Source organism: Oreochromis aureus, linkage group 5 (genome assembly GCF_013358895.1).
Source record: "Oreochromis aureus strain Israel breed Guangdong linkage group 5, ZZ_aureus, whole genome shotgun sequence".
In the NCBI taxonomy this organism is placed as follows: domain Eukaryota; kingdom Metazoa; phylum Chordata; class Actinopteri; order Cichliformes; family Cichlidae; genus Oreochromis; species Oreochromis aureus.
Window position 1 is genome coordinate 34,716,798 of NC_052946.1, and position 72,089 is coordinate 34,788,886.

General features: G+C 40.6%; 2 protein-coding genes across 5 annotated transcripts in view; one reads left to right on the plus strand and one right to left on the minus strand.

Annotated features, from left to right (window-relative positions):
• Nucleotides 1-1,250: 1,250 nt before the first annotated feature.
• Nucleotides 1,251-35,937, minus strand: cbfa2t2 (CBFA2/RUNX1 partner transcriptional co-repressor 2). 4 transcript variants are annotated; one of them, XM_031740441.2, is made up of 11 exons: nucleotides 35,666-35,937; nucleotides 11,491-11,649; nucleotides 11,061-11,302; nucleotides 10,877-10,966; nucleotides 8,561-8,745; nucleotides 8,214-8,467; nucleotides 6,517-6,602; nucleotides 5,515-5,707; nucleotides 4,071-4,139; nucleotides 3,699-3,889; nucleotides 1,251-3,147 (listed from the first exon to the last, which is right to left on the minus strand). In XM_031740441.2, the coding sequence occupies exons 1-11, from the start codon at nucleotides 35,691-35,693 to the stop codon at nucleotides 2,806-2,808; spliced, it is 1,839 nt and encodes a 612-aa protein (XP_031596301.1). In that variant the 5' UTR covers nucleotides 35,694-35,937; the 3' UTR covers nucleotides 1,251-2,805. The 4 variants fall into 4 exon arrangements, with proteins under 4 accessions (XP_031596301.1, XP_031596302.1, XP_039468750.1 ...); XM_031740442.2 differs by lacking the exon at nucleotides 35,666-35,937 and adding an exon at nucleotides 21,590-21,959 and having other exon boundaries at nucleotides 2,806-3,147; XM_039612816.1 differs by lacking the exon at nucleotides 35,666-35,937 and adding an exon at nucleotides 13,974-14,075 and having other exon boundaries at nucleotides 2,806-3,147.
• Nucleotides 35,938-45,108: 9,171 nt separating this feature from the next.
• The window catches only part of snta1 (syntrophin, alpha 1), a 30,881-nt gene continuing 3,900 nt past the window's right edge, over nucleotides 45,109-72,089 (plus strand). Inside the window, exons 1-6 of the mRNA XM_031740437.2 lie at nucleotides 45,109-45,534; nucleotides 51,890-52,075; nucleotides 70,652-70,847; nucleotides 71,085-71,274; nucleotides 71,452-71,582; nucleotides 71,988-72,089. The exon at nucleotides 71,988-72,089 is cut by the window's right edge and continues 95 nt beyond it. Coding sequence (XP_031596297.1) covers nucleotides 45,252-45,534; nucleotides 51,890-52,075; nucleotides 70,652-70,847; nucleotides 71,085-71,274; nucleotides 71,452-71,582; nucleotides 71,988-72,089 — 1,088 coding nt within the window. The 5' untranslated portion in view covers nucleotides 45,109-45,251. The remainder of the gene's footprint in view (nucleotides 45,535-51,889; nucleotides 52,076-70,651; nucleotides 70,848-71,084; nucleotides 71,275-71,451; nucleotides 71,583-71,987) is intronic.

The following is a 72,089-nucleotide window of genomic DNA, read 5'->3' on the forward strand; positions in this document are numbered from 1 at the left end:
TGGACCCAGTGCAGGTGGTGGGAGACAGAAGGACTCTGGCCAAAATAACATCTCTGATGGACAGAGTCTCCCACCCCATGCATGTAAATGTTGCTGAACTGCAGAGCTCCTTCAGTGACAGACTGCTGCATCCTCGATGCATGAAGGAGCGTTTCCGCAGGTCCTTCCTCCCTGCAGCTGTCAGACTGTACAATCAGAACTGCTCCCAACAATCACAGATGTTTACATCTGCGCTGTAACTGCAATAAGTTAATCAACCGATTCGCACTACAACCTGGTTTGCCTCTTATCTGTAGTTATTTATATTTAATTTAATAACTGTACAGTACTCTGTTTATAGTAACCATTGTCCTTAATGTAAATATGTAAGAAAAATTGTGTATGTTTCTGTTCTGTGTCCTGTGTACTGTTTGTTTGTATATGTGTCTTTCTGGCTGCTGTAACAACCAAATTTCCCCTTGTGGGACAATTAAAGGATTATTCTATTCTATTCTATTCTATTCTATTCTATTCTATTCTATTCTAACATAGGGATTACACTGCCACCTTGTGGTAATGTGTGTTATTGCATCAATCTCAGTTTTCTTTATTTTTTTAAGTTGCATTTTTTAAAACGTGACAATGACAAAACCGTTGAATCACTTATCTCCCGTGATCACTTTTTTCTACAGCTTTTGTTCTTCAGTACAATCACTAGAATATTAATCGAATTCAAAGGCGGAAAACATTATACATAATACATGGCAGAACTTTAACTCAACCCACTTTAGAGTAGTCCATTCTCACCAAGAGCTTACTTCATTACTCTGTACCTTCAGACTTCAAAGATGTGTCTTGCATTTTTAAACTGGACTCACTGAATGATTCAATAAAGAGACAAAGAGGATGTAAAATTCAGTCATGGAGCTTTTTGAAAGAACCTCAGAACTCCAATTTAGCACTTTCATTACTGCTATTATTATCTATTATTTGACTAATTGTAGAAAAATACCTTATGATATCATGACTAAATATCTTATGTAGTCATATTTTACACATAGGAGTTGTTTTATTCATTACTACTCTCTAATATCATACATTAACATTTTCAGCTGATTGTGATTATGTGAAAAAAAAGGAGAATTTCTTAATTCAGTGTCAACCGAGTATATATGACACCTGTATTAATAGACACATTTTACTTTATCACATATTACCAGGAAGATTTTTTTTTTGTGCATATTTCTAAAAATTAGCACAAATGTCAGGGAAACTCTTTGAAGTAACTCTACTTCTTTATTTCATACTTCATGTCAAGATATGATTTCCATATGAAGTTATGTCTCATAACAAAAAAAACATGTTCAAAGAATGAAGAGGAAAAATCGTGGCTCACAAAATAAAGGCATTCTCTCATAATATTCTTTACAAAGTCATCTTACAACAAACGGAAACAAGCATGTCTCAGTTGTAACAGCAGAGTACCATAAATCAAACTTCCTCACTAAACATCTGACTTTCACCTAACCGTCAAGTTATACAAGGTTTCGTTGTGACAAAAGAACAAGAATGGTCTGTACATACAAATACAGTTAAGCTCCTGAGATTCTCTGTGGGACAGAGCCAGCGCTCTGCACCTTCACCACGGCGTTGTCGGCATCAGTGAAAATTTCAGCTGAAGTGAAACGGATTTAGTTTTCATAGCTTAATACCTGTATTTGTTGGAAACGGTGCTGGAAAACATACTCCTCTTGTCTCCCTGATGCAAATATTGCAGTGGTGGAGGTGTTCTGAGCAACATCTGACCTGCCATACACAGCTGGTGATATGAACAAGTGCCAAAGTGAAATTGCAACCAGAGAAAAGCCCAAACTGAATGTTTCTGTGCTTACTGGATCCACCACCATCACTTTGCCTGTGTTCCTTCTAATGATTGGAAATGGAAAAAAAAAAGTAATGACCAGAGTTTAACTTTTTTTTTTAAGTAAATATGACGTGTGGGCGTTAGTGTAGTATTATCTCTTTTTCACAAAGACAGTTACAAGCAATTACAATAACTTTCTCTTTAGCGACTTTGGTGATGCAGAAAGGTCTTGAAATACCTGAACAATATTTCAGTATTGCTTTGACAAAAATAATCATATGCTTTACAATATTCACCGACAGCACGACTCTTTGACACACATTCACACATATGATAATCTGACAAGAAGTTGGCGAGCAAATATTTATGTATACACCGGAGCTGCGGAGACGGCTCTTCCGTGGTCTACGGTCAGATTTTTCCTACAGGACGAAGACAGATGTTTTAGCGCTGGTACTATTACACTGTTTACAATTACCACCACCTCCTCCCAAGCTTAGATTTATACACATCAAAGTGAGGATATTGGTACATGGGGGGAAATATCTTTATACCTCATTGTTCTTTAATCTCCTGTGTTTGTTCTCGTATGCCTCCCTTTCATAACTTCCACGCTGCCACCAGAGACAAACGGAGATCAATCAGTTTTTTTCCACCGCTCACACATCCAAGATTTTGGTTTTTGGACGATGAAAAACACGTTTCCATCTGCTAGGGAGATCTGTTCATCCAATTAATGCATTCAAGAGGAGTCCTTCTGTTCTTTGCCAAAGCCAAAGTCCCAGTTGACATATCACTCAAACAGTCATCCATAATCTGTCCTTTTTTATCTGCCAAAGAGTATGTTGAAAAATCTGTTATCCTAACTTAACCCACAAATAGTTCCCTCATGCTGCTGTTTCAGTTCTTCCTCGTTTTTGAAGAGGGAAGGTGACACATGCACCGCCAAGGTCCTTTGCCTCCTAGTGTCCGTTCGTCTCAGGGGCCGAGACAGGGGTGGAGGGAGTGGATGAACGCGAAGCGACTGAAGCCTTCTCCCCACCTGGACTGCAGACTGAAGGCACACTGTCGGGAACTTTGACCCCAGCCAGACCAACAGGAGACACGACGGTGGCGGCCGATGCTGCTGTAGCCACGGCAGCCACTCTGCTTGCAGAAACCGGTTTGGGTTGAGCCTGAAGTCCTGGGCTGCAGATGAGGTGATGTCTCTCCCAGTCTTTGTGCTGGCAGAAAGACCCACAGTAGCGAGCGGCGTTGCAACCGCTGCATGTCTCGCTAGCTTTGCGGCCACAGTTCCAGCAACACTAATGAGAGAGGAAAGATATAGTCCATTTCTATCTCTCACTTGTACAAACTGCATTTGTATTCTTCAATTTTTAAATAAACCCCTTAAAAAAAACAAAACTACAGTAATTTTGTTGGACCATTTGGGGGCAGCAGAAGCAAACGCGGCCATGAATTGGAGTAATCATTGTGAACTTGTAAGCATACAGCTGTCTCAGCAGATTCAGCAACTAAAGCATTCATTTTGAGTAATTTTTCTGCCCACCCACCGAGTCCCATATGGACTGTTTACTAAATCGTGTGAGGCCCTTCACCATGTTCAGAAAATCTATGTGTGGAATCATCACTATAAGCACAGTGCCTTTTTCCACTTTAATCTAGTCATTTGTTCATTCACTGTTATTGTTTTATTCCACTATTAAGCTTTAATTGCTATTAAAAATGACCGCAACTCAAAATTAAGTATACTTGGAAATTTAAGTATATATAAACTTGTACATATATATATTTACTCTGGTGTGCTGTGTGTGCCAGATCTCGTTGTTGTAGTTTCTCTACAGTCCTTGCTCACCTCACTGGAGTCCTCTTGTTCATTAATGACCATGATGGCATCTTCTTGAGCCTTCCGCTTGGCCTCAGCCAGAGTCTTTTCCATCTTGGCCCTCTCAGCAGCAATCATCTCAAATGCTTTCTGCTCAGCCTCTGCTACAGCTTTCTGAACCTCTTCCATGGCCTGACGCTTAACTTCATTCACCGCCTCTTCTATAATTCAGAGAAGACAAGAGATTTAGGTGGGGCTCACCTTGTTTTTGCTGTGCACACTTGCATAAGTAAAGCACACAGCAATCTGCTAAGTGTGTCAAAATATTACTCTGTAAATGCAACAACTGGTCGAGTAAGAAACATTTTCTGTCTTTAACCTAATTTTGTTTCATGTTCTTACCAGCTTTTCTCCAGATTTCATCTGTAACATATGCTGAGCCTGGCCGTGGAGCAAAATCACGCTGAGAGTCTGCAGGAGAGACAGAGACGGAAGCAATTAGCACCTGCCGGGGCTTTGAAAGTTCATATATTTATTTATTTTCATTTATTTATACTGGGGCTGACACTCCTTGAAGGTGATGGGGGGCATATAAAAAAAAGGCCTGATAGACAGGCAGTAATAGTTTCTTTGTCATCTTGACATTTATTCTGTCACTGGTGCAAACAATTCTGAATATCTAGGCCATACAACCAGTGTTATTGTTAGTTATCAGAGTCCTAGACGGATCTGCGATCTGACAGCTTCAGAAAGGAATGTGTTTGGCTTGGAGAGAAATGCAGACCATCAAGCTGTGTCAATATTCTGTTTCTTCCCTCAAATCTGTCTCCCTGAATCGTAATTCATTCCTAACTCACTACTGGGCTCTGCCTCTCTAACACTGTTGCCTTTCTTATCTCCTTTTTCCGCTTCTTTCTCCATCACTCACAGCTGATCTCACCACTTCTTTCTCTTTTTGCCTTCATTTACATCCCTTCTCTTCCACCAAGCCTTTATACACTCCCACTATAACAGCCCAAGCCTAGGCAAGCAGGCAGGCTTTCCGACTGGGAGCCCAGATGGTGCTCTGGCGAGTCAGCTAGCTCTGGGTCTCTGTGCCTGCAGGATGGCAGGACGGCCCTTCTGTGGCCGATATGGCGGAGGCCAATCCTGGCACCTGTCTGTGACTATGGAGCAGCAGGGGGATGGCAAGGCTGGCACGCAGAAAGAACACTGCCAGTACACAGCAGACTGAGGGACTAACTGTGGATGGACTCACTAATACGCTGACGTGTGACTTCGGCGCAGTTCTATTAATGACCACTAGATGATGTAATGACTATGAAACAGAAATGAGTCTGGACTTTTGTATCGCCTAAATTAATCTCAGGATGTCCAGATCATTATGTGCTATTATTCACAATGCTTGTAGTTTATCTAGCATCATTATCCCAGAGTGAACGGCCCATGGTTATATTTCTTTAGAAAAGACATTTGCTTACCCATTCTAAAGTTCATTTAATGAACTGATCTCAAAATAAATAACACTTTTTAAAGGAAATGGAAACATCAGTCCTTTAAACTGAATTGAACTGTTAATCCTTAAAGTAGTTTCCAACACCCAAAGCATAGTAGATGTTAAGGGATATTTAATTAATTAAACCCCCAAAAACTGGGCTCCTGCATGGCTACATGTTACTAGCAGGCTAAATATGAAGTTTAGAGCATGTGCAACATCAAGCATTATATAAATTTGGCTTCATTCTGAAAATCATGAAACATTTACTGTAATAAAGCAGCAAGCGTGAACAATGAAAAGTTACTGGTCCCTGACAAAAAAGAACCACAAAAAAACAGCGGTACCCACCCGACTCTGAAGAGTGAGGGCTGTGCGTCTTGGAGAATGGAGCGGATGCCGGTCCGCCTTTGCGCGGGTCTTCCTGCTCGCTCGAACGTCGTCTCCAGTAGTTAAGCTCCTCACGATCTGACTCCTGGCATCGTCTGAGAACGCTCACTGACCGCCGTGTCTTTTCTACCATGTCCACAATACAGTTCAACACCTTGATGACGACAAACAAAATTTTATAAATTGAGATCGCTTTTAGCTACTTGAGGAATTATTTAAATCTTACATCATTAAGCAACTATTTAATAGCTATATCTGAAGTTTCAAAAAGTATTTATACCATCAAATCAAGAACCAGTTTCACAAGCCATCTCCTTGACTTGGTAGAATTTCATCCCAGTAAGCAGGTAAACATAAATACCTTGTTTTAATGCGTAATTGACTTATGTTAATAATTGTAATTTCCCAGCAAACTTTTGTGTCTTTGCTATGTTTCTTCTTCTTGTAACATTTTCAATAACCTGACCATTTATCTCCTGGAAAGGTAGTTCAGGATGTCTTAATCACAATCCATTAAGAAACTCATTAACGTCCACATTCACAGACCTATTGCATAACTCTTTCTTGACTTTATATTATATTTATATTTTACTTCAGATTACCTATGAGCCTTTTTTGCCAATAAATCACACAATTATACAGTCTATTATATCAATAGGTACCTATGGAAAAGTGTCTTGCTGAGGGAGCATTTCCTACATCGTGGCAAGTCTAAGTTCCCCTTAACAGCTTATAATAATGATAAGCTTAATAATGAACTCCCAATAAAATGTTTTAACCCATACCAAATAAATTAATTGCAGCTTATAAACCAATGATGTCTTATCAAAAAGTTCTGGCCTACTGATTATGTGTGCTTTTAAGCTGTGATAGATTATTTTAGTGGTAAACCCCAGTAAAACAAATCACATTCTTTCTGTATCAAAAGTCAACAGCACCAGTGGTGCCTGTCCGCAGACTTACATGGTCCAGATGCCTCCATTCATCAGCCCACTCTCTGTCTGTCAGTCTGTGGTCCACTGGCTCCTCACGGTAGCCCCCATTAGTGCCTGATTGAATCACACACAAGACAAACAACAGGCCATCATGATTAACATTCTTCTTAATGCAAGAGAAGCCACAAGTGACAGTGAGTCAAAAACACCTACGCATGTCTATATATGGTAAATAAGTGCTTCTGTTAAAATGACAAAAAACACATTTACATTAAACTTGAAGAAAATTTTATCATTTCCCACCATGAGAAACTGTAAACGAATTTAAAAGTACTAAATCGAGGCTATTAGCTAAAACTCAAACACACAACAATTAAGGATGACAAAAGGAGTTTTATTTATTTCCTTTTTGTTTATGCCTTGATTGAGGGCAGGTGAGCATGCAGAGGCAAGAAGATAAAGGGACAGTGAGAAACAAAGATTGAGCGAAAGTGAAAAAGAGACCCCCGTGATATAAAACAGACTCCCAGCGGCCAGAGCTCCAGAGCTTGCACACATCTGGAAGTCAGCTGTCAACCACACACTCACATACACCCAAAACTTCTCCCTTAGCACCTCCCCTCCTGGAGCTCACAGCATTCCAGTAGGGAGACACTCAGGCTGAGTGGAGTGGCTCCACTTCTAAACACAACCAGCCGTTCTGACACTCATTGTAGACTATTACGGCTACACGCACACACACAAACACACACAAAAACAAAGCTAATCTGATTCAAATCCAGTCATTACACTGTGACATCAGCAATATCCAAATACATTTAACGGTAATCAGGGTTTGCACACAAGTTTGTACTCACACAGAGGCTAAAAAACATCCACATGTTCATGCAAGTAGACCCACACTGTCTACAAAGATGCAAACCACAATCTCTTAAAACTTGGTAAGAAAGAGCCAACAAGACCCTGCACACAAGGATTGTTTAGGAGAGCAATGATACCCTCATGCACACTGCCTTCTCAACATCTTCGCTACTTCTGGTTCTCATCAGTGTCCATCAGTTCAAAGCCACCAGTGTGTGGACTGATGTGTTTATGCGTGAGTGTGTGTGCCTATGAGTTAAGTGGCGGCAGGCGGTCGGGAGGCTGTCAGACAGGGGACTAAGGACTCATAAACACAGCACCTCTACCAGGAACATATCAAGGTGTGTGTCTGTATGTGTGTATGTGTGCTACCGATGTTTCCACTGAGTGCTGACAAGCCCCAAATGAAGGCTAGATATACACCAGAGTACATCCAGCTCTCCCTGCCTGGACAGTATGGCTCTGTTTATATACATACGTGGACTCCTGAGATATATGGGTCTTGCCTACACAAACACACAGACCACCCATTATCACATATAGAATATGATATTTGTGTGCATCTGTCTTCATGCAAGTATGTTCATTTCTAAATGCGTTTAGCAGCAACTTGAATTCAAACTACTGTAAAGAGCCATTAAAGTTCTGTTGTATGGATGTTCTACAGAAATGTGCAAACAAGTTTGACACTACACACTTGTATATTTGGTTCACAAGGACACCTACAACACTAATTCACTGCTGCCACAAAGGCTACAACTGAGCTTGAATATGCATCACCTTATCACCCACAATGTAGACTGGAAACAACTTCAGAAATGAAGTTCATCAGGAATATCCTTACACCGAGTTTGCATCACATACCAGGAAGTCGTGGCCTGTCTTTGAGTTCGCGGATCTCCAAAACACGTTGGCTGTGCTCACGGTGCAGGATGTGAGGTGCTGCGATGTCATCCAGGGCGTAATGCTGCAAGGGTGGAGGGGTTGGGTGAAGCTGGGCAGTCAGTGGCAATGGGTGAGCAGGGCTGTGTCGGGGAGCTGGGCTAATGGTGCAAATCCGCTTTGCGGCAGGCTCCATAGCTACAGGTGGGCGTTCATGGAAACCGTTCTCTTTAGCCCTGAGGGGGAGACAGGAGTGACTTAATGTAGCTCTCTCACTGTTTACCTATATACTCTATATAATATAGATCTTTTTTATGCATTTATCTAACCTGCTTGGGCTGTGTCTCTTGGTTCCAGGCTCTGGAGGCTCCATCAGCAGCTCAGAGGAGTCTGGAGAAGATGCCAGAGTGGTGCTTAGCAGGAGGTGCTCATGCTGGGACAAGTACTGAGCTGGGGTCTGCTTGGCTGCCCGTGCACAGTGGAGCAACTCCCTCTGCAGCAAAGGGAGGTTTGCCTGACAGGAAAGAAATTATACTTGGTAAGTTTGATTATAATTTGCAGGTAAAGTTATTTTTATAGAGCACAGATGAACCCATGTATAAGTAGACTTTGGCCACTACTCGCTCCTATATCAATGAGCATTGATTTTACTCATTCAAAGACAAAGAAAGAGAGAAACACCAGAAAACCTGATAGTGACAAACAGGAGGGGAGATCTGGACCAAACAAACCAGAACTGTCCTAGACAGACTACGTTCATGCTGCAACAGAGCCAAGAGATACAGTGCAGATCTGCCTCCTGGGGAAGACGCCTGGCTGGAAGAAAATTGGTTTTAAGGGGGGCAGTGACTCCTTGGGGTCTGGCTGTAAGGCTAGATCTGTGTCTGGGTGCTGTTCTCCGGCTGCCTCCAAGGAGGCTGCGGCTTTCCTAATTCAAATGAAAATCAGAGTTTTCTAAGCGGTAACTGATGTTGGTTATGAACCTCTTGCAAGCAGCATGTGTGCTGAGCATAATGTGTTGGTCACAGCAAAGGTATGCGTGATGATACAGAGGCTTAGAAATTTAGAAACATTTCAGAACAAATGATACACAGACTTCTCCCTAATTCCTCATCCCCTCAGTTTTTTTTTTGTATTTATCTGGGACTGTCTCCATCCAATCTTTCCATCTCTCTTTTGTTCCCTGCATTTCCCTAATTAGGAACAGACTTCAGTGTGTTTGCAATTACACCACTTCCTTGCTCCCTCCTCTCCCTCTTCTTGAGCAACCAACTAAATAACCAGCCATTTTCATTTTGTGACTGACCTCTTATTATTATTTAGCATTTTAAACTACATATAGCATTAGTTAAACATCACTTTACTACTCTGCAAAGACCTAGATCTTTTTGTCCATTGAAACAAACATTCCTCTATGCCTCAGTGAGCTGATCTTTACAGTATCGCTTGTACTTCCCCTATAGACGCAGGCACTTCTGCTTTACGATCGCCTCTGTATAATACCCATGGGCTCTCCTTTTTTTTCCTGTTTCCCATGCTCCTCTGCATCCCTTCTTTCCCTGGGGCCCCAGCTAGCGGACACATGTGCTGTGTGTCAGTTGAGCATCGGGTTCTCCGGGCTTCAGAAGGGCGGATGCTAGATTGGGGGCGCCTTGGCAGCTGAATGCTCTTTTAACGGGACAACGGCTCCATATGGCGCAGTGGAGACCATAAAAAAGGAAGGGAACACTTTATAGGCATGTTTCACACTTCCGAGTTCCCACTTTTCCCTCTTTCCTTCTCATCCACTTCTCTGTCTTTTCTACATTTTCTACAGATCTTGTCCCAACTGCTCCATCTCTCTCTTAAGAGACTCTCCAGCAGTTGTTATTAAATAGTGAGAACGCCACATCATTGCAATAAATCAGTAGAACAACAAAAACAGAGCATTCTTGTCTCAGCCACCAAAAGTCTTGATTATCTTTTTCACATTCGCAAGTAAGATAGTGTCCGCTAACGTCTGAGAAATGTACATTTTTATCATCACCTATTGAGTGTGATAGTACGTGCAGATGTCCGAATGCCTGCCTGTTTTTCGTGACTGTGCGGACTCGTCCGTGTAAAATTTACATCACAATGCACGAACTACGTATGCTCCCCAGGCAGCGGACTTCAAAGAAGTATAAAAGGAATGAATAGCTGTCCACAAGAGAGTATAATCAAGGATTTAGACAAACAGACGGAAGGGCTCCAAAGATAACCAAGAAGTAAGTGTAAAATAAAGCCGCTTTTTATAGCTTGAAGTCCAGTTATACAAGATTTATGGGATGCTTTACTGCGAGGAGCTACTAAAAGTATACACTTGCAGACTTCCCTGGTTACAGAGGGGCTCAAGAGGCTGTTAACACACAGTCATCTGTTGCTTGTCAAGTCAACACATAAATCTTGACGGTTACTTTGAACCTGAAATAGCCAATTCAATTAACAAAACTACACTTAGGCAACTATCTGATGGGCAACTTTACACAACAAGGTGTAAAGCTTACATTTAACTCAACGGAGGAAGAATACTAGTGCTGTGAAAAGAAAAGGGAAGTAATTCCATGCAGAACTGCACAAAGCAAATACAGAAAGATGGGAAAAGGAGGGGGTGGAGGCATGTTTACCTTGAGAAAAGGAATAACAAAGGGTCGTAAGGGGAAGTTGGTGGCCTCCTGAAGTCGTGAGTGAAACTCCTCAATGGTAACTGTTGAATTCTAAAAGATAGGAAAAGGGAAGGTTTAATTTAAATGCATTTCTATAAAATGTTGACTTTTTTTTTTCTCTTCAGTATGCCATCATAGAATTTACCACAAGGGCCAGAACTAGGCTTCGGACGCTGTCTCCAATCTCAGGAGAAATGTCGTTGCCAAACTGCTGCAGTGTGGTCAAGAAACGTTTCAGCTTGCTCAGCTGGCGTGCCCCACAGGTGGCCGGCAGCTGCTGGTTAGCCAGCGATGAGGAAGAGGAAGAGGACGGTCCATTGCTGTAACGCTGTGGTGGAGATGGCACTGCATTCAGTGTTGGTGGGGAATGATGATTCCCATTGGTCACTGGGGAAGGTCAGAAAACCAACACGAAGAGAAGAGAAATCAAAATAAACCCTGCTGAGTGTGGTTACAACTCCAGCGTGTCTACAACTTTGGTTTGTGAAAAGGAACAAAGACTGAAGTGGAAACAAAAAGACAAGCTGGAAGAATGAGAGAAATTCTTTAAGTATAGATTTAATTATTACTCTTACATGCTGTGGTGGAAAAAGAGGCCGGTCGTGGGCCACTGGGGTTGACAGAAGGTAGGGGTGGCATAGTGGAGCTGGCGCTGCTGCTGGGGGCTGATCTGGAATGAGTCTTAGCATCCACAGGAGAACCGGGCATGGCAGGGCTCTTCTTCTCTCTACTGTCTGCAAAGAGGAAAGAACGTAGGTGAGGGCATCTGTTGGAGTGAACCAAAGTTAAATAACTGTAACTTGCTATGACATCCACAAAAATAAATAAAAAGAAGCACCACTTTAACTTCACCGCCCATTAGCTCAGTTGTTTAATCAATTCAAAAGCTTCATGCCTATTGTTACAAAAGACAACAATAATGCCCAGCCCCCTCTCCTCAACCCACTTTGCATGATACAACACACACTGCCAGGGCACCAACCACCCTGCCCCCTTCAAAGAGCCCCTCACTCTCACCCATTCAGATCAATAACAGAAGAAATGCTGAAGAAGGCCATTGTGTGGGAGTAGAATGCCTCCTCATTGAGCTCCCCAAGAAATAGGAGAGACAGAGAAAAAGGGACAGGCTATTTCACGCTTTACTAACAAGATCGACAAAGCTTTTGAATGTTAAATGAAACTTCTCAATATGCTATTGACGTTGAATGAGACCACCAGATAAGGGCTATGGAGAAAGTGTAATGGGGGGTGTGGTGGTGGGGAGATGTGGATCAGAAGCTGTCTTTGTCTTTTCGAGAACCATGAGGGCCGGATCCCGTCTCCATTTAGAGTGGATCAGACTTTTCTAACAGCTTCAAGAATTGACAATTAATAGACAAGCATGGTCTCACAGGTCATAGGTTAGCAGAAAGCAGCTTTTAAATGTGGGTTCATGGTTTTAGGGCTTTGGACTCAATAGCACCCTTTATTTCTTTTTCACAGCTATGAACTCTGGATGGCCTTCAGCCACGAGGTCCTAGTTTATAAAGGCTTAAGTCAGAAGGTTTAAGCTGTCAGTAGGTAACTCAAAGAAAACTGAAAAAAAAAGGCCACGGAATGAATAAAAGGTACTGTTGCGAGTGCAAAAAATGTGAAAACATGCAGAATGAAATTGGCATGGATAACCAGAAAATTTAAATTACAACAACAAATGGATCTGAATGCAAAAGCGCAAATTTCCTCAAGTTTTGGCGACAAATCTGTTTTGCATCCTATGCTCACACTTTCTCAGTCTGCCCTGTGCAACTCATCTGTCATGTCTGCAACTCATTATACAGCTTTGACTGTTCTTCCTTCTGTTTTGCAGTCCTCTTAAAACTCTCTCCCTCTCTGCCTCGTACCATCTCATTCTTTCTCAGCCCCCGTGGCCTGCCTGCCATCGCTCCACCTGTTCACCAACATAGGGGGCAGGAAGGAGGGATCTACGCAGACATTTGGACTGCCGTACCCACCACACACGCGGTCTGCCAGTGCACTGCAGGAAGCAGCCTGCAGCACGCACACACACCGGCTCCAAAGCTCCGCACACTCCATCCGTATGGCCAGGAAATTAGACTGACATCTCAATAACAGAATCAACGGGGCATATGGCCTCAGTGTCAACACTCTTACCAAGTAAACAACTTCATACGTACACAAAAGCCAGGATTTGAGAATTCAGCTTGAAGTGTATTCCCAACTTCTTTGACACATTATGAACCATTAACCACTGGTTGTGAACAGTAGTTTGGATCCAAACTGACTGCCATCCTTGTAAACACCATTTTGTGTTTGACTTTAACTGGCAGGCCTGCATAGTTCTGCAGAATGTAAACATAGCAACATATTGCATATATATTCCTTACTGCACAACCTTTGAGCATGCAACAGAAACAAAGCCGCAGCAGTGTTCATGCAATCTTGAGTTGTGGCACAGTCTGCTGTTAGCCGTGCCAGAGGTAACAGCCAAAGCAGGAGACATCAGGTGTGTGTGCGTGTACTCCTGACAACCCTTAGAGAATTGCCTCTGCTTGTCAATTAGACAGCACACATAGCTAGATGACTTCATCTGGCTTGCGAGCACCTGAGTCCATGGTATAGTCACAGGGCTGTCTCGGGAGGCAGCTGTCACAGCAGCCACAAAACGCATATGCACAGAGTGCACAAAGTGGCCTAATGTTAACTCAGGTGAATATTGGCTTAGAGGAGGATGTGGGGTGTTTGTCTGGTCTAAATGCCACCTGTCATCCTTGCTTTAATGCAACAAAGGGAAGGTACACAAAGCTCCTCACCACACATCAACAGGATTACACGGAAATGCCACAATGAATAGGCAATACTTCTGAAAAAAGCAGATAGCACTGTTACCAGTGCTTACTAAAATATAAAACTGGGTACTCCATCAACTCATTTCTGGTGGATATAACCAAAAAGGATTACTTGTTAAACTCACACCATATTGTGCTGCTGTTTTTCTGTCTCACGTCTTCATGCACAAATAAGATAATCCGTAATTTTACAATCTTGAAAGTTTCCTGACCTTAAGTATTTGCTTTCTACAACAGTTGTTATCACAGGGATGGAAAATAAAATGCATCTGCAGTGATGGCTGTTGCTAGCCAGGTGTTCCTTGTTTGTTCAGCTTCAGGTGACGCTCATCTGCATTAAAACATTCAGCTGACTTTAATTGCTGCCTCTGCAAGTGATGATTCAGAACGAGGCTCAGAAAGAGAGGAAAGGGATAGAGAAACATAATGTGACTATTCCTGTTGAGCCACCGCTGTAAAAGCAATCCATTAACTAATGAAATTGCAAATGAAAAGACAAATACACTTCCGAGAACATTTATCGACCTCCTTACATAAAGACGGGATGGATAAGCTATAACGAGTCGACAGAAATAAATCACACTTGATGTGGTGTATAAATAAATGGGTTCAGTGTAAGGGTTTATTAAGCTCATGTTTTAACTCTGAAGTCTAAACTCCCCGTGAAAGGCTGGCAGCTGTGAAGCATGTGTGTGTGTGCCGCTGTGCGGTGGTGTGTGTACTCGAACCGCACTGCTCTCTGTCTTGTCACTGTAGATGAGGTGAGAGAAGATGTAACACAGACCGAACTAATTTATCAGTGAGCACAAAGAAAATTTGTGGCATGTGCAATGATACAAGTATGTAGGGTCAGGACGCGCACATGTTAACGCAAACACACGCACATGAAAATAACCCTATGAATTATTTTTTTCAAGAAATGCTGTCAGATATTTCAAATATTTAGTTTTCTTATCATGAGTCAGACAAGAAGACATCAACAGGATGTTTTTTGGAGGTTTAGCCCAGCTGTGCGTACCATCTATGAGAAAGAAAGTCAAGCTTATTACCCTAGTTTTGCATGACAGTGCCTCACAACTCATCTGACCAAAAAAAAGTATAAATATAGCAACTTATAAGTCACATCAAAGTGAGGACCTGACTTTGTGGCGACCGTGACATCTAACAGATGCAAGAGAACTGGAGTAACTACAACCCTATTTTCCTCTAATTTCAGTGCTTAGCTTCCTTTAACCTTTTCTACATTTTGTCCCAAGCATGGCTAAAAAAATACTACACTAAATGAAATTTGTAACTCTTAATTAAACAGCACACAAGTATATCTTCCAAAATATTGCCGTATTTCTGCAATCCTAATTCTAGTCTACTGAAGTCCTGAAGTAAAAGGATAACACATACTTTAAACAACTGACAGAGGCTTAGTATTCAACCAATGAAACAAAAAAAGAAGGAAAGCAATTGATTTGAAAATTAACCAGGTTCCCTCTCCTCCTCCTCCTTCTCCTCCTGTACCATATGGATCTAATCGGCCAAGAGCTGGCCAGCTGGGACCTCCAACAGTCACCTGTGAGAAGAAGGGGGGGGGGGTGCAGAAGGGACTGCTGCAACCCCTTCCTTTAAGCCAAGGCAGCCCGGCCCACACACACAAACACACACACATCTCTGCCTTCCCTCCAAGGACAGGAGGAAGGAGGAGGGGGCACGGAGGGGAGGGGAGGCACGAGGCAGCTGAATGCGAGCGAGTGGACTTAAATGCTAGAGAGACAAAGGCTGCACCTGGTCCCCGTCCGTCCGCGCACACAGCCACAATACAGCGCACATCTGTTCCTCTATCCTGCACTCCGTTCTGACCTCCGCCCACACAAACACAAGCACACACACACACACACACAGCACAAGGATACATGAAGCGACATACACACCCACACACAGCCACACACACTTTTAAAATAGATAATAGTGCATGTCCCTCTCAGTGCCATATTGTTGCCAAACAACGAGTTACGTGACTTTGTATTTTAGAATATCCAGTTTGAGAGTTGAAGAAACTCAGGTGACATCATCTCTGCTTTAATCAGCTTCATTTACATTATTACCCTCTTGGGACTGACACCTCCTCAACTGTTGCAGCAATACAGATGCCTCGCTTCCATGTAACAAATCGCAGACCCACATGTTACAAATGTATTTTCATTTAGACCATTAAAATTTACATCTATAAATTACATTTTGAATTTACTCCCATTATAGAACAAAGCCTGAAAACACTTTTACGATAACTGCAACGTGACTTTATCACAGTTAGCATCTGACAAAATAGCTCCCACATTAAAAATGTAATATTTATTACACTTTCACGCAGTTTTAAAAAGCACAGAGGGAGACAAGGATTTAGTCTGCGAATCAGAAGCACCGGAGATAGAAAAGGAGAGGATGCAAGCAGAGAGAGGAAAGAGATGTAGGATGGGAGGAAAGGAATAACAAGGACAGAAAATACTGTTTTCCTTTGGTTTCATCAGAAGGACAAGCCTGGTTGTTAGACTCAGAGCCAGGCTGTTTTTCTTGGCTTTCATTACCACCTTCCAGCCTCGTAGACTACATATTTGGATAAAACCCAATGTCAACACTCTGCTCCCAACTCTGCTAGGAAGGGGAACGATAGGAAGGTGGCAAGGTTGACAGTACAGGGAAAAAGCAAAGAAAGCTGTAGACGTAAGAAGAAGGAGGAGGTATGACTTTGGACAAAAAAGTACTGTCATTCTCACATATGAAGAAGCACAGACATGTCTCTGAAGTGAATTTATCACGTCCCTATGACAGACTGATGGTGAGAGAAGCCCTCGCATATCCTCATCACTCAGAGAGATAATTGCAAAAACACCACCGTAATCCAGCGTGCCACATAGTGAAAAAAGGGACTCTGGGATGGAAATATACTTAGTGGCAAACTGAAAAGGAAAACGAAAAAGAGGGGACAGCAAGGCAGACAGAAGTTGTCTATAAAAACTAAGAATGAGCAGTAAAAAGAAGTACAGTGATGTGATGCTGGAAGCAGAGGCGGTTTGGCAGAGGTTGGATATGCACAGTGTCCATGTGTATGAGGTCAGACCGCGGGGAGAAGACTGACTGGATGGGATCTGAAGTTGCTGACCTTAAAAACACTTGAAAACACCACACACCACATTGCAGTCACTGATTGCTCTTAGATTTTTTTAAAAACATAGCAGTGTATCAAAAAGGGAGAAACTTAATGTGGTGCAAATACCTTATACAGAGTAGTATAAGTTACTTCAACTTATACTGCTGTTAAGTTGCTTTAGAAAGCCCAAATATTTAATGCCCAGGTATTTCAGACACTGAAGATACTAATGAATGCAAATATTGTTATTTTTGCTTTAAGATTCTTGCATGAAGGGTAATACTTATATATCTGGGAAAGACTCACACTGTTTGAGCTCTGTTCCATAATCAATAGGTAAAATGAATGTGACACACATCTGGGCCAAAGTATAGAGCTCTAAGTGTATTTGTGTCCTCCTGTCTGTGCGTTGTGTGCGTGTATTAGCTCTGTTCACCAGGTGTTGCCTGCCCGGGGCGCATATAAACATGGCCACACAAATAACAACAGTGGCACTACAAGGACAATTCAAATCTGTCAATCACACACACACACACACACACCAGCTCGCCTCTCTGAGCCCAGTGGATTATCTGCCTATCTGGTTACAACCCTTCTCACCTCTCTGTAACTACTTGGTTAGCCTGCCCATCAATCATCAACAGACTGATGAGTCTTCAAACTCAAAACCAGCAAGTGGAATACAAACAGTGGCAACATTCATGGAAGCATGACAGTATTAAAATTAAGTTGCGTAACCCCCATTTTCTCACCCACTGTATCTGTTTCACACACACACACACACACACACACACACACACACACACACACACACACACACACACACACACACACACACACAGAGACATATATTATTGTGTCTGCCTGGAGGATTAAGTGTGTCTCCTATTTATTGTGAAGCTAGGAAGTCAACCTTAATCTACGGCAATGGCAAATGCTGTGTTTCATCAAATCCATATTAACTTACATTCACACACGTGTGCACAATAAAGCACACACTGAACTAGTAAGTTACAGTAATCCATAAAACAAAAATACAAGCTCTAAACACGAGAAAACAAAGCTAACATTGAGGCTGGCCTGTTTTGGACCAGGTGTCAGAGGCTTTAACAACCAATGGCCTCGGCTCAGGTCCAACCAGATGTTACATCCCCACATGGCATGCTGAACACAATTAAACTGCAGGTTTTGACCGAGACTGGGAGAGCTGGTACAATGGCTTAGTATTGGGGTTCATGTTTACGTTAATCTTATGATTTTTTTTTTACATTAATCCTAAAATGGCTAAGAAGGAAATGGATCAGTGTCTTGCTTTCAAAAACACATCAAAAGGAAGGAATATGCATAGTTCACAAGCAAACCATAAAAAAAACTACAAAACAAATCTAAAGCCAGATTAAAACATCTTAAAGCTTCCAGCTTCCAGGAAAAAAATCTTTGGGATTTTGGACATTTTCTGGAATTCATGCATGAAAGCAGCACAACTGTAGTAAAAATCAACTTTTCTCTAAACTTTGACTATGAAGATGACTAATCTGTCACACTTGGATTTTGGTGATCCAATCCCTCAAAGCTGAGTACCATAAAAAAAACAGAACACAGAGCTGTGGGCAAGCTTTGCCCAGCTGTATAAAAGACCAGAGCTCAACAGCCGCTGAGAGAGACAGATAAGTCAAACAAAGAGGCCAGCTGTGCTCAAAACAATGTGGAGAATGAGACAATGATAGTAATGGAGGATGGGTAAACGTGTGGGTTGAGGTGTGTTTTGATGAGTGTTATTATTGTGTATGAGTACTGTATGGTTTTCGCGAACATACGGGTAAGAACATAATGTATTCTTGGGAAAATATGCTGTGTACTGTAGCTGCAACAGAAAATGCTGTGGAAGGAAAATGTAGGTTAAAGTGATTTAAAGTCTCAACCAAATCGCAATACGCAAAAGACTGTTTTTGTTAGTGAAATGTTCTCATTTACATCCACACTTCTTCAGACTGAGGCAAAGATGGGGGGAGGAAAGCCAGAAAAAGGAGAAAATAATGACTATGACAGACAATTCATGGAGAGAGGCAACGCCACCCATTTCTTGTCCACCCACACACCTAACAAAACAGCAAATGCATGTATTCTTTTTTTTCTCTTGAGTATCACTTTTTGACTTTGGGGTTTTGAATTGGAAAATTACACAATCTTTCCATAAAATTTGCACGAGTTAAATGCTCATATTGCTCACTTTTTCGCTTTTTTTAGGGCGGGTAGAAAAGTTGTGTCCCGTCTGTCTATGTGTGCCTGCATGGTTAAGTCTTGGAAAACTTGGCATTGAGGCTCTATTGCATAATAGCTTAACACTGAAATGACTTAATGCAATGTGAGAAGGAAGGTAATGCTGCTGAACAAAAAACAAGGTCTGTGCCATACCCTAACCTGGCATCTATTTTAGTCACGTTGAGCCAAGTGATTTAGTCCTCTGCACTACGTACAGACTTTTGGTAACATGCCACCTCTTTCATCAACTCTGAAAATACAAGAGTTAATCTTCTATTTTCAAAGTCACTATATATCAACCCCAAACTACTACTAAGTAGTAATTTTACAGCTTATTAATTATGTGTCGATACTTCTTCTCCACATCAGTCCAGTGAATAAAGGTTTTGTCATGGGTCACTGACTGGGTCTCTCAGGTCAGTGAACCACTGGAGGAAAGCTCTTAAAAATGCACTTTGCAAGGTGAGATAAGCTACAATATCACTGGCCTGCAACAGGAAGGACGGCCAGAGCGTGGGTGCCTACTGATGCTAAAATGTCTCTTGATACCCACTAACACTCTGGGTTGTTACTTGTATTGACTGCATAGTCTCGGTTGATTAAACGATGCGATCCTTTCGTGTCCATACACGTAAACATATACACAGGAACATTCATATTCATTCATATGCACATGGTCTCACTGAACCCCTGGGGCCAGATATCACAGACCTCGCCACTGGAACTAATAGAGCACTTCCTGCAGCAAACTCTTGAAGCAGCTGCTCTGTTCTGTGTGTATATACGCATGCTGAAACAGGGGGTATTCTCTGTAGTATGCAAGGGTCATGGTGGTCTGTTTCTCTATGTATTACTTTGCTTCTGGCAGAGAAACTCAGCTGGGTTTGAGGTCAGAAGAAAAAAAGCTTCAGAAAGCTGTAAGGCAAGCAACCTTGTAGTTCAGCAGACACAATGTCTGCAAGACACCTGGCACGCACATGGAGACACGTTCACTTCCTTAGACTCAAAAATACTGTACGCTTGTGAAGTGTGCAATCGAAAACTTCAAAGCCACATAAATTTAAGACAAAAACTATAACTGCTCAACAGGAATGAATGTAAGTGGGATCAAATTTCTGAATAAAAGAAGCTTGAATGTCCTCTGCACAAACACATACACTAACTCACAGATACAGCACGGTGCCTGTTGTCAGGAATATGACACAGTCCAGCAGACCAGACAAGGGTCTCTGGTTTGAGTCTGTGCAGCCGACAATTAGTCGCTCCTATCTCCCCGATGAACTGGCCTGGTCTGGTGTGACATTGGCCAGGTCTCTCTGCCTTTTCTCTTTCTGCGTCTCCAGTCAGATCCTCCCCGCGCACAAGAAACATGAACACATCCCCTGCATGGCACTGTAAAAGGCCAACTCAGATAAAATATACAGCAATGCAACAATGTGACATTTGCACTGGTATCAACGTCTCCACTGATGTCAGAGTGTAACATGCAGGCACAGCGTGAAAGACAGACACAGCAGTTTCCCTCCTCTTCCCATATGTCTGGGATACTGTACAGCAGATGCACACGTCTTCTTTACCTAGTTTCTTCTGCTCTGCTTGCCATGTGGAAAAACTGATTACTATCTGAGTAAATGACAGCTGAGAGAGATAAGCCCCTTTCACACACAAAGTCACTCTAATTGCTCAGTTTAAAAAAAAAAAAATCTGGTTGAGGTTGAGGTTGCCGTTTTGGCTGCTCACACATGAATCCCACAGAGGAAAAAAAAAGTATGCTCCAGATATCACAGCCAATCCAGCTAGATTAAACTTTGTGGAAGAACACATTTGGCTCATTGAACCAGTTTTGGGGAATGCTGCAACTTTTTTCTCATAGTAGTTATCTTTTTTTCCTGCATACTGAGACAAACAACTATAGGACCAATATACATTTTACTAATAAGGTAAGGAAAAAGAATGGTGAATGAAAGAGAAACAGAAAAGCAAAAATGTTCTGGTTATTGTAGTTTCTCTAAGAGAAGTCAAACCAAACAGTCTTGGTTAAATGTTAAAATATTTCTAAACATAAGTACAAATAAGTATTTTTTGAAAGGCAATTAATATTTTGCCCATATGGCAGGAGACATTTTCTGTGCACAGGTAAAAGAGGCTTCTACGTCACTCAACAAGGATGAAGAGATAAAGATGAGGCACCATCTGTACAGCACAGAACAGCTCTGGGATTTAGGATGGAACACACACACAAACACACAAACTAGGCACATAAAGTGGACTATCTGCCACACTTACTCGTGAAAAAAAGGCATTTTTCTCTCTCACACACACACACACACACACACACACACACACACACACACACACACACACACACACACACACACAAAAATCCTCCAAAAACACAAACTCATATTGGAACACGCTCAGTCCTACCTCCACTCTAGTGTAGAGTCCACTCAGCCCTTTGAGAAAGTCAGCTGCAGTATTGGGGTTTTGCTTTCTTATCCTTTGCTTTTTGTCCCTTCTTCTGACTCCGCACCTTCATATGTCAGGCATGTGTTTGCATTCCCACATATGTGAGTCCCAGTGTGGTGAAGGCCAGAGCCAAAGACACAGATGGCACCCAGATGGAGACAGATAACCGAGCAGACCAGCGAACACTGCACTACACGCACTCTTACTTACTTTAATTTCGCTCATGTGAAGCTCTCTCGATCACTCTTACTATCTCTGCTACCGACTCCGCCACGGCTGCTTTACTTAATTCTCTCTCTTTTGCTGACTGAATTTGCGTCCTCTCTCACGCTTGCTCTCTCAAGCTCTGTTTCCCACTCTCTCAATCTCTCTTTTCCAGCTCTAGCTCCTCCCCTATTTTCCCACACACTGTCCCATCCTCTGTTTTCATGGGTCGAGTGTTCCAGCAACGTCACAACCCCCACTCCCCGAACCCCACTCCCCTTCCCCTGTGGATCCTGGCCAATCATCCACTGCTGACTGGCCCCATTCAACCTGCATTCAGTGCAATGGACCTTGCAATTAACATAACTAATTGCTTTGGCACCTAAAGGCTAAACAAGAGGCTGTGCCAAGCAAGACAAAAGTATATGCGTGTGTGTAGCTGTAGAAGTGGGGGGGGGCAATTCTCTTCCACCCCCTCAAGAGAAGTGGGGATCTCCCCTTAAAATGTTCAAGCAACCCTCCCTCCCCTTTTTCAACCCTTTCGGTGTAGCCCTCTTTTTTTTTTTCTTTAGTTCCTTAATGCAGCCAGCTCAACTCATCTTGCCAGCCAATGGACTGAGGAGCACTTGATGAGCATGAATGAGTTATTCTTCTCTCCTCTTCTACTCTCCTGTCCTCTGCTCTCCATTTTGACTGAGTTAAACTTAAATCACTGCCTGATTTATACACGAGACAAGTAGCAGGTTAAGATATTTGTGTCTAGCTGAGGCTGGGCAGTCCACACATACTCAGAGAAAATATGACCTGGATTCAGTTCATTTTAATAATTTTTTTTGTCCTCGCCTGAAATACTATGATCAGAGTTTCAGTTAAATAAAAGATCAAAAGTTGTTTTGTTTTTTTATGTAATTAAAGAGACATCCTCCACCTTCTGTTTTCGAGACCACTTTCAACCACTTAATGGGTTTTGGATCAATTTGACAAGGTAAAATAATGAGAATGTGCATTTGAACCAAACAGGTGAGCATAACGATCCAGCCAAAGATGCTCACACATACACAAAGAAAGGCAACGTGTGCTGAACTCTAATACTATTCTAACTTTCCCCAAAGAACTTATCTATCTGGTTCACAGAAGAGACCAGAGTCTACGGGACTCTGTAGGACAAAACTTAATGTTCTCAGTGAAAAAAAAAACATTTTAAATAAATATTTAGATGTTGGGACAAAATACATGGTTCAAATTTTAGATTTTTAAGGCTTTTTGATTGAGGTTTTTGTGAAGTTTTGGAATCAAAGAACTGCTACAAACACAAAGCAGTCAAAATCAGCCACAAGATCCAGTTGTAATATAGCCACATTATTACACAGCAATCATCCACAGTTGTTTCTGTTAAGATCAAGTAAACACAGAAAAGAAATGTACCTATAGTAAATTATACAGTGATAAAAGGTTTCACTGGGGGTGTTGATGTTGCTGTGGGCTGCCAAAACCTAAATTGTGCTGAATATTCCCCCTTAATAACCTCTTTCTCCCCTCCTCTGTTGTAGTGGGCCTGCTCTATTCAGGGTGCATCTGGTCAGTCAGCAGGCTCAGAGGAAAGACCAGGTGGTTGTGAGAAAGGGAGAGAGAGGGGGTGAAAAGGTGGGGAAATTAAGAAGTCCAAGCATATGAAGCTATATTCTTACCAGTATGTGACGGCAGCACATACTGGAGGAGCTAATGCCAGCGATAGATATCAGATACTAACTGATTTAGATGACCAAGCATGGTCTTTGGTCTTTTCCACCATAATTGGTTTGAAGGTCCTAATTGAAAGCCCAAATTTAAGCAACATCACATTTTACAAACATAAATATTTTCTGAAAAAGGTTATGTTAAGGTTAATACACACAGCCAAAGCTTGGTCAGTGTATGCCATTTGCTTTATAAACATTTATTTTCTGGGGCTGGCCAAATAAAAGACAGCTATTTTAAGGCGAGCGTATTCTTAAAAGGAATGGAGGCGAAATGATTTGCTTCAGTGTGAGAAAAAAGATTACTTTGAGCTGTTGTAGAATAAAAATACAGAGCTGAAAATGAGCATAACAGGACACTTGAAGGATAAAAGATTTGCATATAAATACTAAATATACAAGGCTGCGTGTTACATTACCCAAAAAGCCCTTTGGAGAAGTAAGGTAGGCAGAAGATGAGGCAGGCGAGCACATCCATTCTATTGATTACATGTATGGATGGATGCATGGTCTGTTGGTACAGGGAGGCTTAACAAGACAGGAAATATAATGTGTCATTTCTGAAAGAGGTTCCCACAAAATCCCCTTTATGCAGTTTTTGGACAGCCAACTGGAAAGAAACCATTTCCTTGCTATAGTCAAAGAAATGTTTTCTATCTATCTATCTATCTATCTATCTATCTATCTATCTATCCATCCATCCATCCATCTTTACCTGATCTTTGTTTTATCCTAAATTTATAAATAAAGTTTTGATTGACTGATATTGTTTCTTTCCATCCTATTCTCTGCCCCGTCCCTTAGTTTCACCTGTGTTTGATTGTTTCCACTTCCAATGCCTAATCACGAATCATCCCTGTGTATGTGTATATGTATATATTCTGTAACCAACTCCATCTTTGTCTAGTTCTTCTCAGGTACCTCCTTTTGGATTTGTTTTACTTTCACTTTTTTAGACGTGCTTTATTTTTATTTTGTTGAATCAACCATTGAAAGGTTCACATATAATTTATTTATTGTGCCAAAATTTCATTCCTCTCTTCAAACGTTTTACATAACACTGTCCAGTGCATTGTTACAGACTGAGATGGTTCAACTTTTCTTTTTGCAACCAACCCGCTGCTGAGATTTTGAGATGCTGGTTGTCACTGACTATATAACAAAAGCACTCACTACACAAAAACTCTTTCCAGAAGGGTCCCAAATAAGGACAACAATATATTCTATGTTAGTGTATAGCCTGTATTAGTTCTATAAAAACTTATCACGGTGCATGCATATATTGTATGCGTTCTTTTTACTGTAGCTGCTCAAGCCTCTTGCAGCTGTTTGTCATTGTGTGTATGTGTGAGAGATAAAGAGTGAGACAGAGACAGAACCAGAGACTATGCAGCATCTGTTACTGTTCACACGCTCCCGAGCCAAACTTCTACTTTTAGAAAAAGTAAACAACATTTTTTAGAAAGGCCAGAAAAAAATTAGTGGAAGATGGATGAAAAGGGGAAATATATGGGAATATGGTGATTGGGTAAACAAGATAGAACATTAGGTCCTCTGTGTGTGCGTGTGTGTGTGTACACATTCAGGACCGCTGAATGTTGACGGGAAAGAACAGAAAAAAAGTTGAGCGTATCATGTGTCTATTCCTTCATTCGGATTGCTTTATTTTTTTTACCCTGCTGAGTACTTGAGACCAATCTGAAATTAATTTCATCCAATCATTTTTAACACAGTTTTACACGGCTGGATCACTGAATGCATGTGTTTCTAGTGAAAACTGTTTTCTAATGGGTCATTATCGTGATGACAGACAAGTTTATAGCTCTTTAAACAGCATATACAATTGGCGCAAGTGCAGAAAGTAGAATACTGTGTTTTTACACTCACACAGCTGGTCCTCATACAAAAAAACAGAAATGCAGAAATACAACAACAATGGAATCTGCCTGTATGATGCCTCACGTAAAGAAAATAATAATCCGACACATTTGCAAAATTTAGTTAATCCAAATATACTAGTGTTTCTAGATGCTAATCATATGTTGATTGTGCATGCAAATAATTTACTGGGTAACATGGCTCCAGATTTCTGAGTGTTTAAGGAACTTCAACTGAATGTTGAACTCAACACTACAAGATAATAATAATTCTGGTCCCACACACACTGAATTCCATATTCATGATGACAACTTTTTATTGATATCCCACTAAATGTTTAATATTTCCACCATCAGTTTCCTAGCAGATATAAATTTTATAATTTTTACGTATGCACCTCAGACCTGTACTTTCCTAAACACTGCCTGAGTGAAGTGTATATGAAAATGCAAAAGTCCAGCACAGTCATATCTTACATTAACCTCCTTTAACCTCTCAGCACCCTACTCTGTTGTACTTGTCTGCTTCAACCTCTACCCAGGCAGAAGCCTCACCTAAACCAAATAGATTATTTCCCACAGTGACATGCCATTTGAACATGACCATCTCCTGCTGTGTGCATGTCAGAAACATGAAAAGGGCAGCAATCATGTAACCTAATTCTCTAGACATTATCCTAAAATCATGTAAAAACAGTTCCTCTTGGTCTGTGCATCTCAGTTAGTTTGTGTGGGCATACTCAAATGTCTCTTTTTGTAAATCAGGCTAGTCAGGCCAGCAAAGAGAGGAGGTAGTTGCCAGGCTAGCTGATAAGAATTATGAGTAATTTTCCATATTGTTGCTATTTTTCCCGCTAAACCTCATCATTGCTGCCCCTCTTCTCTTTACGCATCTTACCAGCATGGACCAGCCCCCTCGGTTTCCTTTCCCTCTATACCTCCATCTGATCACTGTTCAGAATCCTGATGTTGGCTAATTTGACACAGCCATAGATTTCCCTGTCTGATCTTGAAAGAATGCATTTTCCATTACATTGTCTACACCACATTTATCTAAGGTCTACTGCTGTCTGGTGGACCATTTACTGTAATAAAAAAAGGAAAAAAAATACAGATAGAGGCAAAAAATAGAGATCAAATAAGATGCTTCTCGGTAGTAATCAAGGGTAAAGTGAAGGTTATTTTCTCTCTGTCTTTGGGATCAGATAAACAATAGGTCATGCAAACAAAAAACAGACAGTGTAAAGCTCCTATTTACCGTATGTGTTGGTTATTGACAGTGGAAAAGTATTGGAGGATGGTAAGAATCTCTCAAACACAAACTCTTACTTCTGTTTTAATGTCCTTAATTTTTATGGAAACTGAATAAAACACTGAAATCATTATTTTCTTCCATTATTAGTTAAACGGAAGTTCACAATCTAAAAACTGTGTCTCGTAAGCAATGTTGATGGATGATAATTACACACTTTTTCACCAAAAATTAACAACTGATGCCAAACTGATGTTTGGTTTGCAAAGCAAAGGCTGCAAACCAAACAGTGCCAGTTTATGTTACACTAAGCTAATCTCTTCCTTGTTTGTCACAGAAAGGTCATTCTCACACCAAACTGACTCACCCTGCAGTGAGATGATGTTTTTTGGCTTTGTTGATGTTTTGAGTTTCAAATAATTGAAAATTTCCACAAAATCCCTCAAATCTTTCCCTGTTCAGGTGACTTAGAAGGCTAAAAAGGACTCATTTTTAATAAAAAATGTGTCTTCAATCTGCTAATAAACCCACAATTATCACTTTACAAGCATCATTTTGACACCAGATTGTAGGGACACTTATCTTCTTTCAAACAATGCATTCCTCCAAGCTAACACATGTACACTCTTTGATTTAGAGGTATTTGAGTAAGAGAAGGGTTATCTAAATGCCAAATTGACTCCCATCATGATTTGATCAAGGAGTTTAGGGGAACAGCATAAACAAGCTTCTTTTTATTTTTCCATTTTACTTCCCTTACCAGATTTTTAAGACTAGGAACACAAAAAACAGCAACTTCTTGTGACTCTTATGGTTTTTTAAATCATGTTGATACAACTTGTGGTTCTGAATTTATAAGCTTTTTCTTGAACAGCAGAGCTGAGAGAAATTTTACACAGACCTCTCTGGTTACACAGACACATGCCATCGCAATAGTAGCCAACTGCTGAGGTGCAAGCTATTGACAGTTGATGAACTGATTCATTTGAATATTACCATATGTCCCTTGTGTCCTTCTCAGAAAATTGGACAAATGGCTAATCTGTACACATTTTCAACCTATCTAAACTTATCTGTCCTTCTGTTGGTGTCCCCGACTGTTTGTGAATCAGTTATCTAAGCTTGACCACTTTATTGGGCCCACCTGTGGCCTAGCAACAGTCTGACTGCAATTTGTCCAGAAATTACATAGTCTGATTTGTGCAGCAGTATTGTATGGCCCTTAAACCTCATAAAAGAAGGTGTAAGTGATGTGTTTCTGTATCATGCTTCAAGCACTACCACCTAAAATGTCAAATATGACTTAATAAATACTTTACTACGAGACGGTTTTATAATTCTATTGACTTAAATTTTGGGTAGTGCTAGCAGGAAGTCTTTCCTAATTGTAAATGCTCAAATTTAACACTAAATTGAACTCAAACTGAAAGGAAGGCACATGCATGCTCTCTGGCTCTCTTGCAAAAAAGCTATGCATACAGATGGCTCAGTTAGACTGAGCTGCAGATGCGTTTGTGTACAGAGCTGTTCCCTTCAAAACTTCCCGTACCAACAGATTTTCACTCCCAACTCATGGCATTACTGAAACTTGCTGAAGAACTCCCTCTCTGTTATATTACAGCACAAAGGGGAACCCCTTTAGCGAATTATCTGATGCATCATGTGCAGATATGCAAAGCACAGATACAGTACATCTGTGTAGGAGGTGTCTGTCCAAGGAGCTTGGAAAGAAAAGCAACTGGACTACTTTAAGTCCAGTCTTACAGACTTAAATATGTCCAGCCGCTTTTCTTTCCAAGCTCCTTGCATCACAGATATGGTTTTACAGTCTTTTTTGCCTGATAAAGAAGGAGAACAACCACAAAATGTGAACTTTTTAAAAAAATGCTGCACTGTTTAAAGTGGTAAAGAGTGAAATGCTGAGTGCATTTACAGCATAATATAGGAACAAATCAGTCTGAACATGTGAAATATGACATACACATTGTCTGCATTTCAACTGTATTGAGTTTTTAGGGAATTTCCAACGGGATGTGTTTGTTGGTCAGTTATGGTCACACAGTTTAGATGAAAGGCAAAAGAGAAGAGAAATGTTTTAATTATCATTATTAGTTTGAACAAGGATATACCGACTCCCTCAAGACTTGTTCAAAGCTCATCCATCAAGACATTAAGAACAAACGGGTGACTGGTCAGGAGGGGTCCCACGTTGCTCTTACACAAAACAACTAGCGACTGGTACTTTACCCCCTCCCGACATCCCACAAGCTCAAACACGCCTCTCCCTTCACCTCTTCCCCCGGTCTACGGACCTGCCCTCACCCCACTCTGTCCTTCCATTCAAAGACTATTGTGCCCTCCTTTTCAGTCATCCTCATATCACCCATAACAAATGAGCCCCGTATTTTCTTCTTTCCCCTCCTCTTCTCCCCCCCACTTTCTTTTATTTTTTTCCCTTTCTCTAACTCGCTCTCTTTCTCTCCTTCACTCAGTGCCGATGAAAGGCAGGCATTGAGCCGGCAGTGGCATTCCAAAACCTCAGGCCTCGGCTCCACTGTGTCTGGCTATTCAACACTGCTGGGAGCCATTAGTTTAAGTAAGGCCTGACCCGCCTGCTCACCCACGGAAAACCATCACATCTCCTATTACACTCCACGCACGGAGGGGAGACACAAAGCTGCTCTTTGGGTGCGACAAGTGTGTTTAAGAGAGCAAAACAAGATGGAGACGAACAGAGACGAGAAAGTGTAAGAAGTGGGAGATTCACGCATAAGTGTGTGTTTATGAGTGAGAGGGAAAGTAAGTGAGAAAGTGCTTGTGTGTTGGTATGAGGGAGAGTGAGAGAGTGGCTGCATGTGTGCTTGAAATTTATGAGCGGTGGGTCACACGCTCGCTTGGCTGCATCTTCCTAAAGTTTCCACACAGCAAAGCCAAGTGCATAGCCAGACGCCAAACCCTTCTCACCAATAACGCCGCTTAAACGATATTCAACAACCACACACTTTTCAAAGTCTCTCCAGCTGCTCTCTTGTTTAACTTATGTAGCAGATTCCCTGTCGGGGATATCCATCTATGGCGCTTATAGTTAAATCTTTAAATGCAGCAATATTGCTAATTGGAAAATGATACCGCAGATCAGAAGTTGCTCTGCGTTGCCAGCCTCACCCAATTGTCGGCACATAAACATGAATAGCTCTCATAAACAACTCCATGTTTGGGAGACGTTTTGTGTTAAAAGAGTGTGCGCTTGCTAAAACTTGGACAAGCCCACACACAGATGTAACATATACAGTGAGTAACTACATTCTGCACATTCCTTTAAGGACAACAGGATATACTTTAGTGGCAGTTTTGTTTAAAGCAGGGAACGAATAACAGAAAAGTTTTGTTTTTTTCCACATCTGAAATTCATCATTTATATAATATGTAATTATTTCTTTGCAAAGGACGTCGCTTCAAGAGGACAAACCTGAACCTCCAAACCATTCATCTTCTCTGCTCATTAATAGCAGTCACACACACACAAAAAAACTGTCATAACAGAAGATTTCCTTTTGATGAATTAAAATGTCCAAAGGTTTAGTTTTAGCAACCTTCTCTCAATTTCACTGAGCTCTAGAAATAGCATGAATATCACTCTGTTTTCAGTATAGTAGTCCCACACGTCAGTGCTATCACCGATTCAGTTAAATGCACACTGCCGTGAGCTGAGCCGAACAGTTGTTTTTTTCTATAAGGTATACGATGACAACAACACCTATGATTTAATGTTACTTTAGACTGTTTTTGTACCTGATGTGTGAAGTTCCCTGCTACCAGCAGGTCATTCTCTATGAACCTTATATCTCTCTTTCTCTCCCCGAGGCTGCAGGAGCAGCTGTGTTGTTCTCTTCCCTGGCGATGGCCACACCTGTGATCTGCAGGTGGTTCATCTGGCAGTGGAGCCGGGAACACCTGGCCTGGCTGAGATAGAGCCTCCAGGCTTTACTTTCAGTGTGTGTTTGTGTGTGCGTAATAGTGTTTGGGATTTCTGAAGGGCTCAATTAAAGCTGAGGGAAGATAACGGCTGGCTTTGCTAACACACACCCACGCACACATTCAGGGGCATGTGTTGGCATTTCCCTAGGTTAAGCCTCAGGGATGTTTGGACTTGTCAATGTTGCAGTATAATCTTCAGACGTGTCTGCTGAAGACTAATAGAATGACGGTAGTATTTACAGTTTTGCTCGGTATGATTCTTTTTCTTTTAAAGATATAACAAACAAAGCCAAACCTCCTCTTGCTTTCCCAACCGTCATGCTAAATCTTGTGAGCCAAGTCCCCTAAATATCCCAGCGAACAATAGGGGACTGTGGCATCACCTGCTTTTCCGTTGCTTTGCATACTCACTGCGGGTATGACATCTTGCTACAGTACTCTGCTGGGACAAACAAGCAAAGACAATAAGCAGAGACACCAGCTGAGGACAAGATAATAAACAGTTGCACCGAGAACATGTTGAGAGCAAGCACAGGCAGTCTACAATACAAGTTTGTGTATGTGTCTGTGATTAGCAGGCAAGGAATCAGAGTGAGGACACATGAGGTGAACTTGACAAAATTCATAAAATTCACAGAGGAAAAGAACAGCTTGAGAGTTATATTGACTTTGGCAAAAATCACACATTCAGTGTTGCATTCACTGCATGCGTGTGTGCGCGTCGAATATGAAAAGAATATCGGGCCAAGGCTTTACATCATCTCCATTCAACTATTTGTCACGGGAAGAAGTGATATACTGGGTCAGACACAAGCTTGCACATGCTTACCATAAACACTACACATGTTACAGCTGACAATTACTGATTATTTTGATGTATTACTGGAATATACAAACAAACAAAACAAGACTTAAGGAATTTATTCATATTAAAAAAATGTTTCAGAAGTGACAAATTCAACAGGGGGAAAGGAGATTGGTTTTAAAAGCTGCGATATTGCTTTTTCATCTTGTCAGACCCTGCACTGTGTTTTCTCACATGAGTCTTCAATAATAACTCATACACAGCTGGATGTCAGCTTTCTTCTGGCCAGTGACAGGCCAGCTGCAGCTGTGTTGAGCTGGACTCAACACAGTAGACCAGACAGATGAGTGCGGATGGAAAGAGGGAAAAAAGGCCAAATAAATAGAGGAAAAGGGGACAGAAACATAGGGAGGGAAGAGAGGGAACAAAGAAAGGATGGATGGAAGGAGAGAGAAACATGAGACAGAAACAGGAGGTGAGAAAGGAGAGCCCAAGTAACCCTGGAAGGCGTGGAGAAAAGGGTAACCAATGCTAACTCCTCTTTGTCTGAGCCAAGTGGGAAATGATGGAAGGGGGTGAAAGGCATGAGAAGTGGGAACAGAGAGACAGGCATTAAGAAAGCATAATGTGGTAATACGTTTCTTTCACTTGCTTTTCTTTTTTTTCTCTGCCAGATCGCTCTGAAGTGACTGGACACTTTTGTTCCCAGCCAGTGTCCCTCCACTTAAAGTCGACAAACAAATAAATGCCTGTGCACAACCGCAGGACTTGAATCTCTTCCTCCAAAATGGTAAAGGATGCTTGTTTTTTGTTTTTTTTGAGTTTTTTTTTTTTTTTTACACGATAATTTAAAGGAAAGACTGTTAACAGATGAACACACAAAAGAGAAAGAGGCTTTAGTCCCTTTTGGCCGAGTCCTTCAAAAGCCATATAACAAATATGCAAAACCACTCTCAAATCCTGCAAGCCGCCTTTTTGGAATAGTCAAATGTGTCAAAGCGATGTTTACGCTACCAGTGACACCTGAGTACAGAGGTCATGGCGGTGGTTGGCAGTATAACAAAATGAGCGTATTAACAACACTCAGGAGCCAAGCTGAGACCTGCAATCAAGACTGAAAGGCACAGCTGGGTTATCTTTCAAAGGTGGAGAAGTGATGTTTTGTTAGAAGAGTAGACGAGCACGGACACTCTTAATATCCCCCGTCTCCTGTACGCCTGCTATTTCTGAGGATTGTTATTGCCGGGTGATCCTCAGTGCAAGATCACATCTGGATCCTATTGTCTCAGCCGCTCTGTGCAGTACCGCACAGCAACAAGAAACAGCTGTGCAAAACTGGCTTCAATTAGCCTCACATTCTCCCTGACAGTTAATCCCTTTCTACTCCCATTCTCTCACTGTTTTGTTCCTTTAACTGTTAGGTCACTTCTGTCTTTCTTCCCCCCCCGTTTTTTTCAAACCTTTGCTTCAGGTTGCCACACTGTCTGAAGTAATAGACATGGGATCACAGAGGGTTGAATTGGAAACAGACAACGGGACAGAAAAGCTCAGAGGTCTCACGAAACATAAAACATGACAAATCCCATCTGTTTAAATAGACTGATGATGCAGTTTGCAGCGGTTTAGGCTGCAGAGATGATATATTTTCATTTCCTGTAAGAAGGGAGTGAATTCTGTTTATTACAGTCAGAGTTCATTTCAATCTTTGACTACAATTTTCACTGCAAATGACGATTAGCACTAGATATATGGCACTTGCAATTAAAGTCTATTCAAATTGTCTATTCAGATTATTACTCAGACAGATGGTGCCAGAATCTTAGCTGTGTATGACACATTTGCCAAATCGGGCTACAAAGTAACCCGATAAATCCAGACTTTAAACATCTCTTTAACCGCTAAAACCACACTTAGCAAACACTCCAGTGTGATCCAGCAGTGGAACATGCCGAATAAAATGTTGTCGCTCACAAGTAATTAATCAAACTCAGCTAAACTCAAACTTGTTTAATTGCCCACAGTCTTGACTCAGCTGAACTGCAAGCAATCCAGCTCAGAACGGTCCTGTGATAGGAAATGGGAGCCAGATTTAAGGCAATGGAGTCGATCTGATGGGCTTGATGAGCAAATCTGCAAGGTTCTGCAGTCATTGTAGCCTTGGGGCCTGAGTAAAATACTAACAGGTGGTAGTGCTGGTTGAAAAGACCCACGCAGAGACCAGAGGGAGTGAGAAGGATACTGGGCTCACAGCCTGACACACAAAACACACACGCACACCCAAGTACATGCATTATATAAAAACACAGCCAACCACATGCATGACACACAGCCTTACAAGCTACAAGCATTTATAACACACTGGGAAAAAATATTTTCACACATTACAAGATACATAACGCATAATGCAGACACAACTGCATGCAAGCTATCAGTCTACACAGACAAGAAACAGTGCAGGGGTGACTCGAAAGCTCTGCAGGCACCTTTCTCTACCTCCAGGACGGGGAAATTCTCCCACATGGCAAAACACTAAGGGCCCACGTCTGGCAATGCTAACAGCCCACTCAAGCCAAAACCAATTAAAAGTCTCTAATTCAAACCTGCAGGGCCCCTTTGTCGTTTATTTCCCTTTTTAATGTCAGAGGATTGGAATCTGACTCTGTACCCCAGCCCAAAGAGAACAAGAGAAGGAGGAGAATAATCTGAGTTGAAGATTATCCATATGTTTTCAAGTAGAGTTAATTAAATCAAGAGAGAATGGAAATGATCAACTATGGTGTAGCAATGTTGAAACAAATGCTCTTCAGTACATTTTTTCCCAGTGAACTTAGAACATCCATCCTTCCCAGAGGGCTTTTTAGTTTTCTGCATAGCATCAAATTACTCTAACTAAACAGCAATTACGGTAAAACAGAAGAGTACCCACATTTTATCCTTTCTGATTTAAGAGTGGAACCAAATTTTCCAAAACAATAATCACTTTCAAATCCAGCATCCATCATGTATGTAGTTTTGCATTAGAGTACACACTCTGCTGCTCCCTGGTGGCCGTTGTCACTCTGTCATCATCATTACCACTCTCACCACCAAAACATCAGCATCTTATTAAGTTGATGTGTTTGTCATCTGATTATTTGTTATTCTGTGGTGAGAAAGAGACCAAATGGAGTCCTCACAGGGGGTCACAGCAACACATGTCCAGAGTCAAGCCTTCAGGCTCCGCTGACCCCACTTGCATCATATGTTGGTCACAATTGTTTCAACAGAAGATGCCAGACTCTTTATTGTGGTTCTCACATGTGGACTACTGAGCAACTAAGTGATGCTATAAATCCAGCGTTTAAACACATCCATTCCCATCAAATCCACACTTAGCAGCACGCATAAGTGGGATACAGTCACACCACAGTCAAGCTGCCTTGCATGGCTGTATTATTGACCCTCAGTGTCAGCAGTACAGCAGGAAGAAACTACAGGCAAAGAGGAAAAAAAACCCTCCTCCTGGCATAAAGCAGGAGCTCCAGCCTGGCTTCACACCGCCTGGTGTTTTTGTCTTGAAAAGCTGTAAACTCCAGATGGTGGAAAGAGAGGAAAAAAACTTAGTCTGGTGGATTAAGGGCTTCAAATCCTCCACTGAAAAGACACATAGACCACAAGCTGCTATTCAATCAAATGGGAGCATAATAGCCGTGTTGTGGGGGATATATAAGGGATAATGCATCCAACAGAGTATGTGTTATGCATAGTTTATTCACTCTCTTTAATGGATCGTAATGAGCGTAAGATCTTACCAGACAAAGGGATAACTGAGTTTTTGTTTGCTCATCATAATGATTTGATGTAATGTGAAGTAACACATTCAAAAGGTGTTTTTCCGAAGACTCAGCCTCCCCTCTGAGAGAAACTCTGATAACAATACTCTTTCCCTCAAATATTAAGTAGATAAAGTTCTGCTTTATTTTCATTAGGAGGCAAAGACGTCTCTTTAACTGAGATCCTGGATTCTTAATTATGTAACGCGAGAATAGGACATACCGGCCATTTGTTCAACAGTATGCATAAGAGCGCAGGTGCAAAAAAATCAGGAACACACCTGTAAATATTCACTATATCAGATAAAAGATCACATAGTCACACAGGATGCTTTTCAATATTGAATAAATACATTAAAGGTTTACTTACAAGTTAAAGCACTCGGCATTCCGACCATGCCCTTCGTCTTTATGAGTTTTCTTGCTCTTGGCGGAATGTTGGTTGGCGCTTCTTTTCAAGCACTTTCTCTCGCTTATTTTTTGGCAGACCGTCCTCCAAACCAAACACCTTCTAGACACTTTCGAATTATGAAAAAACAATGAAGCACGATCTGCCGGAGACAATCGATCCAGTCCAACGCCAGGCATCAGGTACGTTTTCTCAAACGCAACAGAGAATATCTGAGTGGGCGGTACTAATTGTAAGCATTTAAGCAGAAAGCCAATAACGCTCGTTTGCAGCAGGGAAACAATGATTAACTCCCAGCGGCAACAATAGGACACCAGTTCAGCTCGCATAATCCTCCTCACAGCAGACACACTTCCATTGCCTTGAGCGAAGTCGTTTACGACCTCAACTTGTTGGTGTATTGATTTTGTTTTTCATAGCCTAAATCTATTGCTCGGAAAGCTTTCACAAATTGTCACTGAGACGAGCAAAGACGAGAGAACTATAGTGGATATTTACCCTTTAGGGGTGAATTAATGTTGAAATTTGAGCATTTGAACACTAAACTTGCACGCAAGTTAAAACAAAGTTGAACATTTTGTGTGTCATCTGTTGAGTCGAAGCCACAGATTGTTTTGGATTGCATCCAGAGTTTCACGTGTTATTTTTTTCTTTACCAGCATAATATTTGGATGCTGGCTGAAAAGGCTGTCAACTATACCACCCCCGAGACACGCATATACACACCCAGCCACCATCATCTCTCCATCCACCCCTCCCGCACCCATCCACATATGCCACACGCTCCTGTCCACCCCACACCTCCTCCTCCTCTTCTCCCTTCCAGCAACCGCCCCCCCCTTCCCCATCCTCCACTCCTGCCAGGCTGCCACCTGCTCTCTGCAGCATGCTGCACAGCTGCTGTGCTACAATAACAAATTAAGGTCCACCGTGGCAGGCAGGAGTCATTACCTACTACTCCTGCCATGGAAGAGTTGAAGAGCTATCAGCTACCGGCGCTGTGTGCTTCCCCCCTTCATGTGCAAAGAAGGGGTAAGGGACACTAATCGTTTTAATGAGAAGCAGGGGATCAGGGGGAGTTACAGTTTGGGGACACATGAGCCAATATGCTGTGTCAGTCAGTGTCTGTGCAAGTCAGGTGTTATTGACTGTGCTGTTCTCACAAGCAACATAACAACGAAAGAATACACATTCACAACACATTCCTTATTATTTAAGGAAAAACAGTTCTGATCTTCAAATTTTACAAGAGTTGCATTTACCACTCACTAGAGCACTTACTGTTCACATTCAGATAGCATTTTTCAATAGGTAAGTTACACTTACAGGAATGTAACACAGTTTTAACTTTCTTTATAATAACATAAGAAGCTTATTTATAGTTCCAGTAATTAGGGTTGGTTTTAGACCTGATAGGTGTGGAAAACATACAGTTAAAACACAGCACTGGACAATATAAGAAGTATGCAAAAAATGAGCACCAAATCTATTTATATGAGTCACCTCATTGTTTAAGTTAGACAGCAGTTGTAAACTTAAACATCCCAAATTGTAAACCACTTGTGCGTACACCTTAACTACTTAGGAGTACTACTTCAGACAGGCTTCACTGAAATACTGTAATGCCCCTATATGGTAGTACATCTGTTATTATTTCAGTAGGGAACTCCATCAGTCACTGTGATCTAATCTAGTACTAATTCAGTGAGTCACCCTTTAAATGTATAAGTTTAGACAATATCTTTGACAGTGACAACAATGTCCTAACTCATCTTGTCAACTAGCCCTGTGACAGGTTAACAAAGAAGTCAGTAGTCAGTTGGCGGGAGGCTGGAGGCTGGAGTCAATGAAGAAACGAGCTTAGATGGTGGTAGGATTTTCAGTAGCCATTGTGGTCCCTCAATGTGACAGCTGGCCATTGCTCCCCCTTGAACCTCTTTCAGCCTCTTTGTCACAGCCTCTTTAATCAAACCAAGACTGTTACGCAGCAAATACACTGACCTGAACTATGAGCTGACTGGATGACTAGCCAAATGTATTTGGAGCTGTTACAAGGTTTTAACAATATGCAAACCCCCTCCCGGTTAAACTGTAGGACTAATATTATCATGCAACCTAATGCATGAACATTTTCATTTTTAAGTATAGAGAGAGAATGAAGGATGTCCTGTGTATTCAGTGGACAAAGCATACCAGTCAAAAGTGAACTGAGAATTATCAGCTTACTTGCTTGTTTCCCATTGTAATGTACATTTCAATGTTTTTCTCTAATGCTACCAATCTCCGACCTGTATCCCCATGTAATGTCCTTCACTGCAGGGCAACCTGCATGTGGCGAATAAAGCTTTGATTGATTGATTGATTGATTGATTGATTGATTGTTTTACTTTTCCAGCCTTTAAGACTTTAGTTCACAGCTCTTATCTGATTTTTGTGACATGGTAATGATTAGAGGTTTTTGTGTTTTTCTTCTCAGTGTCGAGACATTGTATTCTCGAGCCTCTGAGTACAGCTTCTCCAAACTCCGTGGAGCTCAGTTATAACCAGCTTTGACCATTACGACACCAGCCCCCATATTTACCCATTCACTCTTCACTGTGCAGTGGTTGACCTGACAGATTCTTAATCCACATGAGAGATTGCCCTTTTTTCCAATAATGTGCTTTCTCAGCTCACTGTACAAAGTCAAGAGGGGGCAAGTCATTAGCTGGTACTGTTTACCCTACTTTCTCAGCAGTCGTGCCATCTGTGTGAGCACTGTAGGTTGCATAAGGCCTGGCAGATATGACACCTCCGCAAAACCTGTTCCCTTTCATCCATTGTTTTAGTCTGCTCCTTCCAAAATTATCTTCTTTTTTTTTTGCCTGTTCCATTGGCTTTCTTTTTACAGATTCACCCTCCTCAGCTATTTTCTTTTCGTGATTATTTACCTTTACCAATTTTCCTCTATTATGTACACACCTCCTCTAGTCTCCTCCTGTCATCCCTGACAGCTGACAGGCCAGACCCTGCCTGGTGGTGACACTTCACCCACGCCGACCCAAGCCAGATCACTTGTCCATGTGTAAGCCAGAGCCAGGGCCAAGTCCAGGATTTCTACTGGGGTGTGGAGGGGAGGCTGCAGAGGCCAGCAAGATGGCCCTAGTCATCATAATCATTCATTGCCTGCCGGTCCTTCTGTCCTTGGCCTCCTCCCACTCTTCATGCTTTTTTGTCATCCTCATGTCAGGGCCACAAGGCACGCGTATCAGCTGAGCCCAGGATGGTCAGAGTCAACGGGGTCAGGTGGCAGACGCTTGGTTAATTCCTCTGAGACCGCAAAGTGCTTGTGTCAACTCATACAGACACTGAAATACACAGATAAAGACAAACAGACATGCATTTGCATAGACACACATGCACAGCATTCAGTACGCAAAATAAGGCAGGTTCTATATAGACCATGATGTTAGAGAAGCTGATTGGGGGAACGGGGTGGGGGTATCAAACAGATAGATCAGCATTAAGAAGGAGGAGGGGAAGATTATAAACACACGAGCAGATGGAGAGAGAGATATTCCTATTATGTAGATCCGTCTAACCCTCAGTGTGGTCTCCTCTCCTCCGCCTGAATGTCTCATCCATATATACCTTTACATTATTCAGGAGGTTTTAATGAGAGTAACTGAATATTGCGGTGATTGTGGCTGCTGGGTTGTTTAAATGGCAGAAGGTGGGCCACAGGTGTACAAGCCTGAGACTTATTCTTCTGTTTGACCTCTCATTATCACCCCCAAATTCATTCATTGTTATCCTGTGTCCTTGGGTGTTTGGGAAGCAGGGTGGTATGTCTGTCTACTGCTGTCTGTTCACAGCACAGTCTGTCATTCATTTTTAAGAATAAATTATTCCATATTTTTAATCTATTATTATCCCCTCATCTGTCTGTCTGCTTCAGCTTATCCATCTGTTTTCCTGCCTTTTGCCCCATTGTTTATCTTTCTCCTTCTTTTTGCTCATTTTAAGCACATTTTCAATGACTTTCAGGTGCTTAAAAATAACATAATTCCTACATAATTCCTAGTTGCTCTGCTAGATGAAAATGCCACAATCATCACTCATCTGCTGACTGTCACTTTTTACTAAAGTCTTGCAAGACTCTACTGTCACATCTCTTTTTGTCCTCTATCTATCTATCTATCTATCTATCTATCTATCTATCTATCTATCTATCTATCTATCTATCTATCTATCTATCTATCTATCTATCTATCTATCTATCTATCTATCTATCTATCTATCTATCTATCTATCTATCTATCTATCTAGCAGCCCATCATGGACGGCTTGATGAGAGGTCTGGTCTGTTGTTACAGAGGAACAGGTGGGGCAGACTAAACAGTCAGCACAGGGTTGAAATGAACACATACACAAAACACACACATGCAAGCTGCAGGGAGGCAGGCTGTCAGCCGCTCAGACACTAGTCCATATGGTAGACCTCTGGAGCTGTTGCCCTTAGCAGAGTAGGGGAGGGAAGCAAAGATGCTTGGAGGATGGCAGGAGAAGGCAGAAGGATGCAGGGGGACGTTGAAACTAATCAGTAGGGCTCCCCAACTGTCCACTGTCTTTGGGGAGTTGAGATATGCATATATGTGACTGACTGAACTAAGGGTGTAGAGAAGATAAGTTGGGGGGTTGTAGTCTGTTTGTCTGTTTGAGTGTGTGTACATCCATCCATTCATTTTCTTAACCGTTTATCCAACTATGGACATGGGAAGGGGGCTGCATTCTGTCCCAGCTGGCGTTGGGTAAGAGGCAGAGTACCCCCTTTAGGGGTTATAAGTTATGTGGAAATAATGCTTTAAGTTCTTAATTTGATTTCATTTATTTAACATAAATACAATACATATTCTAGTGTTTTAAGCAATTATCAAATTGAAATATATAAAGAATAATAGATAAAAATAATGATCTAGCAATTTTCACATGTGTTCTGCATATACAAATTGTGTTTTTACTTTGTTGTCATTATTATTCAAACGTATTTTCTTATTACTTAAACAACAACAAGAGATACAATAGTAGTCTGATGTTGTTGAGAAGTGCTATAGGGTCATGTGAGTTGTCTTCAGCATAGCAGAAAACCAGTCTGCCTTGACTTAGACAGAAATGATGTTTATAGATCGTTAACATGTTAAACTTTTATTCAACTTACATTTAGTCATATATATTTATATAATAGTTCTTTTTTATTAAATTATGTTAGCGAAGATAAAATTAAATACATGGTCAACTTTTGTTTTTTAATGTATCATATAGTCATTTTAAGCATTTAAATAAGGTTTTTTAATATTTAAATGAAAATCTTGTATTTTATATCCTTTATTCGATCATTCTTGATTTTTACATGCAAGCCCAATATAACTGCACTGCTATTAGGTTGATCAGCAATGACATATATTCATGCAACGCACTCTGTTAGTGCAAATCATCATTCACCATTTTGGTTGTTTTTCCTGTACACTACAGAAAACAGATTTAATTTCAGGTCCTTGACTTCTTGCTGACTTAAGCTCTAGTGTAATTTGACGGTGCTCAGTATTGGTTAAATCCTGCAAGGACAATGGTGAAATATGATGTCATCCTACACTACTGTAAATGCAAGCACACTTGCAAACAAGTCACTACTTTAATGTGCACAGTTTCAATACTATATATGATGAGATCCACTCCAAACAATGCAACCAGTTTTGTGTTTTGTGTGTGAGAGATCCTTACAAATCCTGCTCTTCCATTCAGCTAAGCTTTGCAAATATATTAAGCTGTGCTACTGTGAAAGAAAGGCTGGCCACCTGCCACTCACATCCCAAATAGACCAACAGATGCATAGACTGGGGGTCAGATGGTCAAACACTTGTCATAATGCTAAACATCACCATGTAGACCCACTTCTTAAGTCAAGCACTGTTGTTGAAGTCTCCCATTCATTTTTGCTGTGCTATTTATATGTGTGCTTCTATACATGTGCTAATTAGTACAAGGAAGTATCCTTTTCTAAACAAAAGTGTGGACAAAGGAGGATAAGGTTTATGGGTGGAATGAGAAAATGTGACAATAAACTTCACATAAATCATTTGTTTCATTAATTATGTTAAATGTAGCAATGGTAACTGAACCTCAAACCACACTGGCTGTATATAAAAGATGGGTACCCAGCTGTTGGTGGACTATATCATTTAGGGACCTTGGTTGTTTAAAAACAACAACAACAAAAAATGCAAACAAGGAAACAACACTTTTAGACAAGAGCTCAAAGGTGGGCAATTTTTAGCTAATGCCAGCACCAACTAGTTTGGTTAGGCAGGTGGATCTGTAATTCATTGTGATTTTGAATGGGCTGCTAATTTTAGATATTGAAAAACAGGTTTAAAATATACTTACTGGAGAAACTGAATAGCCATTTCCTTTAGGCGACATGTTTATTGTTTTGGGGGTTTTCCGCCTTCTAGAACAGGAAGATTGGGATGACAGTCTTACATACCCTGCACACATGAGCTGGAACAGAACCAAACCCAGGCCTCTGAGCTGAGGGTAGACTTTTCTACATGGGGTACACACTCTGACAGGTGAGCTACAGGTGCTGTTCTTTTGTGCGCCGGTAGGTTGAACAGAACAGGACACTGCCGCTTGGCTACAACAAGCTCCGATACTAATATGTTCACATTGTACACTTGCCACAGAGTGGTTTCATCATAGTTGTGTCTTTTTTATTTTAAAACAGTTGCTTGCTGTTGCTGAAAACAACAGGGTTGATGTGAAAGCTGAGTTTGTATCACTTATTTGGAAGCACAGGAATCATCTGACTTCACTTTAAATTTGAAAATCCACATTTTTAACTGCAAGACTGTGTTCCCCATCACATCTATATAATATTAATGGGCACTAGGCCAATAAAAACAAGCTCCATCTTGTATGTTGATAAACAGTATAATTGTTGTATCTTTAGTATTTCCAAGTAAACCCTTTGTCTTTACTTTAAAGTGTCACCCTGGGCAACTGAAATGTCCAAATAATACTTGTGATTGGGCTGCACAGCTGGGGTCCAATATTTGTTTATATTGTCAAAATCTCTTCTTTTTTTTTTGCTCTTTGAGTACCATGTGCCTACAAATCCATGAATACTAATAGACATATGGTTGGATATGAGCTAAATAATCAAAGGGTATGTAATCCTGGGACAGGCTGTGGTTGTTTAATATCAGTTAATGACACAGTAATTGCATTTTAACCTTATACATATGGCCTATACTTTATAACTGCAAAATGTGTTTTCTTTAACAAGACTCTAGCAAAAAGTCAGAAATAGTTTCTCTTAATTCAGCTGTTTTTACTGTTTACTTATTTCTATCACAGTGAAAACCTCATCACATAACAATCAAAAGATGTTCCTAGATTTTTTTTGAAAGTACTGTATATGACATGTAGGAAATCTTTGTTATTTAAACAGATTAGGTACTAGTCAAATGTTTTCCAGTGTAGAGGTAATAGAGCCCTTTAATCACTAGAGGGAGACAAAAGATTTGAATCTAGGCTTTGGAATTCCCTGTTGAATATTTAGTGTGAAGCTGATCCATGGTCTATGACTTAAAAAACAAGTTGTTAGAAATAAAGTTGTTACATCAATATTCACTACAGTAAACATGAACCAATTAGAATAAAGTAAGCATTGATATTTGAGTTGATTAGCTACTTTAGAATGATAAAGAAATGTTGTTGACAGATGAGCATATTTAGAGCATCTGAATGGGTTTAGAGCAATTTTCAGTCAAAGCTCCAAACTTGTTTTCATTAAGGGAGCAACTGCCTCTCAACAGCCCACCCAGAAGAGTGTTTTCCAACCCTGAGTGCTGGGACTTCTTTGCTATTTCACCTGCTGTGAAGCAGATGCAACACAGGCTGCCACACACACAGCTGAAGGGCTGACAGATACCTTGCCGATGCAACAGAGCATAGGAAATGAGGACTGCTTCATCAGCTTGTTTCAGTGACTCCTGCATGATCTTAATGTCTATGCTGCACAATTAAGTGCACCTCTGCTGAGTCACCACAACAGTGCAGTACTTATCCATGTTGAGTTTCTGTCAAGACCGAGACTGAACGGCTTGGCTTATTACTCCTGAAATCATGGCATATTAGGAAATAATTCAAAATAGTTATTGCATGTTTTTTTTTCACATTTTTCATTAAATATTTACGACTGACTACTAAATGAAAAAAGTGACAGCCAGAGTAGCAGATTTCTGCAAATTGCAACAGAAATTGAAAGAATTGCTAAACAGTTTGAACTGAAGAAATAAGGAAGGGAATAAAATAAAAATGAAGAATAATTTAGTTTGAACTGGAAATTTAAACTGGAAAATTCTGGACTGAATATAATTGTAACTTGGGGTAAGAATGAAAAGAACTGAAATTCCACTTACTGGCACTAATCTTCAGCATACGCAGGACTGTGTTTTTGGTTTTTAATGGAAACACCATGAGTTTGCATTTTTGGCAGTAGCCCCGGTGGAATCAGTTTACTAATCTAAACCACGATTCTACCTTCTATCTGCTGAAATTTTCAAACACAAACAACAAATTTTTCACGTATTTTTTAAGCCCATTTCTTCACTGCCATGGAATTCCCAGTCTGGGAGATGAGGTCGTTTGGTCTTGGTCTGTATCCAGCATTGATTCATCCTTTGCGATGCTCAAACACCTCATTTGGTACCTACTGGAGAAGAGCTTTGGGCTAATCATGCTTTGTACAACATCATATTGGTCACGTGTCTGCTTTTAACAACATTTTATTGGATACTGATCAGCTTTAACTATGCCCCAGCTGCTGCAACAGGGCATCAGTGTCATGGTACTGATGGGCATTTATGGCCTCTTTCAGTGCCTGTTGTCCTGAAACCCATTTTGAATAAAAGCTAATAAATATCATTGTTCTGATTAACGTGCAGGCTTCTTCATGGTAACATCACACCCACTGTTTTCTGTCAGCAGAATTCAAGCCGAAGATGCTTAGTGGGTGTCATTCCTGATATAAGCTCTCTTCACTAAAAATGCATTTCTGGCCTTGAAAGCATGTCGATGTTGTTTTCCTTATTGCAGAACTTATGCATATATACATATATATATGCGCAGTGATTTTGCGCGTTTTGGGCACACTGGAAATGAGATCTGTGATGTGAGGCTGGGTGTTGAAATACACTCGAAATAAATAAATAAATGAATGAATCAAAACTTAATTATGCGTGACTCAACCTCACATTGGTGATTAACGGATGGGCTGAACAAGAAGCTCTTTGAACTTTGAGTGTGTGTCAACACCGTTGCTAATCGCATCGCCCTCGATTAACTTTACTTAGCCTACTACTGGATAAACCTCTTTTGGAGGAGGAGAAAATAGAGGGAGGGAGGGGGGCTCAATGTGTGTGTCTGCATGCCCCCTACCACAGCCCTCTACCCCCTCTTACAGGACTGCCAGCCCGTCTAGAGTTATTCCAGGAATGCGTTGAACATGGCTGCCGCGATGAAGGCGCAGAAAACGGGACTGCTGGAACTTCGAGTGACCGTGGACCGCTGGATCCGGGTACTGGCTACACTTACCGAAGGTAGTCTCACGTTAAACCCCGGTGAGGGCACCGAAGAACCCGCGAAGCCAAACCCGAGTCCCGCCGGTGCTATTAACGGAGACCCCCCGAACCTCAGCTCGTCCCCGGTCCCGGAAACCATCACCAACGTGAAGCGCACGGTGCGAGTTACCAAGCAAGATGTTGGCGGGCTCGGAATCAGTATCAAAGGTAAGGTAGTTTACGAAAGTATCTTAAAGATAGCTAACTGCATGAACGGGGAGTTACTGTCAGTTAACACAAGTTTTGACTACAGCGTACCTTCTGTCACCGACCGCGAAAACAGCGGCCAGTTAACTTGGCTAACTTCAAAAATGTGCAACAATTCTCAGAAACGTGCGTAAAATGCAACTTTTCCGCGATTTGCTCTATGACAAATATCCGTTCGTGTTATAACTCAGACGTTTAGGTCCGATGTTAGCGCAGAAAAACGACAGCTGTGATTTTCTCAAGCTGTTTCTCTGCTCAACAGGGAACCATTTCAGTGCACCACAGTCACCGGAGACGGTAATTAGTTCGCTACTGTCATGTAACGTTGGGTTCCACCGTGTGCCCCCAAACAAACACAAAAAATAAACACTAGTTTAAATAATTTAGATAACTGAATTCAGAGAAATCAGGAAATGGCACGTGATTCTGTTTAACTCGATTTGGGTTTTAAAAAGTTTCCACAAATCCCCGAATACTTTCCGTAGATGCTTATTACCCAGCAGTGTCGACACCAGCAGTTCATTTAAACATATTTATTTATGGACTACAGACACCAAACAAAGCAGGTTTTAAACCTGAATATTATGCGTTATCAACCAACATTATTAGTTTTATTAGATCTAACTTCTGATTATGAAGCTGTAACACCAATAAAAATATGTGACAGAGTTAAATCCACGCTCTACAGAGTATTTTAGGTGGTTCAAAGACCTTTTTGGCTGTTGAACTTTGCCTTTGAATGAGCAAACGGGAGTAGACATGGACACAGAGACCTCTACTACACACAGTGGCCACAAGAATATTGTTTCTACAGGGACTTCTCAATGAAGAAAGGTTGTAATCTCTCCATATCTTACCAGCCAAGCCTGCATACCTGCCATGTGTTTTGCAGCAGCTGATAAAAGACTTTTCCTTGTCCTGCTTCCACGAAAATAGCCTATCTCTGTGGGGATCTCAAACTGAAGATGACTAGGAAGGTTGAGCAGTGGTGCTATGTAAATATAAAAGATAAAACGGACAGGAATGCGATAACAAAGTTTTAGGAATGTTTTGGTTTTTATTATATTTTATAGACGGACAAATATAACAGCTTTTGTTCTTGAAATTTAGTAGTGACTGATAGATTTACACTTTTTCTTTTTACACAGCTTGCTTTGTGTCTTTATATTGTCTTTATAATTGAATCTAGAATATGGTCATTTTCATATTCTTGCCACACACAGTGGGGTTCCGCCTCCTTGGCTTTAACTAGAATTGCTTGAGGTTATTGTGGTGAACTTATGATTCTGTTGTGCAACTTAAATAAACACTGTTTGAATTTTTAATAAACAACTGACACAGAAAGATTTGTTGCAGACTGATGTATTTTATACTGTGTTTCTTATTTTGCTTGGGTTGTGATAAACGCAAATGCAGACCCCACAATTCTCGCCTAAAAAGTCAGCTTTTTAAATTCAGATTTTCCTGGTGGGTTGTAAATATGTACTGGAAGAGTTTTCCTAGAATTACATATAAAAATAAAAATCTAATTAGGTTTCTTGCACAGTCTCAATAAATCTCATTATATTTTTAATCATAACCCCTGTGTGATGACATGTATCATATCAATGAATTATTGTCAGTTCACAACCCTAAGTCACCTTGTGTTGTAAAGCATGGACTGCCAAGGCAGTAAAAGGTGTAATAAATAACAGGCATGGATCTATAAGCAGCATGTGTGGGTATAATTGCATGTGTGTGAGCTGTAGTTTCCTCCTGGCAAGTTTGTCTTCCCAGGTAATCACTTGGCGATTGGTTGATGCACAGTGTCGATTTGATAGATAATTGTAAACTTGCATTAATGTCATGTTGCAAAGATGGCTCATCATTGTAGCTGCTGGTGACATCTTAATTTTTAGTCCCCCGCAATTCCCACCAACGACAAAACAAAGCCAAGCCCTAATGACATAATTGTGATGTCCATCTGTGGAAATGGGTGGGTTTGAAAATCAGACAGCATGTTATTAAAACCAAATCATAGCTAGAAGCCTTTTGGCTTGACATTGTTGTGATGCTGGATGTTCAGAGGCAGTTTTGGGAGGAAGGGTGTACAAGATTGAAAGTGAAAGGTGCAGGCAGAAAGAGCAGGCCAAACAAGAAATGGTATACGGGACAAGAGGTCAAAGAGGTCAAAAGAGTAAAAAGAAGAAAGAAGCAGGAAGAAAAAAGTGTCAGAAACGCAGGGGGAAACAAATGAAAGAACAGAGAAAAACTTGTATGCTAGTTGACACCGCATTGCGAACAGCTGAGAGAAGCAGCTCACAGCAGTCAGTTGTCATTGGCTAAAGATGAAAGCTATGTGGCTGGGAGTGGAGTACTCCACTAGTGTTAATTTTAGGGAGCCCACCCCAGCTTGAGGAAGAGTACGGAGGCAACTTTAACTCACATGTCTAAATTTAAGAGGGGAGGCATGGAATCTAGACTCCAGGTCTCTGGACAGGCCGAATGGTAAAAGTTTGCGTGTCTCTGCAGACATTTTTCCTTCTTCGGAGCCACTGAGGTGCACGGTCTGTGCATATAACCACAATGACAGTCAGAGGGATTGCTACTTTGAGAGAAGGCAGTTGGTGAACAGTGCCATAAAACAATTATTTCACTTTTAAACCATCCCAGACATTGTTTTAATAGTCCCTATGGGTTGAATTCCACTTGGGTGGGCCAAATATTATGAAACCATGTTTTGGTTCCTGAAGCTCTATAACAGACCAACTCATACTTTTTCCAGACATTATTTTTGTCAGTCAGCAAGACTCAAGTGCAACATTGCATAACAAAAATATTAATAAAATTGCATCAGGAATATGAACCCACAATACTTTGAAGTTTTGTTTTGACTCTATATATTGTTCCAGCACTGTGTGAATTAAGCTGATGACAGTTGAAGTGCAGAAGTGCAGATTTTTTGATGATGAAGAAGCATTATAATAAATAAATTAGATACACAGCACTATTATACCATTTACTAATCTGCCATAAGAAGCTTCTGTGGCTCCACCCTGTCTCTACCACTGCCACCCACCTTATATTTGATTGACAGGTTCCCAGCTGTAGGTGCTGAACTGTATTTGACATGAAATGCACCTGCAAGAATGGTAGGAAGGAAATAAAGGTTTGTGTGGGAGTGGCAGACATATTAATGGTTATTTTTTAAAAACAATATGTCAAAAAAAATGTTTATTCTGCAATCATTCCAGTAAGTGCTATTTCAGACTTGAGGGAAACTTCAGACTCTCTTGGGAATTTCCTCTCTCCTCCAAGGTCAGGCTTTATAATGTAAAGAAAATGGGAAAACAATCTTTTTAACTGTTCCTTAAACGTTTTGTCTCCTCAATGATTCAAATGTCTACTCTCTAAACGTGCCCCCGTCCTTTCTCTGCCAACGCTAAGTGTTTCTGACACCCTCCTCAACCTCCCCTTGATACTTTAGCCCTTTTTCAGACTCGCACTCTTTACCATAAAAGTGATGACCTCCCAACTTGTTGGCCTTATGTCTAAATGAGCTTCACTTTTTTTGTAAAATTCCCGATCTCTATCTTTGTAGGCCAGGCCGAGTAGCATTTAAATATAACTTTATTAACGACACAAGTTTGAACTGCAGTCACATTAGCGGATAGCGTAAGGTTACCAGTGCTGTCTCTCACATGCTGGTATGCTGAGCAGCACACACTGAGACGTTGCTCTTGTGGACAATGGCATGCTCAAAAGTGTTGCCACACTTGAGTAGAGCTTATGCTGACAATGCTTGTCTCCTTTTTTTATGGTAGAAAGCACTGGCTCCGTCATTGCCTTGGGCATGTCTGAATGAACCTGTGTGGAAGATTAAAGTGATAGTGACCTATATCTGAATGCCACCACTTTAACAGACTAATGAAGCCATTAATGTTACATTCATCATGTCTGAAAATGGCTTTAGAAACCAGTATCACTATATCCTAGAAGCTTTCTTGCCTACTGTTCAACTGCTGTACTACAGTTGAATCTTCTGTTATATGCACTGTGTTATCTTGAGATATATCAATCCATATCAGCTTTAATGAAGCCTTATTGTATGTTCACTCATATTGTCTGCAGTCGTTGTTGCAAGTCTGTCAGTTCACAGCAAGTCTCTTAGATCTTCCAGTATTAATTATGTGGTTGGATTAGCTGCCCAGTTTCCATTTAACAATTTTTATTATTATTATTATTTACTGTTATTGTTATTATTCAGTTTTGTACAAGAGTGTAGTTACTTATTTAAAGAATGTAATCAGCTGGGGCTATCCTGTGCCTGTTACCTACTGAATAAAATGTTAATTTAGTGGTATATAACATGCTAGGCCATGATATGTGTGTATGTGTTCCTCCTTGAGTCTTCTGCAAGAGTCTGAGGTACTGCACAGAATCTTAGCTGTTCCTAGGACTGCACTGGACTTAGACCCCTAATGTTTTGCCTGTAATCTGCTGGAGCCACTCTTCCAGTTACAGCTCCTAATGCTCCTGTTACCACTGGGACTACTCTGGGCTTTACCTTCCACATCTGCTCCAGTTGTTCCTTCAGTCCCTGCTACTTCTCTGTTTTCTTGTTCTCCCTTTTCTCACGTTGCTGTCCGCTGGGATTGCCACATCTACGACCACTGTGGTCTTCTGCTCCGTGTCAACCACCACTATGTGTGGTTGGCTGGCCAGCAGCTGCTTAAAGTCCCACAGGACCTTAGCCCTGTTGTTCTCAACCATCTTCTGTGGTGTGTTCCATTGGGAGTTGGGTACTTCTAATCCATATGCGGCACAGCTGTGCTTGCACACTATCCCAGCCACTTGGTTGTGTCTCTCAGTGTACACTGCCCCAGGTTACATCTCCCGCACCCTCTAACACCTGGTCCTGGTGACTGTGGCCTGTAGATCTCCAACGTTGATAGTAGAAATCTCTCACACTCCATGTACAATATGCAATATCCATTTACAATGTCACCCACTAAAGAAAAAACAGCAGTATTTTTTGTATTGTAGTATAATAAAGTCTATCATTTCTATCAGTTAGTTGTATCTACTTACAACCACAAAATACTTTCTTAGAATGACTCTTATAGGCATTCTTTTTTTCTTTTTTTTGTCTGCAAGGGAATGTTGTGAAATTTGAAAAAAAATTCTTTAGCCTCAACTAACACAGAGTGAGGCAAAAAGGCAGATAACATGGTGTCCAGCTGCTTTGGCTTCTGTATTTGCTGTTGGTTCTTCAGCTCCTTTTCAAAATGGCACAGATACATTAAATAAGACCAAGTGTTAATTAAACATAAACCTTAAAAAATATATCTGGCAGTATTGATAATCATGCGTGTTACTTCCCATATCTTTTTTAAGATTTAAATTGTAATTACTCAAGTTTATGTTTAGTTATTTTTTTTATTAAACATTTGATGATATACATCAAATCACCAACATAGCTTTAAAATCCATATTAGCTTATCTTTTCTTTAAGCTTTCTGGAACACCCTAATTAATTCAGTGACTGAGTCAGTGAGGGCCACATATTGCCTCTGATTATACATCTATATGATGCTATGCTGCTCAAAATAGTGGATAAGTTCATCTTCCTGGTGGCGTGTGTAGAAGTTTTGATATTTGTAAGAATACTACATTGGGCCTCCAAAGAAATTTGCATGATATAAATCCTTGCAGAGGGATCACCCAGAAGCAACAGCAACCCCCCCCCCCCAAAAAAAAAGACAAAAAACATTTTATCGCCTTTTACACTATTTCTCACTAGCCTGAAGGCCAAAGTCCAGCTTTAAGCTGACATTAACGATGATTCTTCACATGAAGTGCGGAAACCAACCACAAGAGCTACAGTGCATCCATCAGCTTACTAGCTGACCTTCATTGTGCGACAAAGAGACAAAGGGAGGGAGAGTCGGAGACACAGACGATAGTACTGTAGGTCGATCACTGTCTCCATTTGTTTTTATGTGCTCTTTTAACTGCAGTTTAGGTGACTAATGTTAAGGTGATAAGGGACAGAAACAGTTTATTTCATATTTATAACTACCAACCAGCCACACACTTTTTTAGTTTTATGACTCTAACTTATACCTTCTGGTGTGAAGTCACAGTGAATTTAAGGGCATTTTTATCAGTGCTTTATTTACCAGGGTCCAAGAAAACATATAATTTGATTTGCTTTCTATACTGCCAATAGGCTGTTCAAGTAGGAACTAACAAACTGCTTTGTGAAGCTAATTAGTGGTAAAAGTTTGATTTTTCCATATGATTTTTAACTTGATTTTCCTGTCTGATCATGCAGGTGGCAAGGAAAACAAGATGCCAATCCTCATCTCCAAAATTTTTAAAGGCCTGGCTGCTGACCAGACCGAGGCCCTTTATGTTGGTGATGCTATACTCTCTGTCAATGGTTACGACTTACGAGAGGCCACACATGACGAGGCTGTGCAAGCGTTAAAAAAAACCGGGAAAGAAGTCATCCTTGAAGGTAAGAAAGTTTTCATTTAGCCAAAAAAATCAGAGTACATCCTGTGACTCTGACATTTTCTTCTTTGTCCAATTGAGTCTTTCTTTCATTGTTCTTCCTGTTGTGCACCCGCTTTGCTGTTAAGATGCTCTAAAAAGTGACAGGATATTAGAAGTTAACTACAAAACATGCAAAGAAGAAAAACTTCTCATATTGCCAAATGATATAGTCCTCAGGGTATTAAAGTACGTAAGTTCTTATATCTCATCCACCCTCTGTGCACCCCACAGCTCCAAATAGATACATAGGTAAAAATAATGAGAATGTTTGATACCTTGATATTCTTTATAGATTTTTCCAGACCTGATTCAGTCTTCCTCGAGGGTGAAAAATGACGAGCCGGGAGAGACGCTTCATTTAATCAAAACTTTGATCTGACTTCCTCGGAAACATCCAAATAATGAGTTGAACTCAAACAGCGAGAGGAAAAGCCTCACTATTTAAGAATACTGTTAGGGCTCACACCTGTGAGCACCCCAGTATGCTAATGAACCGTCTTTCGATAATATTAAACCGTTTTGACACTGATACGAAGTTAGGTTCATGTCAGAACTACCGCAAACTCATGGGATCCGGCTGGCTTTGCATAGGAAGCTTTGTGGTGGAGTCAGAAGGTGTATTCCCGTCCTTTTATGCTCACTCATTTGTGTGAGATGCTGGAGCAAATGTACAATATCTCCGTCATTCTCTATCTCACTCTCAGTATATTCTTTCAGGGTATGTTCATGCATGGATGTAAATGTGACAGTCTGCCAGTGGGTGTAACACAACAAGGTGAATCTGAGATGTGAATTTTAATTGTGAAGACAGGGGGAAAGGATTAAAAACACTCTTTTCTCTTTCTAAATGATTGCTCAACAGGAATTTGGCATCTCCTGCCAAGCTGACTTTAAGTCCTTGGGTTGAATTGTAAATACCCTCCAAATGCATAATGTCTAAAAGCACAGAAAAGACAGTGGTTGGTTCGAGTTGATATTATTCAGTGACGTCAAACAGATGCTTCTCGTCTTGCAGATGAAAACCTAAGAGGTTTTCTTAGATACAAATTTTAATAATTGTGTATTTTCTATCCTAAAAGAACTGAATTTGAAGTTTGACATACAGGTTCAGGAATCGCCATTTTTCTATGACACAGAATTTCTCAGGGTTAACTGGCACAGTAGGGCAGCTTCAGCAACTTAAGTCAGCACAGGAGATACAAGTAGAGCTATAGCCAGGGGAAATCATTGCAAATCCCCCTGTCTTACTTGTCCACAGTCAGGCAGAAAAGTGTTGATATCAGACAGCTCAACCGGTGCTGCTGTGTGATCTGACATGTCAGGAATCATTTCATGGGTCTCCCTCCCCCCTGAGGACCCGATAGAGGAGTGAGGAGGCAAAAGAGGCTCAGAGGCTCACTGAGGGGCATGTGTGCACGCACATTTTTGATGTTCTGCTGATGTATGTCTGTCTGACCAGGATATGACGGGACTTCAGGATGCATATCTGTAGTGGAAATCTTGTGAGCATTTTACAGGAATAGAAGAAAACATCTTTAGGGTTGTGTGGGGTTTTTTTTTCCCTGCTGCAATTTTCAAGATTGCACCTTTATTTCAGGACTATTCTGTATCATGATAATGCCTGAAAATACCAATGACATAAAGTTCATGTACAGTGCTTATTTTGGTTTTGGCATTTTGTCAAGATACTCACAAACACAGTGAGAAGCAAGCTCCTTTTTGGCACCACTCTGGTGTTAAAGGTCAGGGTAGCACTCTCTTTTCCATGTGCACAGCAACAAACACACACCACTGCTGTGCTCACGGCAGTTTTCAGCGCTCTGTGAAATTCATAACACAGACGGCCTTGACTGAGATCAAGGAGAAACTGCCTCCATCATATTAAAATATCTTGACTATATGAACAGTAACACTTGAATCTGTCAGATAAACCCTTTCACAACATTTACAGGGGTTAAGGCATATTAGACACCTGGTTAGCATTCTGTACCTTTGCTGGGATTTTTTTTCCTTTCCAACTCTTTTGAAAGTCAAGTGATAAAATATTTTGTATTAAACACATATCTGCCCGCTCAGATTTATGCAATTTGATTGCTGCAGCAGCACATGTAGGGTATTAATGTCAAGGTCTGCTTTAGCAGTATAATCAAAGGCTTCAAGGACACTATGTATTTCTTTAATGACGTGCTAGCTTAAGGTTTTTCTTAGGAATTGTCTGCGTGCATAAAATTAGAACATTAAAAGCAAGAAAATTGCTCATTAGGACCAGTTTTGTAAGGGGTTAAGCATTTCCAGCGGCACATATGTGGCACAGCTGGGTACGATTTTACCAGTGTTTACTTTATCGATTTATAATGAGTCACATGATTTTAAATAGGCCACACAGTTGCTTAGCAGCCAATAGTACAGGAAAAGGGCAACAGTGGGCAGCTCCCAGGTGTGACCATGAAGGTGCGTAAAGCCTCTCACTGTAAATAGGAATTTGTGAATATTCCGTGTTTTTTTTGATGGAAAACAATTAGAGCTGGCTTTCTTCACCTTACTTTTGGACCGTATATCATATTGTTGATGGAATAATCAATGCATGCGTATGAGAAAGATAGCACATGGGGTGCAGGGTGAGGGTGGGGGTATCAGATAAATATAACAGACCAGATGAAGCCATAAAAGCACAGCTGCCTTCATTTCTTCACAGCGACATTTATGGCCTGACTGCTTATGTGTGAGTGTGCGAACATGCGGTGTCTTTACCTGTGTGTGTGTTTCTGCTGCATCATAACCTGTTCTTTTCACATTTTCCAGTCACAGCCGCAACTTTTAGGCTTAGGATCAGGAGGAATGATGAGGTTTATATATGAGTTTTGTAAAATGTTAACTGTGAAAACATCATGGACCAATTAGGCTTTGTTTGATGAAGCGAAAGTGTATAACTGTGATGTTTGCATAAATGACAAATGAATGAGCAGCAGTTTGTCATTACTGCTGTGTTTCTATCCATTCTTAATTTGGACTCTTACTGAAAATGCATCTGTCGTTGCAGCCAGCTCACCAGCCAAGACAATGTGTGCATCCACTCCACTATGTTCCTGCACAGTGTTATAAAACTTTTGTGTGTGTGTGTGTGTAGGTGTGTGAGTTCATGTGCGTGTGTGTGTGTGTGTGAGTCTGTGAGAGAGAGAGAGAGAGAGAGAGAGAGAGAGAGAGCGAGAGAGCGCAATACCGGGTGGAGGGTAGGAATAGTTTGGTGGGAGAATTGTTCCCTGGGCAACCAAGGTTTGACAAAAAGGACACAAACAAAGAAACTATAGTGCCACATAGAACACAAATTTCCACTATCACATAAACACACACACACAGATACACACACACACACAGAGGAAGGAAGGATAAATAGGCTGCAAAGGACAGGTCAGGACATTGAGGCAAGTGTGAATGTGAAGGGGTGGGTTGGGGGTGGGTACATGGTGTCCATGTATCCAAGGTATCCCAGGAGTCAAGTTTAAGTTTTTTTATTGTACGGGAAAGAATGTAACACACCACAGTGAGAGCTACCGTGATGAACAAGGTGGAAGGCTGCTTAGTATCTGTGCAGACATGAGCTCCTGCAGTAGAAGGTTAAACTCAGAAAACAAGTACACAGGATTACATTTATTTTGAGCTTTCGTAATCGTTTTTTATATCTCGTTTGGTAAAGTCTAGTCATGCCTGCAACTCATGTCTGAAGTCCATCAGGACAGAGCCAGCAATGGCTAGGCCAAGTAAAGTGTCACAGTTAAGCCAAATAAAAAGACGCTAAAGATAATTAATGGTCAGTATTACAAAACTGCCGAATTAGCTGGAGTTGCTCTCGACAGTCAACACTTTCTAGTGTAATAGTAAAGGTGGAGATTTATTAAAGAGGTCCAGTATCAATTTTGCAAGAGAACATAAAACACAGATAGTTTTCATTTTAGAGCATAAAATTTCAAGTGGGGATTATTTAACAAATTTCCCACGTGTGGGTCTAATAAAGGTTATCTTATCTTATCTTAAACTAATAATACAAATGTGATTTACTAAAGGTTTGCGGTAGGCAATTCAGTGCAAGTTGTGTGTCATTAACAGTTGTTTAATGACAAAAACAGATGCCTGATATTGCTTTGATGGTTGCTACTAAGAGTTTATTTGGAATGACTGTGGGAGATGTTATCAGAATGACTGCATAACTGACATAGGTGGATTGCTCAAAGCTTTGAGTGTGGTATCCTTTGGCTCCTTCCTGCAGTTTGTCATTGAATCCTTATCCTGAATGTTTAGAGCAGAGCTCCAATAATACAGGTCTTCTGATGAAACAGTGTAGAACTTTACTGTTCTTATTAACATTTGATGTTACCAAGATACTGAGAGTCAGTATTAAAACAAATCTGAATTTTGTATTTTCTTTTTTTTTTGTTTCATGGTTTTTGTCAAAATGAAAACTGCTGACAAGACAAGAACATCTGTGTGTCGTCATTCAGCAGCGTACATAGAAAGCTCTGCAACATCGCCAACAGATTTTTTCATTTCCTGTTTCGTAACTTATCTCTGTTATCACATCTGCGACATGCTATATGGATATATATGTCAAAATAAAGCAATGTATAGTGAGTGTTGGATTATGGTGGGGTTCTGAAAAAGTCCAAAGTTGGAAATTTTAAGTTCCCATTTGGAATTTTTTTGAGGAATGCCCTTTCAACCCAGATTTCCCACTAAAAAGTTGGAGCAGGCCAGCATACCCTGAGTTAGAAATGGCGGCACTGAACATAAACAGTAGTAAAACGGTAAACCTGATCTGTAATGCCAGTGCAGTGTATTTTTGACTCAATAAATAAGCCATAAATGGGTCATAGATCAGGCTCTGTCCATGAATGGAAAAAATAAGTACTGCTCTGTATTGCTAGTCATACCTGAATTGCTCTCCCTTGCTACGCCTGACAAAAAAATTCTGTTTTTCCTGCCTTATTCTGGAACGTCGGTCACTTTTGTGTTCCGCAAAATCTCAGCAAAAATCATTCCGTCATTAACACATGCATGGGGCAAGATCAGTAATGTTTGGTGTTCTTTGATACATCCTGCAGGTCAGCTTTAGCACACACAGATTGCAGGTTTGTATGATAAAAAAGTTTGCAATATTGCAGCTTTATTGTTTGGATAAATCCAGTGCTCTACCTGAGCTGCAATATTTATCCAGAGAATGGCTGTCTTACCCTGGAAGACCCCACACAGTCCCCAGTAATTTCTAAAAGAGAATTTCCCTTTCCATCAAAAGTGTATCAATTCTGCTTCAACTGCTGCTCATTGATCTGGATTGTCATGCTGTTTCTGGAGAGAAACACATGCCTAACACCTATGCTTACACTATACTACCTTTCTTGGCAGATTACTTGCTTGCTCATTGTGCTCCTTTCTGATGAGTGTGCACTCTTCTTGGTAGAATGTGTTGGTCATTATTCAAATGAAATGCTTATGTATTTGTTTATAAATAAAAAATTCAGCTTCCACCTGCACATTTTTGTGTCTACAGCCTTACGCTACTTTGCCCCATTTAATACATTTGGCCATAAAGCAGAGTGGTGAGAGATGTGATCATTTCCTCATTTAAATAAGGAAAAACATGCATGGTCTTACAGCATACTTACAGTATGTCCTCAAAAGCATACAGATTCTCCTCAAGGGCCTTCAGGGTATTGTGCTTATTTGGACAAAGGAGAAATGTCTAAAGTAGCTAAGAAAAGAATTTTAAAAATTCTCACGTGTCAACATACCAGAGTATAGAAAAAATATTACCTATAGAAGATGTGCTTGTCTGTAGTCTTTAATTGCTGAAGTGTTCAATGTTTAAAGGTGCATATAAAAAGTACATTTTGGTCATCGTGTGATTCAAAGGTTTGTGCTTGTGTTTGTGCTTAATGTCAACCTGAGCTTCAGCAGAGTTGGAGATTCTGTGTGTTTGTATGATTGTGTGTGCAGAGGGAGAATGAGGGATGGAATGAGAGAAAGAGCTTCAGACACAGAGAATCACAGACTTTCTTATGCCCAGATTTCTCAGGACACTTGCAGTTCTCTCTGTCCTGTCTTTTTCATTAGGGTAGCTGTGCTCTGGCCCAGTGCACGCATACTCAGGGATTAAGTAGGCTTAGTTATGGAAGCTCTATGGTTGCAGTCTTTCCTTTGTCTAAAATTATTTTAGCAGGAATGGTATATGTTTTGGACATGTCCTGTTAGTTGTATAAAGCATCCTAATGTCTGTTATCCCTGCTGGGCTGTTGGTTAGTTAGAATTACTTGTTGACTTTGCTCCCATTTAGTCCTGTTAGAGAAAAGTGTGTCAGTTTCAAAAGCGAGATGTGGTTAAAACAAATTAGGATTGAAGAAGCTTCTCGGATGAGATGTGAAACGTCAGGTTAAAACAAATTTTAATTTCTTATTCTCGTAGGCAGTTTAGAAAAAAAGCACAGCATTGCTAAACTTGATGACATGTGCAAAAAAATGTACTTTTCAAACCTTGTGATAAGTTGCATGATTAGGTTTCTTAATTACATATATTTTCTTAACCACTTACCCGATTCAGGGTTACAAGGTGGCTTGCAGTCCAAGAACTTCAAGTAAGGTTAAGTGGCAATTCTAAATTAGCTGGATGTGAGACTTGTTGACTGTCTCTCTTAGACCTTTCTGTGGTACATACAGCTTTTCCTCCAATGTTAAATGGAGATACTAGATTATACTAATTTATAATTATGTTATCTCTCACATTTGGTAACTTTTTGTTCCTTTAAATTCTTTGAAATATGTCAAAAAGATGCTTTGCCAAATAGGACATGTTCGGTCTGCGTAGGTTTAAAACATCTTTTATAGATGTTTTTTTTTATGGCCTTGTCCTGACTCTTGGCTGTGTGATGTTTGAGTTGGCTTTGTCAACACACTGTGGATTGTCTGCCCACGGGGAGTGCAAGGAGAGTGCTGCAAACACACACACACACAAACACACACACACAAACATAGACGCTCCTGGGTGTCACACATTTAGTCAACTCTGCAGATTTGTCCTGATTTAAACGTCGTCATTGATGGCAGGCTATTGTGAACCATTTCCAGTATACTGAACAACGGTCGATGTGCATGCTTATGTTTTTTCTGAACTGTAACTGTGCTGCTAGCCAGCACCTTCTGTGTATTTCCCTTCAGTTGTTAATTTTTAGCCACACTGTGTAGCCAGTTGCACAGTGTGATGCTGTGTAAATGGCTACAAATGTATCACATGTGCCAGGGACCAAGAGATAACTATTAGTGACGGCTTCCGTTGAGTCATGTGTTGCTACGCTGTTCAGGCTGTGCCTTTCATGCAGGCTGTACTTTGAATCTGAATATCATTGTGTGTCTTAAGATGAAGACTCAGTGAACACAGTGTGTGCACATTTGACTGTATTTAATAAATGTGGCTCCATCATCCCCCCAGACCTAAGGGTATTAATACTTGCTATGAAGCTGTCAGATTGTGAACATCCAATATGCACAAACGGGAATATGTTTCAGGAGTGCCTGAGGTGAGACTAGATTTGAAGAGGTTCATTTGTGTTTGTGATAAGTGTTGGCTGAAGGATGCTTTGTCAGCATTCTCAACTAGAGCTAACTCCAAACTTAATCTCTCCGATGTCTCTCTCTGACACATTCACGCAACTCAGGCCTCTTTCTCTCTATGTATATTAAAATTTTGACTAACCGTGTTCGTGATGGAGAGTTCCCTTACATTATATGGCGAGTTTGTATTCCCGGTTTGTGCATTATGTGTCAATTGAAGAAGTGTATCCACATAATAATTTTATGGAGTAAACCTCACATGTTGAGTATTCTTTGACCTTGAGGATTGTAAAAGGCGGAAGCGAGAGATGCACTGCTCAGACGTGGAGGAATTCCTGGATTATGACAACAAACTAACATCTTAAATGTACAAAAATACGTCTATATTCTTCTTGATTTCAGAAGGAAATTCGTTGAAAGAACTAAATATACATCATTCAAAGAGATAAAATCAAAATAGGACAGACTTCGAAGGGGAGTTCTGCGCGTGATCAACTAACAATGCGCTAATTTATGTACAGTACAAAGACACAGTCATTTCATTTCAATAAGAAGCATTCTACCAAGAACTGCGCAAATTAGCTGCTAAAAATAACCTGATGATGGAATGTGAGGGATGTTCTAACAGAAATAATACATTGCAAGCCAAGGTTTTATGTATTTGTGCTTCTCTTTGAAAACAGTGTCGCAATTCAGATAAATGAAAGAATGCTGAAGGAGAATCAACATGTTTTTGATAAAAATGACAAAACATTCTCTTAGACATTGTTGGGGACAGCGAGCGAGGTCCTGGAATGTGAGAATCAGGTAGAGCCCGGGATTTATCCAGAGCAGAGCTGCATTACAAAACCTGTTACAAACAGTTTCACAATATAACCCTGAAATCTCCGAGGTAATACCTGTGTATCTTTACACAGATACACAGAGATACCTCTGTATCTGTGTAGCAAAACATTGATTACAGTGTAATCCCAAGCTGTCCGTGTGTTAATGAATATATTCTGTGCCTCTGTGTATTTTAACAGACATATGAGACGTTTCCTGTTAACAGATCAATTTGGTTCATAACTGAACCAACACCAGAGAGAAATTAAAACAAAGTGCAAACCACTGTGCTGACTCCTCCCTCCCTCTGATGCTACACATTAAGTTAAGTTCATTTAAGCAGTTATGTTTTACTCTGTTTCATCGTCATTATAGCCCCACAACAGTCTTTCTGGAGTACTATGCATATAAACTCAAGATAAAACATTTCCCCTCGCTGAAATGTGACTGTGCATTTTAACCCCTACAATACTTTTCAGAGGATTAATATGGGTCCTTAACATAGTCTTGTATTGTATTATTTGGCTTCATATCACACCTTGCACACAGAAATTCCTGTGTATTACAAACACTGTTTCATTTTATTTAATGAGTGCATGAAGGTTCTTATTCCATATCTGTGAATTTAAATGGACATATTTTTCTAATATTTTTTTATCAAATTAAAAATTAGTGTAAGCATGCAATATATTGTGTATTTGGCTCAATGATAAACATCCAGTTTATGATTGGTTCTTGTACTAGCATTCACAATAAGATCTGTATTTTGTGTATTTTCGACTAGAGTCTTTTCTTCTGCGATTTCCTGCCTGTATGGAAATCAATAAATGCCACAACTGGTGCTTTACAAACAGCAGGGCCACAACTGATCAAACTGAGAGCATTTATACGGCGTGCTACGTAGAAGATTTTTTGTTGACCTTTAACTGGGTTCCTGTTAAAGAGTATGTAATAGCCTCTCTAGCTCTGGTTTTGTAAGTAGTCACTTCTTTGGCTACAAACCGAACAGCGCAGTCGCTTTTAGAAGAATGATGAGGACCAGACTGAGTTACATTTTGCTTTGAGGGCTAAAATCATATTTCTTATCTACAAATCAAGCTCTTCAAGGACATGTGTGAATATAGCCCCTCAAAGGGAGATACATACCATATAGTCTTTTTAAGCAAGGCCAGCAGAGATATATATTCTTGCTCTATCTTCCTGTATTGATTTAAGTAGGGTTAGGCCAGTGATTTATGGAACATAATGACTGTGGAGAGTAAAGTTTTAAGCTTCTCATTGGGACACAGCATGCTGCTGGCTAAGATTATTCATTCCTTGTCTGAAATAGTTTCTGTCCAAGTTGAGATTGTGTTACTGAAGCAGCGTATGTCTTAGCCCTCTTATCTATTCACACATGATATAATCTGTAAATAGACTGCACTTTCACATGAATTTGCACTCACACATGATTCTTTTCCCTTTCCCTGATCCAGAGATTGACCTGTGTGTTTTTTTTAGGACATGCTAGAAAGGTGGTGAGGGAGGCAGGTGAGATTTTCTTAATTAACACGTTCCGACTGCAAATTCTCAAGTGGTCGTGGCTGAGCTGTGTCAGTCCAGTCAGCAAAGCAATAGTCTGTATTTCTGTGTTTTAGGTAATGTATTCATCTGGTGGGTGGCAGCAGCAGCAGGATGGTCCTGTTGTTTGGAATGATCAGTTTTGTTCCTTCATCTGGAACTTGTGTTTGGTTTGGTTCTATATTAATCCTAGTCTTATTAACTTAACTTTTCCTCTTTTTTTTCTTTATTACAAATTTAAACGAATATATGCACATTAATCTATTTGTGCATGGGAATCAATATGCACAATTAGTGCAAAAAGTAATTATTATTATTATTATTATTATATACAAAATGTTTATCTCTATCAATTTCATGATTTCATTTTTTTTTTCAAATGTGCGTCCTGCTGATTTCTAAAAATTCCAGTTCTCTTTCTTATGGCTAAAACTGACAGCATATGTGGGCAACCTTTCTTCAATGCAGACTATTAGTTTCATAAAAAAAAGAAATTATTAAACTTAACAGTATTGCAGTAAATTGCAGGATCATCTCTCACTGAAACAACTGAAAGTAAAGTGCTGTGGTAGTGGAAACAACTACAAATAATTAACTGAAAGCGAGTTGCTGAACACCCACGAGAACAATGAAAATTGGCTGATTTCAGTCCCTGGTTGGTTGATCAGTGCATCTTTACTCAAAATGAGTCTTTGGAATTGAAGCTATAATCACCCAAATAGTGTCAGAACTGAGTGTGTTTTCCATGAATGTATATAGTTTGTAACACTGATGTGTTCTTAAGGTCTGTATTCAGCAAACAGACTGGTTTCTTATGCCAGTATAATTATTACTGTGATCATGATTCCTCTCCTTTTAACCTGGCTAATACACAACTGTTAGATCTTACTAGGACACGAGAAGGTGGGTGTGCTGTTGATGATGTATTTGGCACTTTCTGAGGAATAATTTCCACCTATCTAGTGCCCCAAATCTTTAAATGCTTACGTGGCACATGCATTAAATATGATAATGTTATGTCACAATAACTTTTCTTTCGTCCTGCTTCTGTTCTTAGTTGTTATGTATTGTAAAAGTGACAAAGAATTTTAGTACAGAAATATAAATGCCAATTCAGCATCGCTAACACTGCTTTATGAAATGCAAATAAATATAAACGACCCTTCTCAGTGCTGCAAACTTGCTGCCACTGTCCATTACTATATTAATCTCTTGCAGCGAGTGTTAGAAATGGCTGAGGAGTATTGATACAGCAAAGTCGTTTTTTAGTCTCTAACAGACTGGATGTGATCAGACGTCAGTAGTAGTGTAGGTCTGTAGTAATGTGTAGTGTTATGTGGATTGTTCTGAATCTCTGTGAGTAACCCTGCCATGAAACCTCTAACGCTGTGGACACAAAGCTTGGGTCCTTTTTCCTTCAGAGCTGCTGGCCCGTAAGGACATTGTGCTTACACTCAGCAAGGGAATGGATTAACCAGTTAAATAACATAGCTTTATTAAATCACAAATCTCCAACAGGCCCTTTCTCCCTTAGTGCCATCAAGTTTACTTAACAAGCCCTCTCTGAACCCTCTGCCCCGATTCTAGGCCCCTGTTAAATTGGTGGCCCACTCTTTTTGTCAGTCTCTCACTTCATTACAGGTTTAAATTCCACTGAACTGTCTCACAGCATCGTGCCCCATTGCCATGGTGGGGATGGAGTGGGAGATATTTACTTATGCTTTTATTATTCACAATAAATGTGTTTTTGTTATCGTTGGAAGCTAAAATTGCACATTTGAGATGGAAAAATAGTTTTTGTATACTTCAGAAATCGATGAGTCTTTTGCCTTTTAGGCAGCAATCATAAGCAAAAGAAAAGTGAACATTTGCCACCAAGCATCCCTTCTACTCTGTTCTTGTGTTCTGCCAGATCCAGTTCAAGTTTCCTTCACTTTCACTTTGTTGAATTAGGATAATTAACTCTCCTGACACACTATGCAAAGTAATCAAATCTGCTCTTTGGCAGCATGTGAATTCATTTAAAAGTTTCACTGTGTTCTGCTTTCTCTCTCTCTCTCTCTCTCTCTCCCCCTCTCACTTATGTCATACCTAACACCTCCCAAAGTTGGCATGTATCCATGATTTTAATGAAATGGGCTATAGGAATGACGGACCTGTCTAAATCATATAGACCCGGGTAATTGAGCAGAAGGAGATGCACATTAATCAGTGGTAGAATAGGGACACATACAGTAAAGCTGGCATTTAACAGCCCCCAAGATTAGGGATCAATAAGAAAAGGCACTGACGAGAGTGTTTTTCCTCTTCCTTGTATGTGTACCATATGCCCAAGCCCAATCCTGATCATTAACTTTTAGGCTGATTTTGATTAATAATGAGTTTTTATTTTAAAGGAGTTCCTTAAATTGGACCTTTTGTGCTCACTTTCAGCATGTTCTTGTACTCTGCAATTGCAGAATTTACAGTTGTCTTAAAGCATTCCCTCATGAAACTAGACATTTTAGCTCCTGTCTTGTTTAGCCTCCCTGTCCCTGTAGACCATCCATCCATCCATCCATCCATCCATCCATCCATCCATCCATCCATCCATCCATCCATCCATCCATCCATCTTCTTCCACTTATTCAGTTCTGGGTTGTGGTTAAATTCAAAAACAAAAAAACAAGCCTATAAACCTATTAAAAAACTAAGTTTCACATAGCAAGCAGGAACAACATTATTGACTTATTTTTTAGATTTAGTCTTTATTTACAAGTACAGAACAATGTTTGTGCGTAAAATGTCAACCAAACTTCAATATGTCTACTGAAAGTTTTGAGAAAAATATATGTATATATATTGCATGACATATCTGACTTTTAACCATACCTGTGTTCTGTGGTGAAATTAGTCACAAGCCATTCAGCCTGATTATCAGTAGTGGTCAGTCAATCAGTTGTTCTGTCTCTGCAGCATTGCCCTCTATCGATTGAACAGTCGTGACTTTTCAGCATTAGTCCAGCCCAGACTCTTGCTGTTTACAAGTTTACGAGAAGCGCTGAAAAAAACCAAACGTGTTTTTTTTTTTTTCCATTGGGAAATAAAAGCAAACTTCACACATGAAAAGGTGATGTTTGAACACAGAGTGAAACCATTACATAGTGATAGAACATGAAATGGACAAAAATGAGCTCATAATGTATCTGTAAGATTTTCCTTTTTGCAGTCTTGAGTTTTTGCTAAATCTTTCATTTGTTTGATGTTCACTTTCATCGTCTCTTGAATAGTCCACATCTTACATTTTGCGAAACATGAACTCCACATTTTTGTATATCTAATTTATTATTGCAAACCTGTTTTTTTTTTTTTTTTTTTTTTTTTTTTTTTTGCCTCAATTGACCTCTATGTACTGAACATGTTTCACTTCTTTTATACAGTAATTTATGACGTTGTTTTCACCCACGACATTGTTCCTCTGAGGTGTAACATTGGGACATTCTTTGCTTGACATAGTTTACAGAGACAACAACATGCTTCTGAGGTCAGCAACTCCCCAGTCACATTCCAGCTGCTCCCACAGTAACCAGTGGCAAGCGGACGAAGGGCTGGCACTTAGCTTTAGTGCATTGTTTGGTCTCTCTTAAGCCAGTTTCACTTTTTAAGTGCCAAGTCTGGAAACATGTCAGCTGATGCCTAACTTCTTAAGCTCCTGGCCTCCTGATATGCTCCTGGGTATGGATGGCTTCAGACAAGGATTAGCAGTGATGGGCTGATGATATATGTGATGATTTCTGTGTATATTAGGTAATGAGCACAATAATGTGGTCTGGCTGTTCAGAGTTCGAACATGTTAAAGTGCTCTTTGGAAGTTTGTAATATCCAAGTTACGGTTAATCAAACTGTGCTGGAACTCAGCTGACTGAAAGTGTCTGGCTGGGACTTGTTAGGTTCAATGTAAAAGTAAAGAGTTTACCATGAAAAGCTTAGTGGCAGATTCTGCAGAAGAAGCAAAGAACCTCCTCACATGCGCACACTTACACCCACACATAACTCTCTCTCACACAGACACGCACACACTACAAAAGTAGTTTCACTGGCTGCCAGATAAGCTAAAGTAATAACAGTGCCATCTCAGCTAATTTTAGCCCTGTATTGAATGAGCCGCCACTGGTATTCATGGCAACATTTCTGGCTGAGCTAAGCTGTATATTCGCTCTCCCTGTATTGCCTGTCTCGCTCGTTCATATTCTCTTTTCTTGCTCCCGATCTTAATTTTTCTTGCTGCCTCTCTCTTTTCTATGTTGTTCGTTCCATTTTACACCCCTTTCAATTCTCCATCTTTCTCATCGTCTCACCTCTCTTTTTAATACGGCACTATGTTTAAAAGCTATCACATCGAGATTGTTATTTGGGGAGATTATAAAAGCCTCTTTACAGAAGTAAACATCTCTATAGTTGCTGCTTTCTCCCAACCTATTCTGCTCTGGAGTTTGTGCAGCACCAGAGACATAATCTCAGCCTTACATAATAAAGAGTAATGCCCACCAAGAATAGAAATATGTTTATGTGCTAGATATTAGCACCTCTAGCCACGACTATGTTCGCTCTCCTTATATTCTCTTAAAGTGTTTTTGAAGAATCTGTTGTTATTGAAACTGTGCTTTTTGTGTAATTGAGGCCTTCTTATTAGACAGATGTCACTGAGGTGTCATTTGGCTGCACTGTACTGCCATCCACAGACCATGTAGTTCATGTAAAGCAGTATTAGATATGTGCTCTGAGTTTGTCACTCGATAGAAATGGGCGCTATCAACCATGATGTCAAATTTGAATTAAAAAAGCCAGTAAGTATATAAAATCAGGGTTGAAAAACTGTAGTAGCTTTCTTAGCGCGGAAATTTTTTCTGTTGTTGTGGTCGCTTATTGACAGCTCACATTTCACATCAGTTCAAATGGGCTGCTGAAGCAGGCAAACACTCTTTTAACCAGTTTACATGAGTTTGGGAGAAAATTACTACCCGCTCTGTATATGGAATATTTTTGTCACTTGGTGGTTCTTTGTTTTTGTAATAAGTTTGAAACCCTTCTTAAAAACTACACACTTATGAGGCTCGAAGATTCAGTAATTATGTTACATTGCAAGGCAATATAAAATTCTGCTGAAATATACTAAGTATAGGCAATTTTTACATTTATTAATCTCTGAAGTCAGCATGCTTTGCTGACTTCAGAGATTAATAAATGTAAATGGGATAATACAACACAGGTGATGCTAAAAACAGACAGGAATAGCTATGAGAGATTTGAAGGTAAAATAGGAAGTGAAAAAACACTGGTTGTAACCAACCCGAAAACCAAAAAAACGTTGTGTAAGTTCCATAAAATGCATTTCCTGAAGTAGCCGGTGGATCTACTGAGATTTTCTAACACAATTATCTCTGAGGTTTACAAAGAATGGCACTGTTAAGTATTAAAAACTCACTAGTACATATGTACCCAAGTGCAAGTGTGTGAAAACGTTTTTGTGTAAATTTTGTGTCTGAGTCACAAGCGTGTGTTCCAGGAAACTCTCCATTCAGACCACTGGGAGAAAATTTGTACTCCGAATACTCTCAATCCAGAGTGAGAAAGAATAATTCTTCTTAATAAATCTTTTTAAGAGTTTTGCAGCAAATCTTTAACAAAATCTCAAAGGAATTGACTTCATCTCTGTAGAGAGAGAAAAGGGAAACATCGCAGACAGATTTTAGATCCAAGACATTACTATTGATCCACACTACTTTTGAAAGTATGGAAAATGAGTTTTCAAACGAAGAGGTGCAGACTCAGAGAATTATTCAGTATTTAGGTCATGCCCTTTGCTGGAGCAACTTAAGACTTCTTCACACATGCACTGTAATCCCTAAATGCTCATAGCAGCATGTCTGAAAAAAAGAACCTTATTCATGTTTTACATAAATGTTGCTCATGCCGTTTTCTTGCTTCATACTATGTGACAGTTTGACAATATTCTGCACACTACTCACATTTGGATACTTGCAGTTTCTTTTCCATTAAATGCATACAGTTGTAGCAATGTAGCAATTTTCCACAAGAGTGCAAACTTGTAAACATTCCCTAAATTGGCAAATAAAACGTGCACTGTTAGAGATTTGATGTTTGGAAGCAAAATAAGAGGAAGGCTGTGTGTATCTGGCAGGATCTCTATTTTAGGAAAAGTGAAAGCCTCCTCTCTCATTCCTGCTGTCCTGTGCTATGACTCTTCTGCTTGCCCTCTGGCTACATGCCTCTTGTACAGAGCACTTCACACTTCCCATGTGAAACCAAAGCTTTGCCTTAAACCTACTGCTTTGCCACGTCCTCTGGGCTATTTTTACTCCAGCAGTGGCTACTGCTGTTAAAGCCATACCACAGCCTTTTGGACTGCAGCAGAGGCCATGTGTTTCCATCTGTGGTGGTGTGTCTAGGTATCTGAGCATGGATGTGTGAGTGGTAAAACTGCGTTTAAAAAGATATGTGTACAGAATAAGATACAGTAACAATTTCCCCCTCAGTTAGATGTACCTCTGACACTGACATTGGCTATTGGGAGACAAATCTCTCTTTAACTTACGAGACAGCATAAAGATCTTGTAAATACGTTTTTAGCACACTTCTGAACATGAGTGGACAGATGGATGGATGTGTGTTTTTGCACTTCTTAACCTCCCGTTGTGTTAATGTGAAAGCCCTGACGCTATTTTCAACTGTCAGTCATGCACCATACAGAACTGGAAATCCTTATGATGAAGCACCTAGGGCTGTGTTTTTCCAACTTCTTAGGCATTTGCAAGAAAGAACTCCACAACATATGGTGTCAGAATTGTGATGGCTTGTCGGAAGAAGAAAACTGGCCTTCCAGTGCAATGAACAGAACTGCATTCCCAGCACATATGGTCAGATGAATGCTAATCAGCTTTCAACACTGTGAAAGCCTACCTGTTTTCTTCCCCTGTCCCCAAGAGACTTCAGTAGAAGTAGTACAGGTTGACACATCTGTAGTCAACCTTGGAGCGCTCCTGGCTCGGCGAGACGTCTCTCTTTCAAACAATGTTGCATCAATAAACCTTTAATAGATTTTCAAGTTTTATGCGCTGCATAAGCCTCCCCGTCTAACTCATGTCTCTGTTTTTCTTGATCCCTGAGAATATCTTTGTTATTTACAAGGATTTCCTGTGCCTTTACATCCATCAGTTGACACGGTTTCTTAGCTAGACTTTGATCAGTAGTTTACCTTTGTATTTCTTGCTGTGCTTTACTCTTTCCTCTAACATTGTGGTTTGAAGGTCAGTTAGTCCCTCAGTGGTAGAGCATCCTGAAATAGAATCCCCACTTACCTGGGTTCGAGGTTTACTGTGCTTGGAAACTCAACCATATGACCAGTAACAGAGTGCTTCACAATCAGTTTAGCCAGTGCTAACTGTTAATGGGTCTGGGTTACTGATCTATATATATCAAAAGTCATATTCATCAAAGTAAGCTGTTGGATACTGTCGTTGAATCCTCGGTCACACTGATAGTTCGGTGATATCATCATGTTTCATGATGTTTCACCTCCATGTGGTCCTTCAAACCACAAAAAGATAGTCATCTTGAAAACACACACTTAGACACACAAAGACACACATGTATATTCACACCAGCATTGTGTCATGGTGCACTCATAGACTCTTCCATTTACTGAACTTTCAAATTATTTTTACTACTATTATTATTGTTGTTGTTATGTTAGAGAGGGTAGAGCAGTGGACAGCTCTCTGGGTAATTCCTAGAATCCAAAGACATCTATTGCTATAAAGCTGGCTGCAGGTGTGAATGTGAGGTTACTTGTAAATGGTCGTCTGTGTATATGTGTTGGCCCTGTGGATTGACGACCTGTCCAGAGTATATCCCACCTTGAATAGGCTCCAGTCCTTCATGACCCTGAGATGGATGGAATATGTATTTTGTTTTCTGTTTCTCATCTTTTTTTCCTGTTGCATTTTTGTAAATAATCCCACATTTTGGACCTCGGCAAGCTAATAAATACATTACTTTTTCATGTGCACCTAGGTTTTTCCAGGGCTTAACAAGCTTTTGAGGAAATAACAGGTAAACTGATATTGGCACTAAGAATACCACTGTTAGTAGCAAAAATAGAGACGGCGTAACGGTCAGTACTGATAATCCTTGTGCTGGAGCACCAGAATGACATGTGACACATGAGTGAGATATGAGTGTCAGATTACATCTTCTCTATGGCACCGGCGGCTGCTAAAGACATGCCAGAATCAACTACCTACAACAGAAATGCAACATAAACATCATAGGCTCTGTATGGGAGGCTCTGTATGGGAGAACGTTTGTGACATAGAGCTCTTTGTACTGTGCGTTGATTTCTGCACCACTTTGAAGCAGTTCTTAAGTGTTACAGCTTTCAACTCATCTCCAAACCTGGAGGCTTCATTTTTACATTTTTTTCTCTCTTTCTCTCCTCTGTCCTCTTTTACTTCTTCTGCCTTTTCTCTTATCTCCCACACCCTCCCACTCTGCTTCAGTGAAGTACATCAAGGAGATGTCTGCCTTCTTTAAAAGCTCTGGGTCCCCTGGAGCAGGTCTCCCGTGGGATTCTCCCCCTTCCACACCTCAAAGGGGCACTGAGCTCTCCCCTGCTGAGGTGAAGGAGCCCCGGAGCATCCCGCTGAAGATGTGCCAGGTGTCACGAAAACAGTGCCCTCCAGACACAGAAAACAGGTATTACATGTTAAAGCTTCACCGATTTATGTAATATTTCATACAGCTTATGGATTTGGATAAAAGAAATCGGACACATGAAAATGACATAGCTTTGTAAAAGGGACTTGAAACTTCCTCTTCACCCTTAAGCTTTAGTCACTTTGCCATGTCTTTTTAATTCCTCTAACAGCTTTTTCCCCACCTCTTTTATGTTTCTCTTGCATCGTTCTCTTTTTCTGTCATCTCATTTGCCAGGTATTTTGAGGTGATTTCATCCAACAGAAAGAACTCTGTGTTCCTGAGGGCAAAAGACCCTGCCATGGCCCAATCCTGGTACAATGCCATCCAGGCTGGTGCTGCCAGCCTTTTACCACGAGTGAAGGAGGAGATGAGGAGCATGCAGCCTGGCATGGAAGTCAAACATCTGGGCTGGATTACAGAGCAGGTATGGAAGAATGCTGTGGTACATGATAAATCGTCCATAAATGGCTGTGCACATGTGTGTGCCTCTATGTTACACCTTGTTACAACTTTTAACTATTATTTTAGGGGAAAAAAAGCAATGGTTAAACTGATCTTTAAAAGATTTCTGAAGTTTTGATAGAAATTTCAACATGCGCAGGTATCTCAGGGTCCAGAGAAACCCATACTGGCTGTGCTGACTGACAAGGACCTGCTCTTGTATCCCTCGTGTCCTGAAAGCAAAGAGAGCCTCAACAATCCGACAAAGAGCCACCCGCTCATCACCACCAGGTTTCCACCCTTACAGCACACGCTACATAACATGACACTTGTGCTTTCTCTCTCTTTCTTATATAAACGCATTCACATAACGATGGAGTTTCAGAAGCCCCACCCTGTTCGGCTCAGGCCTTCCTCTGGCTTGATTTAGCCCAGAGGACACATGCTCACTCTTTCCATAGTTGGACTGTTGGACGTTTTGCCAAATAACATCATATTCATGTGGAAACAGAACCTAAACAGAACCTATGAGTCATGGGTTTTTCCTCTGTTTTTTCTCTCCTATGTAGCCCTGTAACAGTTTGTCTGCAACATCATTTGCTCTTATGGCCACATTATTTTCTATAAGTCTTCATTATCATCTTTCTCATACACTTTTTCCCACTCTTTCACCTACCCCACACCCTCCTTTCTCAGACTGGTCCATTCTGGTCCAGGAAAAAGCTCTCCAGTCTTGGATTCTGAGCTGTCATTTGGCCTACGTTCAGGCACAAAGCAAGGCGTGGAGACACATGTTTT

Bases quoted from the DNA above. Each gene is read 5' to 3' on its own strand.
- cbfa2t2 (XM_031740441.2), bottom strand. From the start codon at position 35,693: ATGGTCGGAATGCCGAGTGCTTTAACTT. The intron at 8,468-8,560 runs GTTAGATAAATG...TCTCCCCCTCAG, and splicing joins AAGAGACACAGCCCAAGCAG to GGCTAAAGAGAACGGTTTCC. The intron at 3,148-3,698 runs GTGAGCAAGGAC...CTCTCTCATTAG, and splicing joins AACAAGAGGACTCCAGTGAG to TGTTGCTGGAACTGTGGCCG.